A 71,524-nucleotide genomic window follows, 5' to 3' on the forward strand; every position below is an offset into this window, starting at 1 on the left:
TTTACTTATGATCTGTGAGCTGAAATTCCTCATGCTCCCTGTCGTTTTCCCCCTCTCCATAGCAGTGATAATCAACCTACTGGATTAAATGACTGGATACACAAACTGCTGTAATGTGTCCTGCACTTACTCTCCCACACAGAGAGCTGATCCCTCTCAAGAATGTGAGAGTGGCACTGAAATGCAAGGTTCTTGGACTGCTTTCATTTTAGTGCACCTCTCTGAGCTGTCCACAGATATTAGGTGGTTTACTGGGCTGCTTTAATAGCATTACTGCTCTAAAATCATGCTGTATTTCTCTTTGGTGATTGCCTTGCACCAAAACACACAGGAAAAAAATGAGTTGGTCATCTTACATTACTCTGATTATCTCTGTTGTTGTCAGTAAACTGTAACCAGAAACTCCAGCTGAAGAAATAGCAAGGTTAATCTTCAACAAAGTCTCCAAGACTTTTCTCATAGAGGGAAAGAATCTTCCTTTAGGAAGAAAGAGGACACTCTATCCATCAGAATAAGTGGAAAGGAGGCACAGAAGTGGGCAGAGCAATGATATTCTTAGAATGTTTTTAGTAAGAAATTAACCAGTTGGGAAGCAAACATAAGATTTCAACAGAGCTACAACTGTTAGAGAAACCTGTTCCCTACCTAAGCAAGGCACCTGTCATCCTATACATGAACAACATGAAGAAATGCAATGTTATGTGGGTCACAAATGACCCAAATAATCAGTACATGAGCAGACTATCCCCATAGAGTTTTTTGCTGTGAGTGGTTTCAGCACCACAGCATTTTGTTAGGTTTCCTCTGAATTCACAGATCATGCAAAAGGCTTCTTCATTGTCCCAGGCTTATGCAGGTCACTCTGCTGTGGTCCAAAGAAAACTGTTTGCAAGTTCCCTCCATAGCTTGCCTAGCTCTCTGCATGGCTTGCACCTAGAAAAACGGGGGAGGTCTTGCAGTGGGAGCAGCTGGGTAGCCTGGAAAGTTGAGAAATACACAAGCATGTTGGTGGGATGTTTCATTGTTCCAGAGTTGAGCAACGAGCACATCCTTTGTTACTCAGCACCAACCTAGAAAGTTGTCCTTTTTTTCATTTTGGCTGTAACAAATCCCACAAGTTTCACTCCAGTACATCTGCAGCATCACAAATTCCCATGTGACTGATAATTCTTATTCACAAGAACTGCTGCAAGGTGCCTGACAAGCAAAAATTGCCCGCCAAGTACATAACACGCAAGAAGAAAAATTAAATGGCTCAGGAATTTTAACAGAATAAATGCAGTGCAATTTGATGGTCCTTTTATTCCAAAATATTGTGGAACATTTGTTCCAGATCACAAAGGATCTTTTTTTTTGAGGACATGGAGGAGCCAATACCTTGAGCAGGATCCCATGCCACTTCCCACAGTATGGTCAGCCTAGAGGAAATTGTTACTTCTCAATAGCTAAAGGTTACAAAGAGCCAGCATGCAAAGCTAGGGCACATCCTTAGGCCCTGATGTGCATGAATTAGGTCAGGTAGCACAGGAGCAGGATGTGAGAAGGGAGGCTCTCCATCTTCACTACAACCAATACAAAAGGCAGCTTTGGCCTAGGACTGGGATGTAATACTTCACCATCATACTATGCTTTTCCTCCTCTCCTTTAATTGGAAAATTAACATGGTCTCAAACACCAGCAATATCCCAAACCACAATGATGCTGTTCAATTGGCATCACACATATTTCTGAGACATCCAAAGGGGATATGTGGACTCTGTTGATTTCAATGAAGAAATCCCCAGGGCTGACATGTCCACTGATTAGGAGCCAAGGGTATGACTTATCATTCATTTCAGGGCAGGGCATAAATCAGCATTGCCAAGTCTAATTTACTAGTGACAGGCTGATTGCCACAGCTTTATCAAACACCTTGCAAGCACTTCATCTCTTTTCTGTCATCCTGAAGAGGGATGGTCTAATAACAGAAGAAAAACCAATTTCCCCAACCAACTTATTGATTTGAAAGGCAGCTAAGATGTTGCTGGAAGTAGTGGTCTCACTGTGACCTTCATCACACTAAATCTGGCCTTCTCTCATGGACCTGCTGAGCTACCCCTCAGCTCTTGAGGTTGGGCAGATGTGGAGTATCCAACCCAACTTGGAGTTCAGCCTCTACTCCCAAAACCACACAAGAAGTCACCACAATTAAGCAGTCAGAGTACTTAATTCAGATACTGCAAACACTGCAGCTCTGGTAATAAGGGAAAGACTTCATCACCAAGAAGAGGCACATAGTATTTCAAAATACTTGAATATAGAATGCAAAGGCTAAGCAAAAGGGGCCCATACTGCAACTCTTTGCAGTTGAATTACTGCCCTAAGCACTTGGAAAGTGCTTATCTCCCCTGACATATCCAGTCTCTGCAGAAAAGGAATAGTTTCTCACTGGCTGTAAGAATTAAGATATAAAATATATAATGCCTCTTTCTTCATAAGAGAGGACCTGAGCATATGCATCTTCTACATGATGGAAAGCTGAACAAGGAAGAAAATTATTATCTAGAACCCATGTTTTAAACCCTAGATGGCTCAAACTAAGCATGTAATTTTGTTGTGAGTGACAACCATCATGTCTCTAATGGTTTTCTCAGGTTAAGTGGTAAATATTCCTTCAAGGCTTGAAAAATGCTTCCTGTAACTGCCTCCCAACTGTGGCACAAAAGCCACACCTATTTCTCCACTGTCTGTTAGAACAAATCTTTCTTCCTGTGTGTAATTGCCTTATCCTAATAAGGTCCACCCCATGAGGTCATTTTGCAGAAACTTCATTGGTGCTAGATTTGCACAGTCAGTTTGCTCAAGGGCTGTTACCACAAATTCCCTCTCTATATAAAGTCTCTCAGAAGATGAGCTTTGCACCGGCCATCTCCTTACTGGAAGGCTCATAATTCTGCAAGGATGGTGAGTCCTTACATCTTGTACTGTAAAAGACCATGGTATGTAGCTATAGATTTTAAGGGAGTTTCTGTTGGATTTATCTCAGTACTTGACATGTTAAGAAACTTGGAGAATGTATAAATTCTGTGTTATGAGAACAAGAGTCAGAGGTGAAGGCAGGTAAGAATTCGGGGTGAAAAGTCTGGATAGTATCTGAACACTTCACTGAACTCCAAAAAAAGGTACCTGGATTTTTATTCCTTTGTCACTCTGTTGCAGTGTTTTGGGTTTTAATCTCTCTTCTGCAAAATAAAATGCTACATTTGCCTCCTCTCATCTCTCAGGAATGACTTTTTTTTAGAAGTCACCAGTCCTACACTGTCTGAAACAACACACATACATACAGTATGTGTACGTGATTCTTGGTCTACCTTTCTTCTCTTACCAAGATCTTAATCACAATAAATCTTAATTAATCACAGCTAATTCCATCCTAGAATTCTTGCACTTATTTCCTTCATATCCCCAAAGGAAGCCCTTCAAACATTCCAAACTAATACTGAAACTTCAGCTGAACTTTCAGAAAAAACCCACTAACAAAGGTGACAGAATATAGGACTATCTAGGTTGTGACACCTGCAAGTAAAGGTACAGGGCCAAGACTTGAGTATTCAACTTCAGCTTAAGTTATTTGACTTGTTTCTAATCCTTTAATATTACGGTGAAACATTCTGTAGTTCTTCAGACTGCAGTAAAGACATTTTTGCAACTCTAAGCGAGGTAGTGGAAAAAACAGTTGGCAACCAACTCTACAGAGAAAAAAAAGGACAAAAAAAATAAATGGAGAGTGGAAAGGAATAGAACACACATTTTCCACGAACAGTATCTGGGTCTATTAGTCTGTACTTGATTTTAACAACTAGGAAAGACAGACATTTTTTCCCCTCCCATATGATGCTTTATCTCCACTTCTTCAAATGGTTTAGTGTTCCTGAAAATTGTGTTAAAGTGTCTAAACTACAGTAGACAATTGGATTTTAATGTGAAATACACAATGTATTTTCCTGTTACTTATTATGAAGACATCTTAATAGTTACTGAAGGGTTGGTATGAATTCTGTTTTCTTGTTCAGAACACCATTGTGGCCTGCCTTCTCACTCTTGCCATCAGCATGCCACTGTCTGATGCTTCTTGTGCCCTTATGCCATTCAAGCCAGGGATGTCCAATGGTGTGGTTGTAGGTAAGAAGTCAACTGCCCTCAACTTGACAGACATCATCAGAATCAATGCTTGATTTGATTTGTCCATTCTGTGCAATTCATCACAATTTAGAAATAAGTAGAAACAGTGGAGAGGAATCAAAGGGAAATAGGGTAGGGAGAGCAATATTATAATATGCTATAAAAAGAACAAGTTATTCCAGGAGCTTCACACAGACCAAATTGCAAATGTTCTTTTTCCAGGTAAGTAGCATAGTTTTCGTTTACCCATCTGCATGAAGTAGTAACTCATATTTTTACCATGGAAATCAGAGAAGAGAGAGCACATGTGTGTAAGCGTGTGTAGTCAGTATGGAACAGGAAACAGATTGAAAATATTCAGAAACACACAATTTACTCACGTCCTGTTTCTGTATCCCAAAACAAATACTTAAAAGAAGAATGGCTGTATCCCTTGAGTCTGGATCTGCCCTTCCTGAACACAGCTAATCTGTCAGTCTACAGATGAGGAGAGCTGCAGGAAAATAAGTTCCCAAAAGAGAAGCATGCTATTTTTTGGACACTGCAAGAGCTGATGTATGCCAATATGCAAAAAAACCCTAGGTAGTCTAAAATACAGCTTTACCTGGGAAAGCTGGTGCTACAACTTGAAGAAGTGAGTTAACATCGCCAGAGAAAAGAACATTTATAGGCAAAGAGACAACCTAGAAGCCCCACCACTCTCTCTTGTTCTGTTCTCATAAAATTCTGATTTCCAGATCAGTTATTTAGGAGGCCTACTGTCTATTCTGTGACTGTTGAACAGGAACTTTACACCCAATATTTGCTTTCTTCCTGCAGCTGAGGACAGGGAAAAGTTTTCTGGCCAGATGTAGTCTTGCTTTAAATGAGGAGTCAACAAGACATGGGGTTAATAAGAAAGTCAAAGTCTTTTTTTTATCCAGGTCTGTGTCTAGCTGTCCTTCTCCTGGGTGCTTCAGATTCCATACTTGAAGATGAAATACTCCAGGAAACCCCATGCTTCCAGGAACAGGAACCTCAGGAGACAGAGGGACACAGGTCTCTCTTCTCCATGCATTAGGATAGCATGCCCTGCTCTGTTGGGGAATCTCTGTGTTTGGTAGATAAGGATGTTAATGCAAAAAGCCAGCAAAGGTCCCACCCATTTTGTACATGCAACAGTGCTGTTGGTGCAATAGGTCTGACACTGAAGCCTGCTCATACACTACATTTTCAGGCTGCCTTGACGAGGAAGGAAAGGTCCATGAATTTGGTTCCAGATGGAGGACCGAGAACTGCAATGATTGCTCCTGTTCCAGGGATGGAATTGGCTGTTGCACTAGGTGAGTTCAGAGCAGCAGTGGGGTTTTTCCTCTGCTGCCATGATACAGCACAAACCACTTCCCTTCACACAGGAGTTCCTGAGAAATAACTATAACCCTTCTCTCACTCACTTCCTATCACAAACTTATGCATTAATCCAACACCATCATCTCTGAACATGCAAGAAATTCCTCTGAAAAATAGAGGTCGTGTTTAACAAATAATTATTGATTTAAAATAAAAAGAGAATTTAATTATTCTTGGGGATAAAACATCAGGCAAGTTATTGATTCAAGAGAGAACACTCTAAGAAATTTCTATTGATCCTAGTCCAGATCTTCCCAAAGCCATACATTGCCTCACTTTCCTCTGTGAAGCAGCTTAAGATACATTAGCTGTAATTTCTCCTATAGTGATACCAAACCACTTGTGCAATATTAGTTCCATACTGTGGGAAAAGAGAAGAAACAGTGATACTGGAATAGCAGATAAACACAACAAACATCCCTGGGGTGTAAATCAGACCAGAAAAACTGAAACTCTCCCCTCATTCTGCTAACACAGCAGGCTAAGTAACATTTGAGCTGGGAGCTTTGTGAAAGTTCCCTTTTCTGCTCCCAAAAGTCTCCTCAGTAAAGCCTCTTCATATCAAAGATGCAGATACCAGCTGAAGTGGAAGCTGCTTACTTCTTGGTCTCATCACCTCTTTCTTTTCCCAACACAGCTATATGAGACCAGTCGACTACGATGAAGAGAAATGTGAAAGCATTTTCAACAAGGACACTTGCTCTTATAAAGTGGTGGAGAAAGATGATCACTCAAAAGAATGCCCAGTCCATTCATGGGTGGGGTAACAGAAGAATGGTGGGCTGGGGGTATATTTCCTTTTATTATTTTAATGGTTCTCTCTCACAAATTCAAAGACACTTAAAATGCAGCTGTTGAGGGAAATCTACTCATAAAACCCAACATAAAATGAAACTGTCTACTCACAAAAATATCCCTTGGTTTCTCTGCCTTAAGCTTCACTGTGAACAAAGAGCTGACTTGTTCCTTCCTTGAGGTCAGACATTAAAGGTGACATTTTAAAGCATCCTTGGCAGTTGCTAATCTGTATTCTTCTCTGGTCATGTCTCAGTGCCAAGGAGCATATTCTATAATCTGTGCACAGTTGTAACTTAAAGCTAAAATAAAATTAAATAAAGCATCAGAAATTCTTGTAACTTATATTCTTCTTTAAGGATAAAAACAAAAATAATTAAAATTCCAAAAACCATGGGAAAAAAATGAAAAGGTACTTTAAAATCTTTCCAAATGTTCTGTTTTCTATGACAATGTCTTCCATAATTAACTTTTGTCCTATATGGCTCCCTGAAGACCAACCTAAAAGAGGTCCTGCAATATCTACCAGCTATCCAGTGTAACCCAGTACTATTCTTCCATTACACTGACAGAATATCAGACCCAATCCTCAGCCTGAGCTTTGGGTAAAAGAAAGGGTCCTTTATTTGGATTAACCTTTAAAAATGTAAAGATTTTAAATTGGGCTATGGGCAACATTGTGGCTGCATGGAGTAATTGATCTGTACTGGGCTCTGACAGGGAAGCAGCTCAGCAAATCCACAGTCAGTAACTGAGAGGGATATGCTTGCCAGTATGAGCTCTCCTTTGGGGCACTGCTTCATAATCATTGTAGCACATTTATTGAGTTGCCTCTTTCCACAAGTGACTATGAGCATCCTACATCTCCATGTTCTATTTCTCCACAACAGGAAGTGTGTCCATGCTTCCACAGCTTATTTCAAATTCTGGAATGAGCATATACCTCATGAGCAATGCCCAGACCTGCTGTCTACAGGGTGAAGACAAACCTCAGCTTGTACTGGCTTTAACTTAATGATTCACTAGGTGATTTCCAGAGGTCCCTTTGAATACTCACATTTCTATGATTCTACCCACATTGCTGGGAGACTGTCCCCACTGCAGCTGGGCAGTGAACCTGTTCACTAGCCTTTGCAAGCCCTTGCTAAGATAAAGTATAATTGAAGGCATCTTCTAATGACACCATGCCTAGCACAGACTCTAGCACTTCAAGGTTGAGGCTAGAGGACTTGAAAATAATTTCTGAGAAGCTACTGCACCCTGGTGCATTGAAACTGTACGGTTGCTCTTTCTAATTTTCACCAAAGGAGGTGACACAGAAAGGGGAACAGAATGGATAGAGTGATGTTTTACCAGGGGAGAAAGTGATAAGACAAGGGGTAAAGGTTTTAAAATAAAGAGGCTACATTCAGATTACACACGGGAGAAATTCTTTAATGTGAGGATAGTGAGACTCTGGAACAGGCTGCTCAGAGAACTTGTGGATGCACCATCCTTGGAAGTGTTTTAGGCCAGGTTGGATGAGGCTTTGAGGTTTGGTGGAAGGCGTCCCTGCTCATGGCAGGAAGGTTGGACTAGATGGCCTCTAAAGGTCTCTTCCAACCCTAAATAGATGTCCTTGACTGCCACAGACTTCCAGGTTGCAGTTGTAAGGCAAGTCCATAGAGAGCATCAGGACATAAGTAAGTTGTGACCAAAGATTTACTTTCCTTTGTTAAGGCTGACTAGCACCCAAAATTCCAGAAAAGCCAGCCTGAAGCAGCACTTCTACACCATCAAGAGCTATTTAATCACATTTTAGGTGCTTGGGCAGATTTTTCTTCACAATCTTTCAAGTCTTCTTAGAAGTTTTGCTTCTACTGTTTGCTATGACGAAATAGGAAAGCTTAATTTCCTGCCTAATCCAAAACACCTCATAGAGTACCCTGCTTTCCTCTTGTCTGCTTCAAGTTTCAACATGGAAAGATGATTTTACCTATTGCATCTAGTTTTGGAGCACCAGAAGCACAGCGGGGACCTGGCTCCCCTTCTGTAGCAAGGAGTCTAGCTGTGGGAAGATGACAAAACCCTCAAACCCGGAAAAAGAGAGACAGAGCATACAAAACTCTGTTTTGAACTTCCCACTTTTGCCAAGTTACATTTTGCCTTGGTATTTCTCTACTTCAGCATTCACAGCTACAGTCCCATACAAAGCATACATTCCCCTCAAAATTTTTATATCTTAACACCATTAGCTCCATATAGTGGAAAGAAAATATTCACAGGAAAGTTTCCTCCACTATCCTGTTAAGTTAATGGTTCAGGGCGCTCTGCAGAACCTTGATGGGGCAAATCATCCAGGCTGAGCAGAGCAGCTTGTGTGCTCACCCCAAATTTCCTTTTCATCTCCTGAAAGCACACAGCTTTCCTGCTAGAGAGGTAGTTTTGGATAGCTGGCCCTCCTCTTCCAGTAAGTCTTTTTAAGTGTTTAAAATATTGGAAAGGTGTTCTAGTCCTAGAAATGAAATCGAGTGCTTACCAAAGCTTTTAAATCAAACACCAGAACACACATATAAATCTGATGAAAGCTTTCCTATTAAACAATGCTTATCACCTGAAGCTTAATAGCATTGTACCCATAAATATATTGTGGCCAACAGGATTTTTGCCCCAATCTTACAACAAAAATCCAAGTTAAACAAGGAAAGTGCATATCTTATTTACATTATGCATTCCAAAGACGTTATAGATTTTCAGCTCACATTCTGCTCTGTTCCAATTTTAAAATCTCAGATAAATTCAATTCATGAGAATTTTGCTTGTTCAATTTGCTCTTAGTTAACTCTTCTGTTGATATGCAGAAAAGTTTGCATTGGCACCTTTTCAAAACCTGAAAGTTTCTGTTCAAATCTAATGTTGTGTGCATGTTTCCCTGGGTCAAGCTGTGGTTCATTTAAGGGTGAAACTGACTGGAATTGATTTGCTTTATGACAGTTCTATGTGAAATGTAGAACACACAAGTCATATGACCCATCTCAAACACACAGCAAGACTGGGTTACTTTAACCTTCTTCCACACACTCAAAATTCTGTTTTCACATTTTATTTGTCTCAGGAGGTCTCAAGCACTGACCCATGCTCTTTACACTTCTCCAGAGCTTCAGGGCTTTTGTACACCAGTGATTCCAGCAGGTCTCCATTAAAGATCCCTGATAAATGGCCATCCTTTGTCATCGTAAGATTATAACCTCCTTCAAAATATTCCAGTATTCTTTCCCAATGTAATTCCAGAGGCTTCTCCCATAGCTGCCCTGGTCAGCTAAAGATGGGATGAATCTACATGAACAGGAAGAGGTAATTTTGTTTAGCAGCTAATTATACTGGCACAGAGACTGAAAGTGTTCATACCCCAAGCTGTATAAAGCAGAAATCACTCTAGTTCTCTGTATGAAAGACAGGAGAGCTGGACTGGGCTGAAAACCAGCTTTGGACTCTGTAGCAAGACTGCTATCCTGAGACAAGTTGCAGTCTCATTAGAGTACAACTCTAATGAGTACATTCATTAGTGTCTCCCTGAAGTACTTGGCCTCCCCTTTTCAGTTCCTACTTTGGGACTTGCTTGATCTCTCCTAACAGCACTATCTCTTAGTGTCCCCATGTTCTCCATTCAAGGGGAAGCTTTCTGGGGGCTGCAAGAGCTTATTTTTTTGGGGTTTGCTCTTGCCCTGCTCCTGAACAAAGGGATGCTGTTCTGCACACCAAAGCTGATGGCCAGGGAGAGGTGAGAAAGGGTCTGACTTGGTGCAGTATTCGTTCAAAACTCTTTAGACTCTTAAAGTAATAAAGTGGGTTATGTAACACAAGTCTTTTTTTTTTTTTTTTCCAGCGTAGTTATTTGTTCCTATCTGTATTTGTGCAAAGGAGACTATTGAACAATTTCATTCAAGGCATAGAATGTATTGTCCTCTAATATTAACAGGAAATTATATAAATGGGTCAGATAAGAGATCAACTCTAATATTGCAAGAAATTCTGGCAGGCATTTGTGAGCATTACACCCAGGAGTTCAGTGTCTGGTATGGCTACAAGACTGGCCTCAGGCCTATGATTTTAGGATCGAATTACTGCTGAGCAGCCAATATCTGTCATTACCATGTTCTTTCATTTTCTTCTGAGTATCAGTTTTAAATGGGAGACTCTTCAATCTCTCTACAGTACGAAAAAGTTCTAAAGTTAGAACAACCAAAATTGTGTCAGGGACAGAAAGTGGCACACCAGCCAAGAATTTCAGAGAGGACCTCAGTTTTCCAGTTCAAGCCTAGCAAAAGGTACCAGGAGCTTGTTTGAGCAGACTTTTGTAACTACAGCCCAGATACAGTAGTACAGCTTATTTATGTAGAGATATGACAGCTCTGGAACTTTCTTTTTCTGTTGTTGCCAGTGTTTTGGATTTGTTCTTTTCTCTACTATAAATTCACAAGTCATTGCATTACAGCACAGCTTTGTCACAGTACTCCCGAGCTGGAAGGAGCAGATGGAAAAGTTGAAGCTACAGAGGGCACAAGAACCTAGATGCTGATCCAGCTGGCAGAATTAACCTCATTTTCATTTTGCTCCACTGAGGTTCAGAATGTAGGTGGCATTTTAGACCAGGCTTTCATCTATAGCCACAGAGACATCATGAATGAGTAGTTTTAAGAATGCTTTTTGAACCTGAACGAAGACTGGCTTGCCTGAATTATCCTCACCACAGGGGAAGAAAAGCTTAGCAGCAGCGCTACCTCAGAATTTTGTTCAGGGAGCAGATGCACCAGCACCTCTGACTGCTAACAGAGCAAAACCAGAGGTTTCCCCTTGAGCACAGAAGTGTGATTTAAGTCATATATGAAGGATTATGAAAACATCACTAGGAGTGAAAGGGAAAGCTTAATATGAGTTATTAAATAGGCATTTCTGTTTCACAGAAAAAAAAATAGTAAGGGCATTAATTTGGTTTGGGAAGAAAAGTGAAATGACTTCATAAGTTTTCTTAACAGTAGAAGCATTGATAAGACCAATCTCATGCCTTAAAGCTTCTGTCAACAACCTTTTTTCTTGCAGAACTTCAAACTACATTTTTGTTATTTCAGTTTCTGTCTATACTGCCCCTTTTCTATTGCATTTTTCTTGTCTTTCAAGAATGGAGAAGTCAGGTACCAAAAAGTAAATTCCTATTACTTTTCAAGGAAAATCTCTGCCCAGCTGATAGAGACTTTGAACAGTCCATGCCAGTAACCATACTTAATATCAACTTTAAATGTGCACTGTAGTAGTGCAGCACCCTCTAACTTTGAAGGCAAAATGCTTCATTTTCTAACCTTACCCCCTCACCACTATCTCTTCACACCATGCCAGCTCTGACACACTGTTCCTGTGCATTGCAGCGTGTTCTCCATGACAGCATGAGAAAGGAGCAGAGATATTTCCAGGGTGCAGAAATGCCAGAAAAATAAAAGGGAGCTGCTCTGGACTCAAACTAATTAGCAAGGGCTAATTCCTGCTGAAGGTAAGTGGGAATCTGTGGTCTAAGTAAGTTCGTGGATTGAGACCAGAACTACTCCCCTACAGCCCGAGTACAGAAGGAAGGAAAAAACCATGTTTACCTCTCTTTAAGGTAATGTAGGTGTTAACATAAAATATATAACTCCTCCCCACTTGCACAGAAGACCCATCTGCCCCAGACCAGTAAATGTGTGAACTGATGGGGAAAGAAAGTAAGAGTTAATAGAGAAATGTCTTTTTTAAAAATGCCACTAGGGAGAGGACTCGGGGACTGTGCTTTTGCATAACCTAAAAGCATCAGGAAGTCAACCTTGGATCCTTTGTACAGAGGGAAGACAGCCTACCACACCTGCCACAAGTGGTGTCCAGACTGATGCTGCAGTACCCCTAAAAAGTAGAAAAATCTTCACACTGAAAAGGGCCAGGTCACACAGGTAGTAGTTTTGGCAGAAATAATAAATTTTAATTAATTTCCCAAGTACTGCATGAGCATTAGGTAGGGTCCTACTAATGACTCACTCCTGTGAATTCAGCTGAAACTGGAATCAGCCAGTTGTCAGAGCCAGCAGAAACATCAGCTTCTCTTATTAACTTCTCTAAAAGAGATTGACATGAACCATTTTGAAGTCAGGTTAGATGTATTTTTGTGCTTTAACCCAATTTTGAGGCCCACCATAGTGTTTAGTAATTAAGCAACACATTGATGTAGTTTTGTGGTAAAAAAACAAGGGTAAAACAATAGACATCCAGGAGATCATGTCTAAAGCCACTGAAGTCTTCTGAAGAAATTGTTCTGTTTTCAATGTGGGCAAGTTGTAATAAAATTACAGAGTTGATTCCCTGGTCAGAGCCTGGGTGATACGGAGCCACCATCTCATCACCCCTCTGATTTGAGGGGCAATCATAGGCCAGTCCCTCCAGCTCCAGACCTCTCCTCAGAAATCACAGGATCCTTCCAGTCGTCAAAACCTTCCCAGGGCAGAATTGCCTCTTTGGCTTAGCCCTGAGTCCCTATTTTAGCCAAACCACTTCATGATCTGGCCAGTTTATTTTGCCAACTTCCCTGAGAGATGCAGGAGCGAGACAAACAGGGAAAAGAGGTGCTGGATGTTCCTCTCATTGCTTCACGGAACTCAAGCAGGGGAGACACATCAACTGTTGCTGTTTCCCCACAAGCCAGGGAAGGAAGTTGTTTCCAGACACACTAAGTCAGCATGTCTAGAACTGTGCTTCGAGCACTTCCAGCGCAGCAGAGCCCAAGGGGGAAGGCACAGAGGGAAAGCAGCAAACTGACAGTCACCATGTCTCAGAGGTACTCAGCCATCACCTAGGCTGAGAGAACTTATCCTTCCCTTAAAAGAGGGCAACACTGCAGTCACAAAAGACAACTTCATTTACATCTGCACAACATAGAATCCCCTCTCCTCCTTTTTTAACCTTGTTTGTCTCAAGAAGAAATGTCCAAGCAGGTCAGCAAGATGAACAGAGTCAGGTTCAGCCTCTGCTCCAGAACCCACAGATAACTCAATGTTTCAGGCTTCCATAAGCATTTGGAGTTTTTTTTGTTCTCGATTCATTCAAGATGTTTTAAGCTGCCTTTTATTTTTTTTTTTTTTTTGGTAGGAAACAGTGCACACAGAATACTTTAACATTCACTTCAGTTTCAGGAGGTGAAGCTAACAGACACTTCTGGAAGCAGTGGCCTTGGTCACACTTCAGTTTCCTATTCTATGCGTATATTTTATAAATGCAAATATATTTGCCTCCCTGAGAAGCAGCAAAAAAAATATGAAAGTTATTTATACTTTCATATTATATGAAAGTTATTTATACTTTCTCCAAGGAGAAAAGGATGGATAACTAATTAAAAAATAATTTTAAGTACAGGAATAATTTGGGATCCACCATGGCCTTCAAATCAAAATTGCTTATTAGATTTTCTTGCAGGTATATTCTTATCATCTAGAGATATTATCCACTATAAAAGTTATTTCTCTTCAAGACACAGTACAAGATTTGTCAAGAATTATAGCAGGGACAAAAAAGAAGTGGATCTGGCCTCTAGCTGCACTAGGCCCTAATCAATTGGTTTCAATTAAAATAAACCCAAATTCACAGTAGTATAAGAGCTTTGTTATGTTTTTACCTTGTTGCCTTTGTCAACAAATTATTTTGAGCAAATAATTCCCTTCAAATAGAAATTGATTTATTTAAAGACTAACAGAGAAAGAGTATTTCCTCAAAGCACTTCATTAGACAGCACAACTGTTTCCTGCAGCAGAACTGCACACAGAGAACATGATCTACCAAAACCATAAGGCTAACACAAAACTTGACAGCTGCACTGCAAAGCTAAAAGCAAAGTACAACAGAAGCTCTAAAGTTTCTTGCTAAGCTCATGCAAACGAATAGAGAAAAGGAACTTACATAATTCAGATCTTCTGTCACAACAAACAGCGGCCACCTCCTCCACAACTGCTACTTGACTCCAAATCCCTCAGGATTTGGCAGAACCACACTTGTTCTGCCCCTTTTGTCCCAAAACCCCTTCCAGTGCAGTTTGCTTTCCTCTAGCTGTTTGTCAATCAGTGGAAGCTAACGAGTTCAGGCATACCAATCAAGTGCTTAATTAAAGCCAGGTGTGCTAAAAGAGCCAAGGTAATGGAATTAATGCAGTTCATTAGGCTGGGAATGCTCTGGTAACTTTTGAAACTTGTTATGCCTATGCTCCAATTCAGTAAAGCATTGAATCCTTGCAGCCCTAATATACCCACAGTGATCTGTGCTGATTTTTCTGGCTGGTTCTGAGAAGCAGCCTCACATACTGTGTGTTTTAAGAGTCTAATGTCACAAAGACCTGGACAACTATGGTGAGATATGTATTGAAGGAAATGTCCTCATTTTACTGTTGCAGAAACAACACTGCCTTAGGTGTCTGATTCCAGCTGTGTTCGAGGCAGGACATGCATACAGTGAAATAAAACTGGAACCTTCTCTTTCTTTGCTTTCCTCAATCCTTAGCATTACTTCTGGACTGAGACAATATACATTCCATCTCATTTTTGCTGCCAAAAAGTTGATACCTGGTCATGCTGATCTACCTCTGGGGCCCAGGCCTGGCTTTGCTTCAACAGCTGAGACTAACTACAGCTAGTTCCTGCAGGCAGCTAAATATGGATGTCATATGACTCATATAAAATAATTGAAAATATAATAAATCAGTCTGAGCACAGTGGACTTTCCACACCACTACACTGTCTGAATGACCTGTCCTGTACCTCCTCACAGCAGGTCAGTAGAACAATAGTGTCCTTTCCCTGCTGGTCCTTGATGGCCTGCCAGTTCTGGAGACACTGCTTTCTGGTGGTCAGATTTCTCCACTGGCACCAGTGCTGATGCACAGCAACCAGTGTATCTGCTGGGATTTCTTCAGGTTTACACCAGCACAATGGAGTTTAAGATGCCAAAGTATGCCAATGCCCAAAATGAGCCTTTGCAAGACTTTCTGAGGTGTCACCATCTGATCTATGATCGGAGCAGGTTAGAGCGTCCATTGGGATGGGCATCGCTGCCTTTGCACTGACCATTGTTTCCTCACTGTATATAAATAGACACTACTCCTCATTATTATATGTGAGCAGCCCATGCAAGTATGGTAAGTTTTATCAGCTCTGGGGGTGAGTGGGTGTGTGTGTGCATGTATGTATGTAGTATTTTTTACACTGGAGGCATTTTTTAATTTGATTTGATTTGGAATAGTAGGATTTGTCCATAACTCTGCTAGACCTTTGGAAAAAAACTGCTTAATTCTAAAAAAAATTCTTGTTTTCTTTCTAGAAATCCTTGCTTCTTTTTTGCTTGATCCTTCTCTTCTCAAGAACTCTGTGTATTCCTGCTCGCTGTTACCTTAGACCAGCCAGAAAATATGGTAAGAATGGCAAATGTATTAGACATCCCTGAAATATTAATCTAGAGATTCAAAGGACTTTTTCTTAGAAACATTGGAGTAGCATAACACACTTCCTGCTGGGGAGTGATCCAAACAGCTTCTTATTCAGGAACCAGCCCACCCAGAGGCATCTCTGGACTGAGAGATTCAGTAATTACACTCTGGGCTGACACATGTCTGAGGTACATGCCTGTGTGGCAAAAACCCATGTACTTTTAAGTGGCATTGATTAATCTGAAGGGGACACCTGACACTAAAATAAAAGCAAAGACAACACAGCTGCTGTTTAAATTTGGTTTAGTAGTGCAAGTTGAAGTAGAATAAGAATTGGGGAGGAGGAAGGAATGAGAAAATAAAATCAGAACCTGTGTGTTGAGCATAAGAAAGAGCAGAAATATCCTCCTGTAGCCATAGGCTAAGGTGTTTCTCAGATTCATTACAATAGCAGAATAATACAGAACCAATGTGTGGTTGCAATGTTTCATCATGCTGTGTCATACATCATGCACGCTGCAGGAGCAAAGACAAGGGATCTTTTCAGCAAAGCACAGGGTTAGGCTCTTCCCTGGTGTTACTCTACAGAAATCAGTGCTTTGATTACTAGTCCACAAACATAAGACCATGGTCTATGCCTGTTGATTTACTGACTACTATTTTCTGGCTTGTACATTCAGGGTGCCTTTCAGACAGAAACCTCTATGTTTTTGGTGCGGTGTGGAAGAATGAAGACTGTTTCCAGTGCAGGTGTAAGATGGGTGCAATGACTTGCTGCAGTTTGTAAGTTTACCCTAATAATTATTTTTTGTTTATTTAGAAACTGATTGAAACATTCAGACTTAAAAAAACTCATTAAAAGCATGCACTGGAATGTCATACTCATGAGAACAAAACTCCTTTTCCTGTTTCCCAGTTAGCTCTAATCATGACCAACAGAACAATTGGTCAATCACGCAGACTTTTGGGGGAAGAAACAATGAAACACAGGGTTTTCCCAGCACACAGCTCTTCCTCATCACCTAGTCCTTCTTTTGATTCAGCCACTAACTGGGTGTGTGGTTCCCTTTAGCCTCTGTTTTCTATCCACCAACTTGTCTCCAGACACCTGAACACCCCACAACACGTGAACCTGTGGGTTTCTGTAGCTCTGCATCAAACCACTGGCCTGCCTGCAAGCATCTATGCAGATATTCTAACTTCCCTGCCATGCTGCCAAGAGCCCACATTTCCTCCTTATCAAAACAGGACATACATGCTGATAATTTGCTTTCTTGTGTGTTTCTGCCTCATGGATGGCAGTGACTCATCAAGGAGAGCTGTGTCTTCCTGAATAGTGATGTGAACTGACTATCTTCCTGGAAAACTAGAAAAATCCTTCTTGTAAGGGCAGGGAGAAAGAGTCCCTAAATGATCTGTGAGGAAGACTACAATTCAAGGAACTGTCAGAGGGAAATATTCCCAGCTTTTCTCAGCCATAAGAGGGAGGGAGTTGGCCTGTGCTGAGAAGAGGCCCAGCTGGGAGTTATCTATGCTGAGATGATTCAGCACTCTTTAAATTGTTATTATCAAGAAAGTTTTAGTTTGAATGGGGAAGATAGAATTCATATTTTTCCTTTGTGTGGGAATTACTACTAATCTCTAACAGAATGACCAGTGAGAACTGCATATGAACAAGAACAAACATTGGGAAATCACTTCATCTGTAAACAGATACAATCAGGGCTCTGTATTCCTCCTATGCTAACCCATAGTGCTTGTTATGTACATCCATGGGCCAAGTCAATCCATGGCTGCTCCAGGATGGCTGTAGCTCAGTGAGTATCCTCCTCAGACCATGCCTCAGCTGCTGATTTTCTCTTTGCCTTTCTCAATGACAGGGTTTTAATCCCCAAGAAGTATGACAGAGTGAACTGTGTTGGCCTATTCCACAAGAAAAGCTGTTCCATCCGGGTGGTGAAGAAGACTAATCCTGAGATAAGTTGCAAAGTCTACAATGGAGTTGGATAAGACCACATGATGTATTTCTCCTCTTTCACACCTACCCCAGATGCTGAATATGTTCTGGATCTCTCCTTTAGAGGAAAGCAGCAAGCAGCATGGCTTCAAGAGAAATGAATTTGCCTCATGCCTTTCACAGCTCTAATTGTGCCATATCTATCTTGTTTCTGACACTAGGTGGTTTATCTTTCACACATTTGTAACCAAACCTTACCATGGGCTCTTATCCTGTTGGGATTCAGAGTTAAATACATTTTCAGATACATCAAACCACTGTAGTCACTGACTGGTCTCCTTGAAAACAGAAGAATTCATGGTGTGTATAAATGTTTGTAAATCTAATTATTGATTTGGAAATAATCTAACTTTTAAAGTAACAGCTATAATATAAATTGTTGCCAGACACAGGGATTCATTATGCTATTACACTTATTGACATTTCCCCAATGACACGTGTACTAGAATGGGATCAAACAAACCAGAAAAACAGCCCCTTGAAAGCCTCTCCTCACCTTGGTGCCTTGTGTAGGTCAATCCATTAATGCAGATGCACAAGGGAACATAATCTCCAGGAGATGACTGGTACATTACAAAAATGGTAATCCCATGCCTGAGAGCCCAACCTACAGCAAAGAAATGCCATATAAATAGCTCTGTAGCCTTCCATAGCGGGGTAGAATTTCCTGCAATAATCTTGTTTGGATCAAAGTCTACTGACAAACAACCCCATGAAAGCTGTTTTTATAGGAAACCTAGACTATAAATCATGCTTAGCTTGTAGACTTTAGGCATTACACTGTGCCTGGTACAAAGTCCATAAAAGTAGTTAATATGAGAAATATCCTATAAAATCTATTTATACAATATTAAGAGCAATTATAAAAAGAGTGCTGTACAGCTTAAAAGGCCCAGATAAATAATTTGAGTGTGTTCAGTTTATTCAACACTGACATAATAGCTCTTTTCTTCATCTGCCTTTCATCTACCTTCCTGAAGTGTATTACAATTAAACATTTCATCTGATGCAAACAACAACTTCTTTCAATATCTGTTGTGGAAAACCACACTCACATGGTCTATTTAAAGTGTGGTGCTGAGAACATACAAGCAGAGAACCTGCACATAATAAGGAAAACAGCTTACCAATTATCAAAAAAACCCCACCTATGGCAGTCAATAAGGTGATTCCAGAAAGCAGGTAAAATGAGAAAAACAATTTGTCTTTTTTAATCTTTGGGCCTCAGGGTCAGTTAGAACAAGTAACAGCTCCCTTTGATGATATCCCCCTGTGCCTTCTTGGGACCAATACCATGGACATCCCTGCATCTGGCTGTGACCCAACCAGTCTGGGGTCATCACCATCAGAGGGGCCCTCACTTCTCTGCTTGAGGAGGATGAATCAGAGGATTTTATCCAGTTATATATAAATATATACATATATATTTTTGTGGATATATATAGCTATGGAGGAAGATGTAGATACAGGTATAAATACAAGGGGTCATGCTATCAACTTCCTAATGCTAGATTCATTTACAAGAGCTTGTCTAGGGACCCCTGAGTAGCAGGCCTACTTTTCTGGACATCATTTAAGCAGCTCAGGAAAAACTCCTGTGAAGATACATCAGTTTCATAGCTCCCCCCATGGAATGAATGTTATGGACAAATCAAGGATGGCTGATAATGGTTGAAATGGCAATTCTGCTTCAGAAAGAGCTAGAGATTCTTACAAAATGCAGCCAAACCAAACTTCTGTGAAATGTCTACAAGGATGCCATGTAACCCTGATAAACTTAGCATACACATGGTCTGTGTTCTGTTCCATGGTACATTTTCTCCACATGCTTTTGTCATCAAGTGCCTAGTACTATTCTTTGTGGATATTGTTTGCTCACTGTCTAGCAGTGCCAGAGAGAGCAGGGCTCCAGATGCTGGAGCACAATTAGATTTGCTAAATGTACTGTAGCAGAACTGGGCTCTGAAATTTCATGCTCGGAGGAAAGAAGGAGACAGAGTATCAGGGCTTCATTAAGGAAGGCTGATATGGCTGAAGATCCGACACAAGAATGCTGGAGGAGACCCTCAAAGCATCCAGAGTGCAGCTGTAATCCCACTGCTGTGACAATCCTGTCACTGCAGGGAAATTCTTAATTGCAACCCAATGAATGTTGGTTGGTAGAGGCCTTGCTGTCACCATAACTACTTGCAGGAAGGAGTTATTTGGCCAGAGCACAGAGGGCCATTCCTTCAGGCACCTGTACCCCCTTGAAATGTGTTGTCTCCATGGAGTGCAACTGTTTTTGTAACCAGCTGCAGAGCAAGCAGGACAGTTCCCCAGTGCCTTCTCATAACAGGAGCATGTGCTGTGTGTGGAGAATGGGAACAAGCCTTCTTATTGCTCTCTGGGAGCTAGGACAGCCCCATGCCATGCCAGCTACAGTTTCTTTACCCCATCCCCTGTCAACAGCAAATGGGACTGGTCCATTGACAGCACTTGACTAGCAACAGTTTGGACTACAGTACATCCACACTGCTTCCCCATGTGGAATTTCCATTATCATACACCCTCATACAAATATTCTTGTTTTTTTTGCAAGTCTTAATGGGCTGGGATCCTCACAGAGACTCTACAGACCATTGTTCAGTAGTCCCCACTTGGAATTGAACCATGGCCAGATACAAACCAGCCAGCTCAAATACCAGAACCCCTTTTAGCAAGGTGTGAACCCAGACCCAGCTGAGGAAATTTGCATTAGCATCTTTTTCTTGCTGCTGCTGTTCTCAGTCCAGGGTGGCTGCAGCATTGTCCCCTCTACACTACAGTCTGGACAGCTGCTGCTTGCAGCTCCAGCCCCACTGCACCTCTTGGCTCACACTGAGTGGCTGCTGATGCAGGTAAGTCCCAGCCCCATGAATGTCTGCAGGGTTGGAATGACCCAAGTGCTGCTCCCAAATCCCAAATCAGATTATTAATAGTGAGCATTTTAACCCTGCAGTTTGGATATGATGCAGAAAGAACATGTGTGTAACAGGACTCTAATGCAGGCCCATTCACCTCACCAAAATGGCCAGAACCTTGCTGGAGAAGTTCATCCTAAAAATCTGTCAAGTCCCAGATGACATAGCAAGATACTGGTGGCTAAGTCATTTCCTGATCCCTGGCCATCAGAGCCCTGAGCAGTGTTTCAGGAACAGTGATACAGCTGCTCTCTACTGACTTTAGGAAGAGAGCAGAGGTTTATTTGCTGGTTTGCAAGCTCTCCCAAATGTCTGAATTGAGACATGATAAAAGTGGCGCAATATATCTTTAAATGTTTGGAAGGTGTGGAGGCATGCCTGGCTAAGGAATGCTACAGCTGAGGGGAGCAGAAGAACAGCTTCACAAATACAAATATCCCTCAGGAAAAGGCCTGCTGTTTCCTAATGGTTTTCCTCCCCTTTCTTTAATGCTTTGAACAGCAGTACAAATAAACATATGATAAATAAATTAGGGAAGAAACAGAAGTTTACAGGCCAGCCAAATAAATAATTTCAGCTTCTCTGTCTCCAGCAAGATAGGAAGAATCTTCTACTTCCTGCAAAGCTGGCCAGAAGCTCAAGATCTGTGTGGGCTAATGCTTTCTCATCCTGAGCACAGCCTGCATGTCCTTTTCCATCACCAGATCGGAAAGCTCATCTCCTTCAGAGGTGCCGGGGTGAAGGGGAAATGTCGGGATATGGGGTGCTGGTTCAAACTAGTTGATAATAAAGCCTCTGAAAAGGAGGCTGGAAAAAAAAAAGTAACATAATTACGAGCAGCTCAAGCAACCCCTGATTTAAAAATCATTAACTGTGGACAACTGTCCAGCTTACACAGTTGATGATATATATTTCAGTTCTAGGCTTCTCTGTACTATAGGACATAAGAAATGCCAAAAAACCCTATATCCCTACTTCTGCTTTGATTATTTCTCTAATGTTGAAAACTGTCTGCTAAATTCTTGAAGTAGATGATCATATCTTTAATAACTGTTACCAGAAAAAACATGAAAGAAAAAGTACAGTATAAATTAAAAACTGTTTTCACTGCTAGTTTATTTCATATGAGCTGCCACTTATTCTGATATTGAAACATTTGATTTCTGTTAACATACCACATGCCTACAAACAAAAATACCTATTTTCTACAACTGCTTATCACAACTTTAGAAAGGCTCCAGAGCATCATTAGCCACTGGACTAATTACAGCTGACCATAGCTTGAGACCATTTTTATATAAAGACCAAAATTAGTTTATTCTGGTATAGCTGTTGGAAATATTCTGTTTGTGTGTTTTCCCAGTGCAAGAGAAAAATTTGCAACTCTGATTTCTATCTTGGTTTTTGATGAGAAAGACCTGGGAGGAAAAAATCACAGAAATCTGGCACTTTTGCAAATCCCTTTCCCCCCTTTATTTCCACCTTTCTCAGTACTCTTTAATTTCTGAGTTCTTTTCCTGACTATCAGTGTGCCTCTTCCCTTTTCACAATCTAAGGACTTGTAGTTCACTCTTCTAAAAGAAAATTTAAACATCTGTCTGTGATGGAATGGAAAATCTGAGAAAATGGGTACTGGCCTCTTAAGTATCAGGCAAAATCCTCTTTGGAGCCCTACAGAAATCTTGCCTCAGCAAGGAGAACAGGATTAGCTCTAGGTCTGTATTTTGTCTCTTTGTTTTCACTTGAGATCACACTTATGTGGAGAAGGGGGGCATCAGATACTTCACAATTTTTTCTGAAGTTTTATTCCTCCCAAGTATCCCTAGAATTTGTATATTTATACAACAGCAGAGGGAGCCAGAACTTCAAAGTCAGACCATAATCATAAAGCAGAATTCATTGGCTAAATTGAAGGGAGGGAAGGACAGAGGGCGGGAGAGAGAGGGGGAGAGGGAGAGAGATGCCATCCAAATTACCTACAGAAACAGCCAGCAGAGCTTCTCTCCCACATTGCTAGGGCACAGAAGATCTTACTTCACTCCTACAACATTTCTGCTTTCTTCCAGAACAGAAATGTGCACCAACAGCACTGATTCTCTCCATCAGTAACTGGTAAGAATTTTCTAAATTATCTATTTCTGATTGTCAAGAGCTCACATCTCTTTATTAAAGTTATCACCTGTTATTGTTAAAAAAGCAGATGACTATGTTTGATAAATCAAGACTGTTTGACTTGTCATGAAAGGCCCAACCCTTGTATCTACTGAGCAGAGCTTTGCTAAAGGTTCTTGCCTTTTGGGGTGCAATAGGGAGATGGCAGCTTCTTGGGGGGCTCTGCAGTTCAGTGTCTCCCTGCCACCCTGTGGTGTGACAGGAAGAACCTTCCTGGGTGCCTCTGGTTGCTGGAAAACCCTTCTTATCTCTTAGTCTCTGAGATTTCTTGGTCCTCACACAACTAATGAGCTTCAGACAGGACACAGCACATCACTCTCCAGATATCCTGACTGTCTGCTAAGGTGCCCATTCCAATATTTTATGGATTCACCTTTGGTGAAGATCACCTTTGTAAAAATGTATTTCTTTTTCTCTTGGGTAGCAGACACATCACTAAGGCCATTGCTCTTAAAAATCAGGGACTAACTACCATTCTCCAGTCTGCTGATATGCTGTTCACATTTTACTTTTGTGAGGTGGCTCCATGTCTTTGTCAAGGTTGTTATAAATTTAATCAGAAAATAAAAAGCTGGAGTAAAACTTCTGTACAAAAAATAAAAGCTTTGGTAAAACTTCCCTTCTTTCTATGGGATCAGAGAAGATTAACTCATAACAGAATTTCGTAAGCTCCAAAAGGTTTCCCTCTGAAAACATGCAGATGTGAGAGAGGGAAAAGGATTCAATTTCTTGAATATTTATACCACCCCTTATGTTATGGACTTGTAACATGTTAATGTACACAAGTTTTTCTATGCCCTAATTATACAGGTTCTAGACATTTTTATATTATATGGATTTTTCAATGACCCAAGAGGGTTTCTCCCAATATTTTTGCAATACAGAGTTAAAAAGAGGTGACGAGTCCATCGTTAACTTTCACTGTACCAAATCCCTTATGGATTTAACCCTGTTGTGGGATATCTGTGCAAACTCAGTGACATGTGTCCTCTTCTACTTAAGTGTTGTTTTCCTGGGAAGCTGTAATAATAGCCAAATGATTTTTAACTTTTCTTGAGTCTGTAAGGCTAAACAGGGAAAATCTGCTTTACTGAAATAATGGCATTGGCAGCCAAAAGGGGGTACGACTGTCAGTCAGTTTGTACTACTTCAATTAATATCTGGAATATGAATTCTGGCATTCTATTGAACATTTCCATTGCTCCTTTTTTTTTTTTTTTTTCTCTACAGACAACAGGCAGCTTTACTCCCAGTAATTGCTGTAACCCTTTAAATAAGTGATATAATCACCTCATCTTTTTTAGGAATCGCTTCTTTCAGAATGTCTTATGGACTGAAAGCAGCAGATGTTTGAGCAACTAGTTAGGCTCTGAGGTAAATAATCAAGTGCTTCTAAGTACCAGATAATGAAGCCAGACACTGCAAACATGTTTTTTCTTTGACTAATGTCTGATGTGGAAATCGGCTTTCACTGTCCATCAGACTATGGAGACTGTTACTTGATTACAGGCAGTGGATGATCATGATCAGCTTTGCAAAAATGACCCACTCTTTTCCAGTGGGCACATAGAGCCCAGCATCTGCAGCAGTCCCCTGCTTTATCCTGCCTCCAGGAAAGAAGTTTTTATAGGGGTTTTCACAGGATGTCTTTGTGTCCAGAGGTCTCTCAAAAGAGCAGTCATGCATTAACTGCTCTAAGCCACTTATGGTCTAGGAGTCTCCTTGAAACCCACCGAGGGTTATATTTTCTTTCCTGACTAATTTCTGCAGAATTCCCTTTCCTTTGAGGATTTTTTCTGGGAAATATAGGATAATGCCCTGAGGGCAAGACTGTTGAGCTGACAAGTAATAATTTGGTTTGTTGTTTTTGAGACAAGCTGAGTGACATTTGCTAGTTTAGAAGGCTGTTCTGTTCACCAAGACAAACCCTTCAAACTTTGCCTGCTCTTCTTCCTTGCTTCCAACACAAACAGAAGAGTGATAAATGTCTACAAAAGATGAATGTAGGGAATTTAACTTGCACTAAGATTAAATCTGACAGCTCATTCTCTTCTTCCTTCTGTATCCTGTTAATTTGCTGCAGATTTTTGTGACACTTGCTTTTTAGAGAAACTGTCTCATGCTGCATTAACTGGAGAAGAAACTCTCATGAACATCTTAGTTTTTGTTACTGAACTCTTTCCCAATAATCATGAAAAGTTCTGAACAGGATTCCTCTTTCTTCTTTAAAAACAAATGAGCAAAAAATAAGCAAAAATCTTTCCCCTGCTCTCCCTCAGCAAACTGATTTAGGAGATATACTTACTCCTACAAGCCAAGTAAATATTGCTTCACTTTCTGGAGGAAAAAGCTGTTTTTTCTTAGACCATAATCTCATTGCTATGTTTTCCGTGGTAATCAACAAACCTTCAATACAATGAGGGGACTAACACCTTTGTTCCCACTGCACTGGTGACTTGGTGTATTAGCTCACCTTTGATTCAAATGTCTAAACAGAATATGCACACATTGCTTTTTACTGGCTCAGGGTTTAGAATGAACTGAATGGCAGCCAAACACCTTGAAAGTCAAACACATCATTTGGCTGTGACTATCCTTGAGGATCCACCACCCAAGGATACCATAATAGGATGCATAAGTGTAAGGTCACTGCAATATTTATTTCTCTGTTTTTCTGGGACTGCTTTTTACATTAGGGAACAAGAGTTAAAGAGCACTACAGACACAGGTGATCTGTGCATTGACTTTTCCCAAGACATCAGGTTGGCAGGTGGTTAAAAGCATCTCATTGTGCATCACAGGTTCCCTTGAGACACCAGACAACTCATGTCCTGTCTCCCTCTCACAATTCCCTTATCTGTGGGTGATAATTCCTTATTTACCTCTGAGCAGGACCGTCAGGACGTGCCTGCAGTCACCTGGTGGGGAAAACCACAGAATGCAAGGTGTTAAAAGAGAGGGAGCTCCAACAACACACACTGAGAGCCTTCAGAGATGCTCTTCATCTCCACAATTACCATCAGTGACAAACACACAGCCACGCTCAGTCTTTGGTATTTCTCTGGGAAATGTGCTCCATAAACCTGTGGCTTCTGCTTTTCAGGTGGCTCCACCACTTTCCTTTTTTATTTCTTTCAGCATTAGTAGTTCTCACTGATGCTTCAGCATGTCCAAAAGAGTCTGGGACCCTTGAGAGGGCTTACTCTGTGGACACAGATGTTTGTAATAACTTCACATATTTTCATATTTTTCAAACAACAAAAGAGAACCATGTGTTTGTTGTTGAGGATACTGTAGCTAAGGACATGAGGCTGGAACCGTAGTAAAAAGCTCATGTGTTTTGTTTACAGCAAAATCTATTTGTCCTGTCCAAATGCCAGGACTTATCTCTTCTGACTGGTACAAAATAATATTGCAAGCTGCCAATCCCTTTGCTCTGTTTCACTTGCAGCATCTCCACTGGCCAGCAACCATTAAAAACTCTGGGGCTGGATGAAGGGTTTCCATTCTATATCCATTTTCACACTGAAACAGACCACCATACCCTCCCCATACGTGAATATGGAATCCATACATCACCATTGCCTCTTGTTATTCTTCCAGAAAATGTATCAATCTGTTCACATGGATTGGTCAACAACACAAAAAATGAGTGGACAGGAGTCATGCCTATATTCTCAATTTGGAAAATTTTCTTTGCCCCTCTTTAATATTTAAACTATTTAAATTACTGAGGAAATGAAAGACTGTATAAGGATAGATGACAGAAAGATAGAGAGAGATACAGTTAGATAAATCAACAGGTCTAGCAAAATAACAAAAGAATTTACTGAAGTCATTTATTTTTGCTGATCAAGCAGAACTATGATCCCAAAGAATCCTTTCATTTAATGCACACTTATTGCTTTCTACAGCTCCTGAGAGGCAACATCTCTAGAAACAATGAAATTCATAATGGGAAAGGCAAGGCAAATAAAAAGATATAGGATAGTGGGTGTTTTTTTGTACAGTACTGGTTATCTTTAGGCATGCAGTTGTTCAGCAATGAATGCTGCTCTATTGAAGTGATAAGCTCACTATACTGTGTTATTTATGTATTCATATCTTGATCAGTTGGTTTTTTCTGAATCTCAGATATTTTTCACCACCTCACAAACTTGCTTGAGTGATATTTAATCACTGAGGAGAGGGTCATGCAGTGGTTAAATAGTGTCATTCCCCGAATATTTATTTACTTTTCATACTACAAGCCTTTATACAGCATGGAACTGCCTCTGGCCTGATGAGAACTCCCAGCAGAGTCAGATTTCTTTTTCTTTGATTCCTGGACACAGAGGATTTGGACTTGAGGGTCAGGATTATAAAGCAGCCTTTGCTATGGCTCACAGGAGTCATCTGGAAGAGTCGAGGCAGTTCTGTGACTGAGATTTCCAAAAGTGTGCAACACCAATTAACTCCATGGGTTCAGCTCCCTGAATCCCACTGAAAGTCCCAGCTCATGGCTTGCAGCAGGGATTATGAAGCAGACCTATCTGTCTGTGCAGGAACACTGTCTGGCAGACAGAACATGCTTTTACAACAAACTTGTAAAAAAAAAAAGCAAAATTATGCTGAGGGAGAATTAATAAAAATCTTCCCAGAAGGAATTAAAAGACACTATCAAAACCACTCACTCTTAAAGCCAAAATCAGGCAACTGGACTGTATTTCTGATAAACCCTGTCATGGTCAGGTTAGGGGAGATATCAGTGCTTCGTAGGCACTAGAGTTCATTCGGAATGAGGAATCAACAAATTTGGACTGCAGTTCCCATGACCTATCACAGCTGTGTAGAAACTGGAAAATGTTGAAATTATTTTGAAATATTTTAGACTTTTTTTAAAATTTTCCCATGATATCCCTCCAGAGGATGAGCCTGAATTTTTGCATGGTGATTGTCTCGCACAAATGTGAGTTCTGGCTGCAATTACAAATGCATTTAACAGAAGATATTTTAATGTTGGCTTTGTGCACCTAATATATCCTGCTTTTCACATTGAAATTTAGCTCACAATGCCCTCTGCCCAGTTTTGGATCAGAACCTTGCAAAACCAGAATTGCACAGAATTCTTACCCTGGGTGGGTTTTGATTCAGTTTTCTTGTATCACCACTCTACTGCATTAGTGATGTTCAAGATACTGCACTGAGTGAAATAAATAAGTTAAGATGTTCTTAAATCCATGGGACAACCTCATGATGAATAAACATGGTCATAATTCAATAGAGTTGCACAGACTTTCATACCACAATGTAGCAAAGCGCTCCATTTTATGATCTAATAAACTGTGTAAGAGGGAGCTGCAGAATATACACAGAATCCCTGGCATTTGCTTCCCTGTCTCCCTCCTTACCCTTTTGATTAATTTCTTGAAGCATAACTAAAAATATTTTTTATTCTCCTTTCTTTTGCAGATATACCCAGACCTTCCACAGCCAGACAGAACAGATATAACGCTTTTAGGCTGGCTCCAGAAGACTCAGACTGTGTTTGACTACCACCCTTTTGGATAAATATTTTGGGATCCAGGATGAATAAGACAAGGGCTGTTAATGACGTTTTTCATTTCCTGATCAGCAAGAACTGGAGCTCAAGCCGAAGCTTTCCTATGAACATTTCTAATCAGTGCATGAACATCACCGACCTTACCGTCTTTCTGGCCACCTCTTACAGCTTGGAGACTGTTCTGGGCATTGTGGGAAACATCTGTCTGATTGCTGTCATTGCCAGGCAGAAGGAAAAGGCCAATGTCACCAATATCCTAATTTCCAACTTAATAATTTCAGACTTGTTTATGTGTCTTGTCTGTCTGCCTTTCACCGTTGTTTACACCATGATGGACTACTGGATATTTGGAGAAGTCATGTGCAAAATGACCTCTTTCACTCAGTGCACAACTGTGACAGTGTCAATTCTTTCCCTAGTCCTTATTGCTCTGGAAAGACACCAGCTCATCATAAACCCGACTGGCTGGAGGCCAAATACCTCCCAAGCCTACCTAGGAATTGGAGTGATTTGGACTTTAGCATGTCTCATGTCCCTACCCTTTTTGACCACATCCATCCTGTCCAATGAGTTGTATGAGCAGCTCTCACACTTCATGAATTTTTCCACTGATAAGGCAATATGTATCAACTCGTGGCCTTCTGAGCAGCACAAACTTATCTACACTACCACTTTACTGCTCCTGCAATATTGCATCCCTCTGTTCTTCATTATCCTTTGCTACCTGCGTATCTACTTACGCCTGCAGAAGAGGAAGGACATGTTTGAGAAGAGTGAGTACAGCAACCGAGCTGTCCAGCTGAGAAGGATAAACATGTTGTTAGCATCAATGGTTGCTGCTTTTGCTGTTTGCTGGCTACCACTGCATGTTTTCAACACCATCGTGGACTGGAATTACAAAATCATTTCGCCTTGCCACCACAACCTGATCTTTTCGTTGTGCCATCTGGTAGCTATGGCTTCCACCTGTGTCAACCCTGTTATCTATGGTTTCCTAAACAGCAACTTCAAAAAAGAAGTGAAGTCATTGATTCTGAGCTGCCAGCATAATTCAGTCACAGCCTCAATGGAAGAATATGATCATTTGCCTTTATCCACCATGCAGACTGAAATTTCCAAGGGGTCCCTGGTGTTGAACTGCAGGCACAATTCTATCTAACGAGCAGAAAACATTTCAGAAGGGTACACTGACACCACACACCAACTATTACCTGTGGGTGTATAAACCAACTGGTGATGCCAGAGCTGGGATGTCAACAGGACCCCATGACTACCTGATTTTTGGAAGAGCAAGCAAAGTAATGTAAATGTTCACAGCTGCTGCTGTGGTGCACAAGCTTTTCGTGTCAGTGAGGTGGGACAGACACAGAGGACACTGGGCTGATGTATGAGCAGCTGCTCTAAGATCAGTAACTCAGCTGTGGCTGCACAGAGGTTGACATGGGGTTCATCAGTGGAACTCCTCTCTCCACCATGGCTGCAGTAGAAAACCAGATTGTCAGTTTCAGCACTGCGGGCTGCCAGAAGTTATGTTGGAGAAGACTCTCAGTTTTTCAGTATTAGTAAGATTTTTTATGCACAGCTGACACACCAGCGGAACAGAGATACGTAAATATAAATTTGTTTTTGCTTTACCACCTCTCACAGCCCATTAAGTAACAGCAATCTTTCAAATCTTCACATGAAACAGCTGCTTATTTCTATGAAACTTCACTCTGCCATAGGCTTGAGAATAGTCATTGCCTCTGCAAGTAGAGATAAGAAACAAAGATCCTGGTATGTAAAGAAGATAGACACTTATGAGGGTTGGCAGCAAACAAAAATGTTACTTGATGGATTAAACTCAAAATACATTGAGATGATACTGAGAACTATTTTTAAGTACATGAGAAACAGTTGTAGATCTACATGAAAATGAGTCAGTTCTCACTGCTGTCCATCAAAAAGCTCTGCAATGCTGAAACTTCACACCATGATGGCACAAGATGGCCAGATTACAGGAGATGTTCCAGGACTTGGTAGCAACGTGACATTCTGCTTCACCATCTTCTTGGTACTTTAATTGCAAAGTGTCTTATTCAGAAAAGTCAGAATGACCATGAAAATATGTTTGTGGAATTCATGTATTTCCAGAGTGGATACACTTCCAAAGAAATAAGCATATGAATGAAGAATTTCAGTTTTCTTAAAAGATAAAACCCGATGTCAGATATCAGTCCTGCTCACTGGCATCAGCAACACAGGTGAAGCCGAAATTCCAACAAATCAATAGAAGGTCAATGAAAATACACAGGTGGAATCCAGGTCAGGCTGAAGCCAAGCCACATGTAAATAGGGAGTACTGTCAATTGCTCTAGTAAAATGAAGGTCATATTTTTTCACAGCTGTGTTATTTGTAACCTTTGTTCATGAAACCTACAAACTATAAATTCATTTTAACCTCTGGAGCCAGAGAAATTGCTCAGTGACTACTGAGAAATCAAGGCTGCCCAAGAAGGCCATACTGAGGGACAGATTTAAAAAACAAAACTAAACAAAACAGGTAGCAAGTGCAAAAAGGAGACCAACTGGTTCAATGATAATGAAATGTTGAAGCATATTCTGTCCTGATTTGCTAAACTAACCTTAGCAGAAGACTGGACTAGGTGGTCAGCTGAGGTAATTTCCAACATGAATTGCTCTATGATAAGCAATGGTTACTTGTTGCAGTCGGTAGGTTTGCATGGAGCTGAAGGTGTCCAGTGTAAGTTATGCAAACAACTAGAAATTCCTTAGCTGGCAGATCTCTGATTAGACAAATTGGTATAAAGATAGGTGAGGAAAAGGCTTCCCATGCTGTGAACTGACAGGAATATGGATGCTGGGCAGAATATCTGAGGACAAGAGCTAAACCCTATGTTATAAGGCAGCAAGAGCTATCAGTAAGTATGGGATCATGTCCCCAGCTGGGAGAAATAGAAGTTAACACCTTGCCATGAGCTGGGTGCACAGATTTCAGTGGTAAAACTTGAAGTTTGGCCTCGAATTCTTGTGGGCAGAATCTTACAGCAGAAGCTTTTTTTGATGCAGCCACCCCTGTAATTCTGGCCAGAACCTGTATATCTTAGTAAGAGACTTTGTGTGTGATTACCTTTTGTATCTTCCTCACCTATGTGGCAAGACATTTTTGCTTTTTTAAAATGGATTCCATCTTGATTATATTTTTTTTCCTTTGTTACTTGCTATGGTATGCCGAGAAGTTTCTCTTGATTAGTTTGCATGCAATGTGATTTCTGGTAGACTGGACATTGAGTCTACTAGAAACACAGAACAAGAGGACTCTTATTTTATCTTAGATGCATCTTGAATTTGCTACTGTAGCCAAAACCACCATGGGATGCTGAGTAGCACAAAATACAGTAGCTCCTCCTAATCAGTGTGAGTTATACCAAAACTGTGTTATATTACTTCAAGGCTTAAATACTGTTTCAACTTTGTCATTGTTTTGCAGTTAGAATCAATTGAAGTAATTGAGTAATTCTGCCTGTTTTTCACACTTGTTATAATTCCAGCATTTAGCTGGTTAAGGTGTCTGTAAAGCTATTGTAAGAATACTCTGCTAAAGATGAACACAGAAGATTATCTGATACATGGTCTTAAGTATGTAACTTTTCAAGCACCAGTGTCTTAAATGGAACCACAATTACCTTTAGCATTTGCACTTGCACGAACCTGACTTTGTCAGTAGTTCTAGGTGAAAACATTTGGTGAAGCACTTACAGTGCATCAGAGACCTGCCACTAGATCTGTGCACTGGCATTGTGCATCAGATCCGAGTTCTTCCTGCACAGGGTAGAAATATGAGCGAGATCTGACACTCTGTTTAACTGCAATTCACAAAATGTAATTTGTTTCCATGAACACAAGTAGATACATAAAGCAAGCAGATCCAGCTTTACACAAACACAGACAAACAAACAGATGTTTTCTTCCTCTTGTGATTAAGCAAAGTGTCAAGTTTGGAGTCAACTACTGTTCATTGCTAACTGACTTTGGACTGCATAAACTACAGGATTTAAACACTAAAAGCCATCAAACTGCACCCATACATCTAACTGCAAAAATGCAGATCCTCAGAACTCCCATCCAGCTGCAGTCTGTCCATCTGCTTACCATCCTGAGATACATGTTTTTCAACCTCTAAAATTTCCAAAGTAACTAAATAAACTTTAAAGAAAACACAGAAAAATAAATATATCTAGGTACCAAAGGACTGAATATGTCACAGGAAAGGTGCCTGTACCAATTCTTCACTCTGTGCATACACCAAGGCGTATGCTGCTGTGCACAAATGCAGCAGAGGATAGTAACCTGTCAGTTTTCAAGAACTTCTCTAGCAACTGTTCCCTGTTCCCTTAGAAAGCAAAGTCACAAGGCTGGGTGGAATTATGCCTGCATAATTGAAAAAGCCATTTTATTTGTCACTTTGAGGCTTTATGCAGCCAAGGGAGGCTAGGTTTCTTTGGTCCCAGCAGAAGGTAACAAACAGAACCAGCTTACATACCTCTTATCCATCTGTAAATAGCAGATCCTGTTAATGTGTAAGAAGCATTGAGCATTTTTGTGTTCATCATATACAGTGATGGTTTTGTGTAAACTCTTTAAAGTTCTGCTACTGAGTGACAAAGCAATGTTGGACAAGGCAGGAGTTGTGCAAATCATGAGTTTCTACAATTTTAAGACCTTACACTGCCTTTTTAAAAAATAGTTTTTCATAATCTTGCCTCTTGTGACACATTATAAGAGGACAGTAAGGTTTCAGAGCAAGAGAACAACTTATTTCTTGTGATATAAGTAACACACTGCAGGGAATCTTATAATAACAAATAAAGTAATACCGTCTGTGTCACTTCTCTGCCTGCTTTTGTAAAATGCTGTAATACTCTTCATAGTAAAAAATACATAAGATGTAGTCCTCAACTAGTGTTTATCAAGAGAAAGCAAGTGTATGGTGTGATAAGAGCCACTGAAATGTGGAAGGTTAGTAATTTGACACATTATTTTGAAGGATGATGCAGTGCAGCCAACAATGGAAGACATGCAAGTACCAAAAATTCAACATGGAACACTGGAATATTCTGATTCCAGAACTGATATCATCTTCACAGACTTTTCAGATTGAACAGGAAGGTGGGTCCTATGTGGCACTGAACCCTGACCAGAACCACAGCCAGAAAGATGAAAACCAATGTGGGGCATTTAACAAAATTTTACTGACCTTCATAAAGTGCTTTGACTAGGTTAAAAGTACTGGCAATTTTTTCTGACCTGGGTTACCTGGCTTGACATAAAGTAAACCAAGGTCCTAGAAACGAGTGCAGATTGTGCTGTAAGCAGGTTTGGTTTATTTCTCTTGCACACACAAGGGAAGAGTGCAATAGCAGCACGTGCCTGCCTGGACTGGAGGTGTGTGGCACAAAGTGCTGCAGTGCTTGGCAGGCATATCTGCAGAGCAGGTTTGCACTGTGCAAACACAGAGCTCACACACATCAGAGGACTGACAGTCTGTGGGACATTATTGTGAAATGAGATGTCATACCCTGAGGACCACTTCAGAGATCCTTTTGCTTTGACCCATGTGTCTTCTCACGAGATCACCTGGAATTTCATTTTACAGGTGGTTCTCTTCACGTTTCCTATCGATCAAACACTGGCCTGATTTTCATACCAGTATTGATTTCAATGTAAATTGCTGATGCTTAGCATGATGTGTAATCTGGATTTATATTGTATGAGCATCAGAATCCACAGAGCTTTTATGACCTTCCCTCCCTTTCTCAGTTTGCTCTGTAAAGTCACTTCTTTGAACTCAGGAAGTCATAAGTAGAATAAGCCTGAGATTTATACTTCTGTACCATGCCTTTCCTGCCAGACAATGCTCATTAGGCCTTAGTCAGAATTGTTTTGTTGTCCTTCCAATAAATGCTCATATGAAACCCAGTAGCAGCACAGAGATTGTATGATGGAAACCTATGTTGAAATTTTATGTTGTTCTTTATAGAACTTTAGCTGATGAGACCCACCACCCCTTTGTAAAACAATATTCAGTTAAATAGTGCTATAGAATTCATCACATATGATAGAATTTTGTTCAATAGAAATTACAACACAGATTACCAGATAAAATACTAAAAAAAAAAATAGCCACTATACACATAAAATTATGGCATAATAATAATAATAATATGAATAAATACTTTTAGTGGTGTACCACAAGATGCAAACCAACAGTAGAAAGTTGGATTTTCAGTCAAAAGGCATGCTAACAGAGAACATAGAACTTTCACTGTAACTCTTTAAACTAGGACTAGGTTTTGTTCTTAAATTCCTGGAAAAATATTCTGTCCTTTGAATATCGTAACTTCAGTTCATGAATTACTGTGTTCCTTATCCAGTCTATGGGAATATGTGTCCTCCCCTTTGGGAGCTAGTGGGCAAATACTACTTCATCACTCATAAGTATTTGTCTTGATTCCATTTCTACAAGGTGGTTGCATGTAAAATGCACTTGTCTGATGCCATGCCTTTAGTAAGCTATTGAGCATTGATTCATCTGGTTGATAGGCTGACTTGATGACTAAAATTATTTATATGCATCATATAGTTCTTTATGTTAAAGATCGATTGTAGAAAAGTTCCTGAACTTTCTGAAAGACCCTGCATTCACAGTAGAGAGCTGAAAAACACAGGAAAGTTATGGTCTTCTCAGCTCTTATGTTAAACTCAAGGGAATTTACACAGTCAAGCAGAGACTTTTGTTTAAACTTATAAATACACAGACTGCTGCAGGAGCATAACGCACATGTACCCCCAGGGCTATGGTTTGGGAAGGTTCCCAGGCTATAAAAATAGCAGAAGCTGGCTAGCACTGTGGTAAAGGTTTTTAAAGCTGGTGAAATGAACTAATACCACCAGTCCCATTTAAAATTCAGGGTGTGCTGCAATCCGTGGGGGAAGTACAGCCACACGCTCCCAAATTGCGCAAGGGCCTTTCATAACAACCCATATTTCCACCGCAGGAGCCCCACACGGCGTATGACACAGCACACAGGCATGCACAGCCCCACTCCAGGCAAGGTCATCTCCTTGAGCAGACAAAAAGGTCTTCTGGTAAACCTGCAGAAATAGTCTGTGAAAGGTGGCTCTTGATAGAATGAATGTTTTCCTTGCATGGCAAGGAAAAGCTTCATGGCACTGTGGTTGCATTCAGCAGCTGGGTGAGTTGTTACAGACACTCCTAAATATGCAGCATCTCACGGTTTGTGGGAAGGAAGCATGGAGTTACCTGGCTGGAACAAAAGAAAGTGTTCTACCTGTATTCAGAGCAACAGGAAAAGTATTTGCAAACTTCTGATCCAGCACATGCTCAATTATTTGAAATGCAAAATGAATATATTACATTGCAGATTTGCAAAGGTTAGGGTTTAAGTGAGGACAATTTGAGGTTTTGTGCTCCATAACATTTTCACTGATCAGTTTTCCACAAACCACAATTGGTTAGAACTACCATATGCAAAGCATACCAGGATTAAAATATCTATACAGTGCTGAAGATCTATCATAAACACACAGTTTCTCAGGATCTGGGCCTTGGAACAAATGTACATAGTACTTTTTAAAAATAAATCCTTAAAAAAATTGATTTTTTGTTTTGAAAATTTCAAACAACTAACAAGGCCAAAAAAAATAGTCCCTTATTCTGCAAACAGGTTGAATGCAGTTAAAAAAAAACTTGTTTGCTTCAAATTATGTGAGGAATAAGAGTGGTTTGGTGTTAAATTTCCAACTGTGCAGTACTTCCTAGGTCAACACATTAGTTTCACTAGAAAGAACAAAAAGGAACAGCAATGATAAACACTGCAAAGCACACATGAGTGCACTGTTGTGACTGGTAAATGGTATGGCTTGTGGCAGCTCCGAACTGCTGATAGCTTCTCGCTGGTTTAATAAGAAGGAACGTGCCTTTGTTTCAACCAGCTTAACTCAGTATCAATTTTTATAAATAGATTTCTCCTGAAAGAGATAGTAGGCGGCATCTGAGCACACAGAGAGAGCATTTGAGCTTAAAGGACAGGTTTAAGGCATTAACCATAATCCTCTTGTATCTAGGAGATCATGCAAAGTCTTTATTAGTTTTTTTAGACTTGGAAACAAATCAATTGATGCTGTTGCTATGATTCAGCCATCAGCTTGACTGGCTGCATTCACTTTCTTCTGTATAGTCTGTTATTAAAGGGAGGGAATGAAAATAACCACTGGTGCTTATTTTAAGCACACTTATCAACAACAATCTCCTATTTTATACTAAGAGCAAACACTGTTTAATATATCCTTTCATAACTAAATACAAATTACTAAGAGGTATGGGGTCAATAAGTGCTACCAACTTCCAGGAACATCCATTCTTTATCAAACTTTTATTTTTTTTAATAGCATTTATAATATCTGTTCAGGAAAACACTGTCAACTGTTTTAACAGAGGTTTACAAATCACTGCTTTGTAAGGAAAGAATGTCTGTGTTGCATCCTCTGTTAATATGCTTCACTTGTAAATAACTGCCAGCAGCATCTCGTACAATAAACTCAAGACCTCCCAGTGCCGTGATGATACACAGAAATTAAGTGTAGGCAACTACTCTTAATTTCCACCTGCAGGAGCACATGAGCTTGGACACCACTGGATGTTCTCCTACATGCCACCAGGACACACATGGATATTCAGGATATTTTCACACACACACTCACAGTGCAGACACAGCCACAGACCTGCTCTTTGCCACACCAGGCAGTAGGGGTGTGCAGATAACTAACCTTTGAGAACAGAATACACTAATAAATTACGTAGGTGTACACCTTACCTTTCTCTTTTCAGAGCCCTGAAAACACAGGTGGATAATTTTGTTCACCTATGTGTGCTTCAAATACAGCTTTCTGCTGCTGCAGAAGCCGTGCAGGGAAGTGAGGAGGGGTTTTACACCCACTGCCTGTACATCAGCTACTCAGCAGCCCAGTGAGAGTGCCAGGGAAGGGCATGGTCCTGCCCAAGCTGCTGAGGCACACCTGATGGAGCAGGGTTTTGGGAGGCACAGGCTGGGCAGCTCCCATTCTGCAGGCAGCAGCAGGGACTGGAAAGGCAAACAGCTCATCATTGGTGACAAAACAGTGGTCACAGCAGGATTTCAGAGGGACCAGGGAAGTGACACAACGCAGAGGTCTAAGGTTGGGCAGATATTTGAGTACCCTTTTTTGGAGTATAGATACCCAAGCTCCATCTAAATCTAAAATTAAATTCAGCTCCAAGGTGACATGCTGAAGTCCCACAGGGAGCTTGTACATGAACAGCTATTGAACCCAGTCCTACACCAGAACAATAACCAATAATCCACTTCCACCATACCTGAACCTGAAAACTGCAGCTCTAGCATATTCAATCCAGAAGTAAGAGCACTGGAAAGGAGATGTAGATGTACAAGGTGACCTGAATAAGTATGGGCAATCACACAACTGGAACAATTACAATGATTTCCCTTCTTGGGGAGTCACTTGATTTTATAATTAACTTAGTTTAAATGAGTTTATTTCTTGCAGGCTCTGTAGTACTAATGACCCACCCAGACCCTGAGGAACACCTACCTGTACAGAACTTGATAGATATTCTTTTATGCAATTTTAATTCTTGTTTGGTTAACCATTAGACCTCCTCAACTGCACCTAAGGAAAGCAAAGGTTTTTTTATGCTCTGTCTCCATAAAAAGAGGACCCAATATGTACAGTGACCTGGAGACAGAGATCTGATTTTTTCAGTTAGTTCATATAACATATAGTCCTGCTTTCTGCAAGACACAGCATAAGTAAGTGTGCAATTATACATGATGGGTTCAGGCATCATGCTAGTCTTTTCTCAGCTTCCCCCCCACTCACTTGTTCACCATCCTGTGGTCTGTGACAGTACATCCCAGCAGAGATGGGAATTGCATAGCTGAAACAACATGCATTTAAAAATAAGACTTAAAAAAATATTATTTTAAAACCCTTGTTTGTTATTTCAAACTGTCTTATCATTGATCCAGTTGATGCAGTGACCCTATAAAGAATTTTATCATCACAAATAAAGAGGCAGTGACTTTACACATGGAAAAAAACGCAGAGGGGAACATTTGGGACTGGGATTTCTTAGATGAGCATTACCACCAAAGTCAACATTCTGCCTAACTAAACCCACAGTGTCTGGATTTGTACTTTACCTATTCTGAGGGGACTGGAGTCAGAAACTTCACAGAAACACAGAGCGGCTGAAGGAGGAAGGGATCTCTTCATGCTACCTTTTCCAACCCCCGAGCTCAAGCAGGGTTGCCACAAGCAAGATACTCAGGACTATATTTGGATGGGGTTTTAATTTCTCCATGGACAGAAATTCCACCAGCACCCTGGCCAACTTTGTTCCAGTGCCACCAGCATCGTGCATAGGCAAATTGTATTGCTGCTTCATCTCACTGTCTTAAGCTAAAATCTTCAGCACATGAAAACCAGCAGCACTTGCAATGTCTGCAACAGAATGTGACTGGTTTAAACCTACTGAAAGTCTGTCCACTAATTTGCTCTCTTCCAGTCCAAGATTCAGCCCTAGTATGCTGGCTCATCCTGCCCCATCTAGGATCACACGAGCTTGCTGACAACTGTGGAGTTATAAATTTTATTACCAAATATGCTGTCTTTGAACTTGTTGAAATTTAGACCTAAGTTACATGATTCTGTTTCTTTAAAACAGTAGATTTTGTTTGGTGGAGGTATCTCATTGGACAGCGTTGAATGTATAACCACAATGATACTAACTCCAAAACCTAAGATAGAGCAAATACATTTTATATTCTTTTTACTAAAATATGAATAAAACATCTCAATGACCAACAGCTTTATTAGGAATCTCTGTTTGAGCAATTCTCCTCTCAAAACCTGTTACTTGTTGCTTTATTTCATATCCTTGAAAATACCTTCCTGTGGCAGTATTTTCCATTCTGCCATTTCTGCCTGGCTGATTTTTTTCCTGTTGGGTACAATATGAAGTTCTGGGTCTCATTTGTTGGGGTATTCTGGTATGAGGAGATGGCAGCCAATAGCAGGAGTGAAGATCGTGTCTGATACTTTTACAGCAGCAGGATTGTGTTTGTCTTGTGTTACTTTGAGGAGATCATCCCTGCAGTTCCTTGAGAAATGGACTGGATGCATTAGACCAGCAAAACACCAGGTTATCTTTTCTTTTGCTGGGGTCCTATTTTTTAAAAGCAAATTTTTTTCTTAAGCTGCCCTGATTAGATAGCACTAATAACATTGAGCTAAATTGGTTCCTTGGGAGATGTCCCAATTAAATGGCTATCCTAATTAAGCACATCCTGATTAAGCAAAAGATCCGATAATTATAATAATAGCATGTAATAAAAACTAGCCCATAGTTCTGTTCAGACAGAAAGCATTTTGCAAGCCTTATTTACAGGAACCACTTTATCCAGTATTGAAACACAACCAACTCTTGGATGAAATGCAACATCTGTTTAACAATGTGCAGTAGAACCAAACAGGCTTTCAGAGCAGGAAGATGAAAAATTCTTCCCCATAGGACAATGCAGACAATGTTATGATAAAGAAGAAGGTACTTCACATGTAATTTGGATGAAGTATTTTGACTGATCTTAGCAGAATTGCTGCAGTATTTACAATTGCTTCCCCTTATCACAAGTTCACCAAAGAGGACATTTTATAGAAGCTCCTAACAAATTTTAAGCTCCACACTAAATGGAGGAAAAGTGCCCCACATTGAACTTTTGCCTTCTAAGTTCTGGAAAAAAAATATCTCATTCCTATATTGCCACAATGGAATTTTTATCGACTTAAAATACCAAGGAGAGTGCAGAACAAGAAGCCATATAGAGTCTGGTAGAAGTACTAGTGTGAAAAGTCAGTTTTCTCCAACAAGCTGTAAAGCTGAGCTCCTGACCCTCTGTAATTATTGCAAATGTATGGCATGGTTTTTGAGCACGACTGAGCCAGAGGGAATTCCAATTGTGTGTTTTGGATGCTGTTCATGCTCTAGCTTGCCTAATTGTATTCGTCTGGCTTAGTTCCTCTCTTGATCACAGTGGAGTAGGACAACCTCATTTTTTTTGGTTTGTCTACACAGCACTGTAGAGAAGATGTTGAGTAACTCTCTGTAAGTAATAAGAGTTGGATAAACAAATATAAACAAATATATTTACTTATTAAAATAACTCTTTTTTTGGTCTCCTAGTGACAAAAGTGGCAGAAATGAGGAGTTAACATGAAACTCATACCCCTAAGTGTCAGCATACAATAACTGAATGAATGTAAATATTAGTGGTCTTCAGCATAAGGTAAACTATCACTGAACAGGAAAATTGGTGAAGTCCACTACAAACCATTATTCCAGAGAGTACATAAAACAACTCCCTACATTTTTCCTTATTGTCCTGCCATTGTTGTTTGAGGGCTATAGAGATATTATGTCATTAATTATTCAATATTAGTTCAATATTGTGTGGATGTGGAGATTTTAAGGTATACATCATAATGCTGAGGAGCAGAATCTGGTCCTTGTATAAATTCAGGAGTACCGATAATGCAGGTGCACAATCTGCACTGAGGTACTGCTCTCCACAGTACCAAGAGAGACTCCCATCTGTGAAACTCCTGAGGTACCACTGCAGGGTACAAGAGGGCCCTTCGAAGCAAACAAGAGTTGCAGGTGCTGCTGGAGGATGATGACAACGTTGTCCTCTCAGCATTACACTGAGCTCCCAACACAAGTCAGTTCTCAGAAATTCAAGTGCAACCTGAGGATGTGTTGTAGAGCAACATAATTGCAATTACTGCCAAGAGTGACTCTATACAAGGACGTAAGGCAGAACACAGAGACACACATTGAGGAAATATCTACAGAAACCAGAACAGGCTGCAAAGTAAGATTACTAGGATCAGAGAAACAGCCAATCTATATACCAAAAATGATTAAAAGAGCTTCACTGTTCAGGATGCAATTGACATTTGTACCTGCATCAGGCAAATTAAATTAGAAAGAAAAAGCAATTGAGGTAAAAGGGCAATGTTAAGATGAAAACAAGCTAAGTCTGGACTTGAAACTGAAAGGCTTTCATTGAGGTACCTTCTAACCATGTTAGCCTTTCAAAATAAAATCCTGGTTAGCCAGTAAACAAACTTACCTGTGCTGTAGCAGATGATAGATGCAGACCAGCTCTTAAAGTCCTGTGCTCTGCTGACAGGTAGTTGTGATATCTGACTGATTGCTGCAATCTCAATTCCAGCCTTGCTTGAGGTCTCCTTCCTTTATCCCAGCCTCCAAGTCACTAACTCTCCATGCCTTAACACATCTTTCAACAACATATTACAGAGAAAAAATTAATACATTTGCAGAAGCTACCTGCAGGCAGGATTCCCCAAGATATCATTAGCCTAGGCTAAGGAACTAACATAAGGTCTTTTTAAGGAACTAACATAAGTCTTCAGGTAGTTCACAACAGCACAACAGTCACTTCCTGTTCCCTTCAGGTAAAAGCAGGAAATTTTTCTTTTTAAAATAGAAATACACCTCGATGCTTCCAGATCACAAGACAAATAATTCTATAAGTAACAAATGTCTCAGCAGAGGGTACTAAAAAACCCCAAACCAACCTAAACAAAAAAAAAAACAAAACCAAAAAACCCCAAACAAAATAAACCCAAACAAAAAGAACATTAACAACACATTAAAGAACTTCTAGTTAGATCTCCAACAATAGCAACACATAAGAAATAACAACATAACAATCACAACATAAGAAATGCACTTCAGTAGCAAAGGCTAAACTAGTTTCTATGTAGCAGCTATCCCTACTTCCTTTCAGACTAATCTTTCCAAGCAGCTAACCTGTCAGCCACATGTCCAGACCCTTAAATAGGAAAAAACCAAGGACAAGTCTTCTGGGACCCTCCCTACCATTCCTAAATCAGTTATCTCAGGCAGAATTACACAAAGTTACATTATCCCATGGCCTGAAGCCTTGGTGGTGATTTTATACCCAGATGTCCACAATAAACTTGAAAAGCATGTTCTTAAAAAGCTACTCTTGGTGAAACATGGTGCAATATTTTACAAGCAGTAATAAAGCCTTGTAACAATCCTGAGTGTAGGGCAAAGGTTATGACAGATGGAGTTACCCCACCAGGGGAGGAAGAGTAGAAATGCTTTGTGTAAAAAAGCCTATTCCCAGGCAGCAAGGACCTGCCCAGCCTAAGGGAATTAGCATCTGGTTCAGTTAAAAGCAGGTGTTCAGCTGATCTAAAGCAGCAGAGCACCATCAGAGTCAATGAAACAGGCTTCCCTTGTGCAAACTCTGCCAATTCATTATCATGGGGGAAGCTGGGCCAAAGCACCATCCCTACCCAGGTCTTGGCAATTTTGAACCATCCTGAAGTACATTTAGTTAGCAGTTTATTTCATTCTTCATTTCACTGAGACATTCTGAACTGTGAGCTCAGGCATGAACATGCAGGGTGTTTTTTCTACAAACAGCAAATGCATCTGTGATATAAATCATCCTTGTTCTGTCAAAATTGTGGTTCTTTTCCACTGTTCTGCTTAGATTTTAATTGCTATGTGATTCCCTCACTGCTGAGAATTTTGTCCTTAACTCAGGATCTCATTTTCAAAGGAAGCTGATAACTTGGAATTAACCTTAAGAATGCTGTTCACTAATCAGGTGAATCTGCTGGTTTTTTTCCTCCAAACAGTGTTCTGTCTCACAGTATAAAGGTTTAAATGTGTTTGGTCCTATCAATAGCACTCTTGTAGGATAGACAAAAGCTAAAATTTTCATTATTGCTCTAGAAAAGATAATGCCTGTTTTCTTTAATAGACCTTCTGTTAAATTTTAAGAGCTTCATAATTCGAGGCAAATTTTCCTGCCTGCTTCATACAGCTTTGGAAAATAGGGCCCTGTTCCTCCTGCTGCTGTGACAGAAATGTTATTATTACAGTGGTTGTGTTATTACAGTGGTTGTCTAGGGAATGGGCATGAGAGACTAGAAGAAACTTTAAATCTGAATTCGGAACTCAGCCTGCATGAACTGGGCAATCTATTTTTTTTCAGTGAGCTGGGTTCAGATTTTGGGAGGCCTGGTGCTAAGCCAGGTGGCAAAGCTTTGTTTGAGCTCCTGGTTCTGCTCTTCTGCCTATGGAGACTGTGACTGTGTGCTGCTTATTTTAACTCTCTTCAACCTGTTTCACCTCTTGGGTCATCTCTGCTGGGAGGAGTAACAGACATACAGATTTTATGTTCTAGTCACAAATTTGTATGTCACCAGCATCACAAATCTCACAGGTCTGAAGTCACCCTTAATTAATACATCAGTGTTAAAAAAGCCTTCTGGTGTCCCCAGGTAACAGCAACATCTTCTGATCACATAGCCTGTGTCACAGCAGGAGAAGCAGACTTCATACTGCATAACCATCCAGTCTCTGCCCTAAACAGGAAAAGAGGTTCAGCTCCCCAAAAAAGAGAGGCTCAGCTCTCAGAGCATGGTCAAGACTGCAAAGGGGGAAAATACTTCTAGGACAGTGTCCTCATATTCACATGAAAATCCTTTAGGCTTTTCAAAGTACAGATCTTGTGTTGCATATGTTTATAGGGCAGGCAAAACACAGACTATAGGAAAAGCAGGACCCAGCTAGTGATCTGCCAGAGTTTGCAATGAGACATCCAATTGTGTCCCTTCAAAATGCTGTGATTCAGCATCTGCCTCTATCTATTTACTATAACAAGCACTCGATACATGTACATTTATTTGAGGTGCTTAGCTTCTACACCTCTTACTAAAGTCATTGGGAGAAGAAAGTTTTGTGCAGCTCTCTGCTCCAACCATACCTTGTGATCTCAAGAACGTGTTAACTGGACCTCAGAAATCCAAGAGATACTTGACAAAATCCGTGGTGCTCAGTCCTAGCATTGAATCTGTCCAGACAAATGGTCTACCAGGATTGGAGCCCAGACTGTTATGTTAATAAATGCTTCTAAAGCGAGTTATTTCTGGGGTAAGGTTTCTATTCCCTTCACACATAACATCAAGGTCTCACTGATAGCTGCATGCAAAATTATCAAGAAACAGAAGTGTGTTTTTTTCAACTTCTAGAAGCAAATGGGTAATATTTTAAGAAATTCATTGCAAGTTCAGTCTTGACCCCTGGGATTATTTAGCCTTAAGCCTGGATGTAATAGCTTCACCCCATCTTCAATACAAAAAAGTTATGCTTGGTAAGACATTGGTCTCAGTACAAATTTTTAAGACTTCACAATGGAATGTCTCCACTGATCATCAGGTGAGGGAAGTGTCATAACAAGTGTTATAACAAGGATTAGTGGGACAATGTCCTTCATTATACTCACTCACAAACAAGTATTTTTAAAAATAATTTTGGCTGTTCTTTAAAAGGCTCTTGCAAAGTAGGACCTCTGCTGGTGTCAAATTCCAAGTTCCCTGGCTTGTAACTCACAAAATCTGCAGCCTGTATGCAGACACATAACTATTTAGCAGGTAAGTGGAAGGGAGAGCTTGCAGGTTATTTGTTACATTCTGACCTCATCAGGTAGCTTCACATGTCAGGTCCTTACAAGTCACCTTTGCACAGGAGGAAAAAGGTAAACACAATTAAATTTATTTATACACTGTATGCAAATCCCTGAAAAGCATTGGTTACAAATACAGATGGTTTAGAGTTATGTGAGACAGTCAAAACATCAAGACTCAGTTCCCAGGGAGCAACAAGCATCAAGAGCTGGTTCCAAGTGTACTGAAAGGCAAATAATCTCTCCGATGGGGTGGCAAGTTCCTTTAGAGCTCAAACATCATTGCTTGTTCCAAGGAGTATCAAAAACCAGACCAAACTGTACCACATAGTGAATCTTGCCCTGTGTATTTTATAAAAATTATTTATCTTCCAGCAGAGCAGATTTGGTGCCTGTCACAATCTCCAGCTCTAGAAAGGGACAATTTCAACTCAGACAGAATACAGAGAGCAGAGACAGCTCAAACTTCCACTTCCCTGACATTGTTCCTGTTCTTACTCAGAATGGGACACAGACACAAGACACACCCTTTCTTGGTCCCTTTGACACTCATGTCACCTCAGGACTGAGTCTGATTAAAGTTGTTTGAGACTGTAAATATTTACCTGGATCCTCAATAAGAGGGAAATACATTTAGCAGAGTATCAGCCTTAAACCCAGAAAGGTCATTTTATTCCTTGCAGGATCTCAGTTTTACTGTGTGACAACAGGCACAGTCAAGTCCTGCTGTAGGGATTAGCAGTAGTCTCTGTATTCACTCAGTCCTATGCTCAAAAATAGAGGTGAAATGTAGCAGGATTTTACATACACAAGGAATTACTCAGATACCACAATAAAGGTTTATGTTTCTTCTGCATGATTATCATAATGATATCCAAAACTTACTGAGCCAGATTTATGTATCAGCAAGACACAATCATAAATACAAGATGCCTTTCAAGCACTGTGACATTCCCTTCCTGCAGATGGCTGGAAATGTTCTTAGATACAATATTTGCAATTAGCTTGCTGATGAAATTAGTGCTCTGAAATGGTTAGTTTTATAGATGCCCTGTTACTCCCTCTCTGAATATTACTGCTTTAACCTCTTTGAGACCTTGGCTGAGAGCACTTTCTTAGGACTGCAATATTGAGAGTGCAGGTCACAAAATATATATATATGTATATATATAGCCCAGCACAAGCAGTGAGAAGATGTGGAGCCATCAGGTGGGTGGTTTGTCTGGGGCTTTGATGAACTGCATCCTAATCCCTGCTGGCCCACTGCTGGCCCTGAACTGGTACCTCCTTTTTAAAGCATGTGTAATCACCATTCCTGCCATGTGCTGCCCTGCTGCTTTCGTTTTACCAGCAAGAGTGTTTGGGGTGTGTGATCAGAACATTTAGGAAAAATCTCTCCAACTGAGGGAAATTCCTGAATTTCCCAGGAGAACTGTCCAGGTGCACAGACTGCTGAGGACACCTGGCCCTCGCCTGCTGACTGGAAGCACATCAGTGATGGGAAGGATCCATCAGTAATACAAGGACTTCATAGGTGATATCAGGGCTCTTGGGGGCATCCCCTACATCCAGGGCACTGCTGCTTCAGCGTAGTTTGCTACTGTTCACTGCTTTGTGCCACTGAGATGTGAGAGAGCAAAGTTTCTTCCATTGGAAGCAAGCAGGAAATTGAGATTTTGATGAAGCTTCTACTCTCTTTGCACCAAAGCCCATCAATGTCTCAGGGTGGTTTTCACCTTTTCCTGGACAATAAAGTAATTTTCTCGTAACAAACAGCTGCTCATCTGAAAGAGGACTGGTATGAATCATAACGGAGGCATGAATCAGAGGACTGGCATGAAAAGCTCATGCTCATTTTTGAATGCTGCATTATGCCCTGATTAATTGGCAGTGGCTTATGGCTCTATCAATAGGACACACTCCCTGGAAGAATGACACACTTCTGAGAAATCCTCAACAGACACAAGCATGTATTATTGATGAGCTAGGAGAAATTCATCTGGGCATTTTTACAAACCCAGGCTTTAGATCAGTTTTGCTGAAAGGCCTGTAAGTCTTTTAGATTATATTTCCCTCTGAAATGAATTTCCCCCGAGGTACAATCTTTAGTTATGGCACAAGCCTGCAGCTTAGGAGACCTGCACTCCCTGCTTGGTTCTGTGTCAGATCTGTGGTGCCCGTAGCACCACAGAGATGGATTTTAACTGTATGCCTGAAGATCATAACTACTCTTTAAGCAGCCTCACAAAGAAATGAAAAGCATTCAACTGCTCCCAACGATCTTGGCTGTCCAGTAGTGCTCCCTCATCCCTGCAGTATTTGCAGACCTACTTTGGAGAACTTCTCCATCTTCTCCTGTTTCCTGCAGGGGTATTATCTGTGCTTGCGAGGATTCAATTAATGCCATTGATGTGAAATGTTGTTCCATTCATCACTGGCCACAGCATCTAATGAATAGGATAATCTAATTCTCCCCAAATAAATATGACACCAAATTAAAAGGGTTCATAAACAGCCTCCAAAACAAGTGAGTTTGTTTCAATTTATTGCCTTTTAAATTGCACTGGATCCCTCAAGTACCAACCTAGCTATAAACAAACCAGTGACTGAGTTTGAGAGTTTATTATCACTAATGTTTGCCTTTATTTATACTAGATTTGAGTGTTAGTATTAGCTGGAGAACAGAAAGAGGGAGGTCATCCAAATGCCACAGTTTTTAGCCACGATTTTCCTAAACTTGTGAGAGAGCTTTAAGGAACAATGTATTCTAGAAAATTATTTTTGCTGTGTTTACTGTCACTAAAACACTCAAGAAAGTAGTTACAACCTATCATTAGAACCATGTGAAAAGTTCACCAGGAAACCAGAAAAAATTTGCAATGACTAGTGGCTGGTATGAAAAGACACTCCTCACCTCATCTTCCACCAAAACCCAAAGCCACAGTTTTTCTAAGTTTTTATCTGATATAATTTTATTTGGGAGCCAGCTGTTAGAAAATGTATGACATATGTAAAGAGAGATGATCTTGTCAAGCTCATCTCTGAAGGTAGCCTGGTTTTCAGTATCCTGCCTTCTCTGACCAGCCTTTCCAAAATGCTTGGCAGGAAAGGAGACAATCAGTAGGGTTGTGGATTTCTTACAGGACAGTCTAGATGAGAGAGAAAAAAATCTATATACTTAATGTGGTGCTTAAAAAGTGCATCATCTTGGCTCACCAATTTAACTGTAGACAATACCTGGTGCTTCAGAAGAACCCCATCTTGTCCTTCTTTACTGCATCTTTACTGCTTGAAAATCCTATTTATTTGAAAGATTTTATAATGGATTTTAAGCACTCTTCTAAAATTAATCAATTTAGCCTCATTACAGACAGTCCCATGAAGTAAAGATTTATCTCTACATGGCTTTTACAGTTGGCACATTAATCAGGCAACACAGCTGTGGCTTAGAAATCCAGAGCCATCATGTCTGCAAAGCAGAAAACTGTCTTGTTCTCAGAGGTTCTCTTTCAGTCCCAGAAGGAAGTCCAGCAGTGAGGAACAAGTGAACTCACCACAGAATTACAGAGTGCTTTGGCAGGGACCTTTAAAAGCACAGCTCTCTTGCAGTGAGCAAGGACATCTACCAGAGCAGGTTGCTCAGAGCCCCATCCAACCTGAATGTTCCCAGGGATGGGACATCCAACACCTCTCTGTGCCACTGTTTCAGCTCTGGCAAGGCTAGAGATGGACTTCAGCTGTAGCTGTACTTTTCCTACTCTTGTTTGAACCTCTGGGGATTCGTTTAAACTCAGAAATTAGACCCCCAACACTGATCTCTTCTGTTAGAGAAGATTGCTAGTGACATTTAAAGCAACAACTCTCCCCTCCCTTCTGAAGAACATCAGCCTTTATTTGGGCTAAAATAGCAAGAGACCTTTCAGCTCAGTGGCTAAAGCGAGGAACTGAGGGGGAAACTGATTCTCTGGCTTGAAACTAAAATAGAAATTTAGGAGATATTTCAGAAGTAAAAATTATGTTCTCAGGCAAACTGAATATTAAAATTTTCCCCTCCAAAATGTCATGTTTAAGCTTCAGATTAATGAAACCTTTTAATAATTGCTTTTCAGCTTGAATCAGCTTTAAAAATAAAGTTGTCATTTTAAAATCAATAGATGTAAATGTTGACTTTCATTTCCCCCCCTATTTTTCTGCCTGACATCAATTTATAAGCTCAGTTAGATTTCATTTATGTCCACCAAATGCCTTTTTTTTTTCTGTGAGTATAGTACTGCCAATAATATTTTGCTCAGTGCTGACTGTGATTCTATGCTTCCCTAGACCATTGCTACACATGACTCAGTTCCTGTTTGGACTGTAATTCAATTTCAGAGCTCACTGCCATCTATAACTCCAAAGAGCAATTTCAGCTGAAATCCTAAATTGAATTACAGATTCATATTGCATTGCTCACTATTTATTAATAATATTGTGCCTACAACATATCCTGTTCTTCATTACCACAAAGAGAACAGTACTGGTTCCTCTGTGAGATCCAGAGCTATTTATTTATCCAAATGTTAGGTTCCTGCATGTACAGAACCTACAGACATTGGTGTTTCTTTTGTAATAAGTGCTTTTATCTAGCCAGAAATGCAGAAAAGGTTTCTCAGGATTATACTTGGATGTATCATATCACTTCTGTATCACAGAAAAATATCACTGTATTTCTTTGCAACTGGAAGAATGCAAAGTATTATGTGATAATGTCCCTGTGAACTTTGAGCTTGCATACAGTGTTGGGCACACGACTTTCAGTCAGAAATGCCAGCTCTAAGCCTCCAACAGGTCCAAGGCATGATACCAGCTCACCATGGCTAACTGAGATTTGTATCAGGAAGGAAAGAGAAACACAGCTTGAACAAGTAATATTCATTCCAAACAGCCCAGTCCTCAGGATTGGCTGTTTCTGTCTTCTCAGAGGACAGCCAGATGCAAACCCCAAATTATTAATTCTTTTCTGCATAAGGTTTTTAGTGAACAACAAAAACTACTGGCAATTTCTTGGAACCTCAGGGCTGAGTTCTTTGGGTTTAAATGCATGACACCAGAAGACTGAACAATAATTACTTAAAAGGTCAATAATGTTTGCAGTGAGGAGAGAGATGGGGAATTGGAGAGACATTGTTTGCATGTGGTCTGAAGAGAAGAGCTCGCTGTGCTGTGTCAAACAAAACATGTCCTGCTGCAGCATCCCAGGCATGGGGATATTCTGCAGTTATTGACCCCAGACACTGAAGAAGTGAAGAGTCTTTGGAACCAGCTCAGGCCTTTGGGTTCAAGACAGAAGTTGAAGGAAAGTCTGACAGGTCTTTGCCTACTCCCATCTTAGCATCTTACAGTTTGTTACTATCTTCCCAGCAAAGGAGATTCCACACAATAATCCCTGAAGAAGGTGTATATTTTATTATCAGATGGCCACCTTGCCAGAAAAGCAGGCTGCTTCAAGAGAGCCAGGCAATAAGCCACAACACTAGGAGACTCCATTATCCCATCCAGATGTAGGCAGCATTTAAACACTGCAGCATTTTATATGAATACATCAACACTAATTTACCATTAATTTATTAATTTAAGAATAATAAAAAAATCAGCAGTTTCCATTCAGAAAGACTCCCACTTGCCCCGCAATGAGGGTGCTCTGCCCTTGAGCCCCCCTTCAGCCGACCCCAGAACAAGCAGTGGGGCCATCCGTGGTAGAACAGCCCACCTCCCCTTCCCCCGGGCCACACACCGTGCTGTTCTGGGTTTTGCCAGCCCCAGCCCGGGCTCTGAAGGGAAGCACTGTCTGGGCAGCCTCAAAGATGCCCCAGTGTCAGCTCTGGTGCCTCGGGCAAGGCTCTGGTCCAGCCCCACCCCAGCCCTGCCCAACAGCCTGCAGCAGCCAGGGCTGCCTCTGTGCACTGATGAGGAAACCACAGGGGAAAAGGAAGACAGAACATCTTTCTCAGATTATTTCCTGCCCTTGAAACACTTTCCTTAACATGAGGAGATGTTAAAGAGATCTCCCACGTTGCCTAAGATATCTGCTATTCTCCTCCTCCACATCCTGACAGGAGCAATGCTCTTTTAGCCTCAGTTTGAACACTTAGACATATTTTATCCAAACATTACACCAAACTGTTGCAAAATAGAAATACACGTGAAGCCAAACCAATCCAATCTTTTCTTCTCTCCAGAAGTCACAGTGATGACACACCTCTTAAGAAGCAGGGCATTTGCTTGCCTGTGGCTGGCCTCCTGGGCTTCAGGTCACATCTGCTCTGCAATTCTGGGAGAATTAAGCAAGACTAAATGAGGTCAGCTTTCTCTGGATCAGAAACTCTCAGGGGTTAAACACGACGTGTGCGCACCAGCAGCTTATCTGGAGCAGACTTTTGTTAGTTTCCAGGTGTCAGGAGCAGAGGTAACAGTTGGAGACAGCTATTCCCAGGCACAGCTGGCAGTGAGGCGAGCAGAGCTGACGTGCCATGCCCCGGGAGGCTGAGGGGTAGCGCGGTTCCTGCTGGCTGTGCTGCACCTGAGGACACAGAGCAGCCACCCGGGGAAGAGGACAGCGAGGTGGCATTAGTGCCACCCTGGAGACTCCCTGCACACGGGTCTTTCTGCAGCACAGGAGGAAGGAAAGGGCTGGCATAGACAGCACAAGACCAACACCAGTCCTGGACTTTTTTTACATTGCCCCTGTTACCTTTTTCTTGCCAAGCTTTTATCTTGATTTTTGTGCAATAAAATCACGTTAATAAAACTGTGAATGAATAGAAAGGCCCTAAGTCAATATTTGCACTTAGAAAAGACTGCTTAGAACAGCTTAGGAATTGATCCTGATTTATTAAAGCACCTGTTCACCCAGGGAACATTTTAGCAGCAATCAATATGTAATTAAATCTTCATTGATGTTTTACAATTGTTTTGTTTCCCAGCAATTACAGTTATAGAATCAGCTTCCCCTGGTTGTTCCTCCTTTCCAGCTTTACTACTGATCTCCTCTGAGCATTCTGGCAACTCACTTTACGTCTCCCATGCTGTTAGTAATAAATTGGGATCGCAATCACAGTGAAACAGCTCTAATCCATCCCCACTCTGCTAAGCACAGGCCAGGAAGAAAAGCCAACCTCTGACCTGTGTAACCTGATAACAATAACAACAACGGCAGCTCTGGGGTGATATAAACACAAACGTTGTAGTGAAATCATCACACAACTCTGAACTAAAATACCCTTGAAGAGCTGAGCTTTCATTAGGCTTTTCTAGTCAGACCTTGGGTCCCTCAAAGCTGGGATTGCTTTTCACTTGCTGTCAGTCCAGTTCCAGGAAACGGAGGAGCTGCGGGTGCAGCAGTGTAAATCACTCCTGTTCCTCGCTCAGGCAGACACAAATTCCCATTTGGCCTTTCCAAAATTGTACCCCAAGCACACCAGAATGGCTCATACTTTCAGTAAAACCTGCTCACACGGCTCTGGCCGGAGGAGTGCCCTGCTGCAGAGCCCGCAGCCATGCCGAGGGCTCTGGGCTGGGAGCTGCCGGGCTGGCTGCCCGAGGGGACAGGAACGTGTCCCCTGTGCCAGGCTGCGAGCGAGGGAAGGGGGAAGGGGGCAAACCCCACCTGTTCCTCTTGGCTCTGGCGGAGGCCGGGCCCGGGGTGCCCCGGGAGGAGCGGTGAGCACAGGAGACACGGTGAGCCGGGATGCACGGGGTTCTCGGGACGGCGTATCGCCACCGGGCTGTGCGCAGGATGCCCGGGATGCCCCGGGATGCCCCGGGATGCCCGGGGTGCCCCGGAATGCCCGGGATGCCCCGGGATGCTCGGGATGCCCCGGGATGCCCCGGGATGCTCGGGATGCCCCGGGATGCCCGGGATGCCCCGGGATGCCCGGGATGCCCCGGGATGCTCGGGATGCCCCGGGATGCCCGGGATGCCCCGGGATGCTCGGGATGTCCCGGGATGGCCGGGATGGCCGGGATGCCCCGGGATGCCCGTGTGCCCGGGATGCCCGTGTGCCCGGGATGCCCCGGGATGGCCGGGATGCCCCGGGATGCCCGTGTGCCCGGGATGCCCGTGTACCCGGGATGCCCGGGATGCCCCGGGATACCCGGGATGCCCGGGATGCTCGGGATGCTCGTGATGCCCGGGATGCCCGGGATGGCCGGGATGCTCGTGATGCCCGGGATGCCCGGGATGCCCGGGATGTCCGGTGCCGCCGCCGGTCCCCCAGCAGAGGGGGGTGTAAGCACGGCTTTCGCCGCGGCACTCGCGGGCCCGAACAGCCAAACTAAAGCGAAACAGGCAAGCGCCGTCACCGGAGTCAATCAGAACAGGGGACTGTGAAAAACCAGGTGGGGTGCTTTGATCATCAGAAGAGACGTGCGAGTCCTTGTCCTTTGGTGCCTGTAGCCAGCCCATGTCCCTCAAAAACTGAGAGAAGAAACGCCCACCTTGATGCTCAGCCTGGAGACCAGGCAAGAAACTGGGATATCACTGAAAAGACAAGGGGCAGAGACTGAAACCTTCTCTTTGTGTTCACTTGAGGAGTGTTGATACCCTGACCCCAGGGCCTTTGTCTGCGTCCTGGACTCACCAAGACCTTTTGAATTTGCCACTCGTGTGGTGGCACTGATTCCTGCAATCTTAGCAGTGCAATGAAGGGAGCACCCCTCAGCCAAAAAGTTCACCCATTTGATCAGAAAAGCTCCTTTACTGAACACGTTTACCAAAAGGCTTTTTAACTACACCTTTAAAGGATTGTTTTAAGTGTGGAGAACCAGTGGTCAAGGCAGACCCAACCTTCTCAGACTGTTCTCTCTGTGTCACTGTCCACATATGAGGCTTCACTCAGCACCCTGGTGGTGCAGCCATGGGGGTTGGAGGCAATTTTGGAGGGAGTCCACTGACTGCTGTGAAGGTACTGTGACACTAGAAGCAGAAACAGGTCTGCTCCCATGGGCAGAGCATCCTGTGTTCACCAAAACTGAATCATCCAAGCCAGTTTTGATTCCCTCATGGTCTGACACTGATGTGGGGATAGGAACTTGCTGGTCTTCCCCAACAGATGAGCAAGAAATAAATTAGGCACACAGCCTTCAACTTTCACACGCTTGCAGCCAGCTTGGCTCTGCCATTCACTGCTCCTTGGGGAGCTCCCTGTGAAGTTACGCAGATAAGGCTGCTAAACTACAGCCTCTGGCACTAAATTCTCCTTCTGACCCATGTCCCAAAGCCTCATTAATATCTGGGACTCCTTCCAGACACATCCTGCAAGCATCAAATGGCCCAGCTCTACCAGCTGGTTTTGGTGAAATTAGCACAGCTTCAGGGCAGCCCAAGCTTTGTAGGGTTGTTCAGACTTGTGAAACAGCTTTAGAGCATTTAGAAGAATCTTTAATTCCATGTCAAAGTGCCATCCTTCACAATGGATTAAAATAGAAGGAAAATGTCAAAGAATAAAATGGAAACAAGAAAGTAACCTTCCCCCTTGTGTTTGAAAAACTGTTTGGGAAGTGGATAGCATTCAATGTGTAATGAGCATCCACATCCTTCAGAGAGCTTTGGATACCTCAGCCATTAATTTGATCTTCTTTTCACCCCCTTTTGGATCAATGGAGAGATTTTCTACAAGCACATTTTCAGACCCTTGTTCACTGTTAATCTTCTCTCTGTATCCTTTTCAACATCTTCCTCCTAGAGTCTGTCAGTCACTGCCACAGAGGTTCATCAAGGCTGTCTTGTAATCGCCACTGGTGTCCTCCTGACAGGAGAAAATATTAAAAAAAAGGTGAGTATGGGAGTTCCTCTGCACTCTCCAAGTGCTGACGTTGTCAGTCTGTGGAATATGCCCACACAGGAAAAGGACTTTGGAAAAAGCAAGTCAGACTTCAGCAGAGTTGCTGCCAGCTGACACACCATCAAAAGCGAACGGAGAAATGAGGCTTGTAGCTACCACCTGAAATAACATTTATCAAGTCCAATTTTTTCCTTTGGAATGCAGGTGAGCAATTGATCAAGGCTCTGTCCCACAGAGCAGCACAAAGTCAGCACAAATGACAGCAAGAAAACCTGTTGTGTTCAGATTTTGGGTATCCATGTAGCACCTCTTCCCTACATGAAGGGAAAAAGCACTATAGCCCTGATACATGGCATTTTTTAAAAAGCCACAAATGTAGTCATTTTGGTCTAGAAGCACTACACAAAATATTCACTAGGTAAAAAAAAATTTCTTCTCTTTGAATATTTTGTGGTGACAGGTGTAAAGCTAGTTCCACTTCTCAGAAGGAACGAATATTCTGTACAGACCCTTGAAGACTGATCATTAATGAACGTGACAGACACTGGCAGTGTCAAATATAAGAAAGGCCCTTCATTACAGAACCAGACTTCCCACAGGGACTGCTAAGGACAGGGCTTCTGTGTCATTTGTACAGGAGCAGAGGAATGTCACCTTAGGACAAATGGTAAAACACAGCATTTCAGCACTAACAGGGGAGGCACATTCAGTCAGAGCTGAGACTCAAATGCTACAGCAAGCCTTGAAAAGGTTCAGTTTCTGAACCTGTCTCATCTCAGTGTAGACCAGGCTTTCACCTGGGATAAGACAGCTAAAAAACCTCAAACAATAGGAAAGGGAACAAAATGCCCCAGCAGTATTTTGATGTATATGGATGGCACTGACTTGAGGTAGTCAAGGATAGCAGAGAGAGAGGAGAAAATGGTGCAGCAGTGTGGGATAGGGGTAACAGGAATGATTAATTTAATTTAGATTCATCTAGGATGTCATGCATTGCATGGACACAGAGACTGCCCCATGAAAATCCTAGTGCAGTGGCTCCTTGAGTTTGCTTTGCCCAGGTCTCTTACAGACAGCATACGGTCAGACTCACCTTTCAGACACGTGTCTCTCAAGGACATGACTGTGAATAGGCCTAGTGAAGGAGAGCCATGGTCATAGCAGAAATGTTACTGCAACAACCATGGAAGTATCCCACAGTGCTGGAAAGATTAGGAATACATGCAATGGCTGAGAACCATCATATCAAGATTCTGCTTACCAAAATCATAGCGGAGAGAGACTTTCCCGCAATACGCTTGAATTCAGGTTTTATAAGATTTAGGTCAACTTCACTTCGAGAAACAAGCACCCTTATCAGAGTCCCATCATCAGTGCCAGCCCCCTGGAATAACAGATACATCAGTCTGTGGTGTTGCTAGGTGTTCAAAGGGTAAGTTATGCAAATTAGTCCAGGGCAGGAGGAGTCAGCTTTCAAACAGCTCTTGGCACCTGTTCTGTGGGACATCTGCATCTCTTCCTGGAGGGCCCACCCTCACACCCCTCCCAGGGGCCACTCCCAACACCACAAGTTTTGCACATGTCAAATGCAAAAGCAAACATGCTACAGAGGTGGGAGTTGGCATTGAATACACTGTCCTTCTGCAGCATCACCCAGGCAGTGTTTGGCTTCAACCAATGTTGTTCAATCACTCACAGAAAAATTAAGATCGCACTCATAACAAAACAGTTATCCCAGCTTTCCAAATGGTTTGTAGAGCTGACATCTTGTACATACCAGTTAAGTAATACAGGGCACAATCTGCAAATACCTTATGTGTCCCCCATTTGAAACTCTCATTTTATACTGCCATTAAGAAAATTGCTTCCTAGAAAGAAAATACTGTGCTCCAGTCTATCCCATAAACAGTCTTCACTATAAACAGCCTCATAGAAAAGCCTCTTCCAGAAGTTTTGTCTGTGTTCCAGGAAGTGGGGCTGGGCTTCTTGCAGACTCTTAAGCCAGAAAAGGCAGACTCCCTTGTTATCTTGAGCTTAAAGGATACTTTTCTATTCAAGGCTTTTGAAAGGACTCTGGTATTACTTGCAACAATTGCACTAAACCTGCTGAATTTCACCAAAACCTTGTCTCTTCTACTTTGAATTGGTGGAAGCCAGGTTACAAGTTAAGTCAGTATGAAAACCAGTGTGTGGAATGAAGAGTCTTACCTTTAAAGCATTGTACAACTTCTCTGCAAAGTAGCAACGGATGTTCCTGGTGCATTTCACTAGGCATACAAAAAAGCTCAGTAAGAGTCAATGGTACCAGCCCAGGGCAGGAGGGACTGAGATCTTACATGCTTCCCATTAATTCAGTGTGCTCCTGAATCTGAGTTTATTGCCCAGTAGGTACCCATTTCTTCCTACTGTATACCGTTATAAAGTAGATCCATCTAATATAAGTCAGCTACTGCAGAAGAAAAGGCAGCAGACTCTGACAAAACAAAGGGAAAGATCACCACTTACCAATAGCCAGCATGGCATCCTCAAGTGAACCACGAGTTTCACTCTTGATAGAGTCTTCTATGCTCTTACCAGCCAGTTTCTGGTATTCTTCAAACACTGTTTGAAAGACAAAGAACTTATATTTTTTACCAAGTAACCCTCGAGGCATTTTGTGCCCAATATTTACAGGCATTACTTGTGTGGCAGTATGAACACACAGATAAGCAATGGCCACATTTGCACCAGCTTCAGGAGGCTTAGTCAACATCAGAAATCAGCTATAAAGATGGATGTAAAAAAATAAAGATGGATACAAAAAGCCAAACCATTGATGGTTCTTAATTCCTTGACTTCAGACAATTTCAGTCACCTCGAGTTTATGTGGAAATCTGACCCTTCATTGCTGTCTTTAACCACAGTAATAAAGCAGACAACAAAGTTAGGCACACCTTTGGTTCTGTGGTTGTTGATGTCATTAGCTCCAGGAGCCAAAATAAAATCAGCTTAAATCTATGCAGCTCACAACCTATGGACTTTAAAATGATGACAACACCTTTGGGGGAAACTTATTATTTCAACCACAATTTAAAATAATAACAACCGAGAAAAGATGAGCGAAACACAGGTGTAGATTCCAATATATTTGAGTTCCCACAGTAACAAAAGCTCAGCAATGGCTTCATTGCTTGCCTTATACACACTTTGGATACTCCAAGGCTCAGAAACACAGATATCTGTTTCTATTCCTAGCTTTCTAGGACTAACAAAGAAGGAAAACTGCTATGTAATGCAAGAGACATCTTAAGAAACTTTGCTCTGCATCCAAGATCATCAACACTCAAGACCCTTTGGGGAAATGGAATACAGAACAGACAGATGGATACAAACTTCTCAACTCAAACCTACCCTTTCTATTAAAAAAAAAAAATAAAAGCTGCAACAATTACACTCAGGTTTTCAAGACAAATAGCTACAGGTGGCCATAGCACAGAAGAACTTGCTTGGTGCCACAGTAGGTTCCAAAGACTGGTTATAATATCACAACAGGATAAAATGAAATTATTAAAGACAGATACAGACAAATACTATAGAGACCACTTATTTTTGTTTATTTGTCTTGTTTATTTTTTAAGTCACCTTGGGAGATTGAATTGGAAACACAAGGGGGAGCTGGCTTCTAGGGCATAGAAACAGCCTCAGAGGACTTCAGCTTGGAAAAAGCTCAGGCACACCTAGTTCATCTCAGGCTAAATTTATTAGTTTAGGTCCACCTGATTCACACAGTACTTAATATGCTTAAATTCTGCCAACATAACAAAATCTGTTATGCTTCAAAAGCCTTGAAATGACAAGGTTTGGTCTCTTCTGCACGGACAGTGGGGAGCTGAGGTCTCAGCTGGAGTAGGGCTTGTGTCTTCCCTCCCAGCAGCCTCTGATGCCCTCAAAAGGACCTGGGGCAGAAATGCAGGCTGCACCCTGTGATTCTCCAGCACTGAATAATAACCAGCTGTTTTTAAATATATATATATATATTTATTTTTCCCCCAGAGGAACCCACATCCAAGGGGACGTGTCTGTTCACCACATGCTCCTACATAATTAGGATGGGACTCACTCCCTGGATTTATAAAAACAACTATCCAGTTATCACCTGTATAGTGACTCCTAGATAAGGCACTCGATTTTCAGCAGAACTAAATCATCATAATCTTTCACAAAATCTGCTGGCAGCTTTTGATGACTGGGTGACCAGGAATTAAAAAACAGGCTCAGGTACTTATTTCTGACCACCCATGTCTCTCATCTATAGCCCTGCCTCTTCTTCTTGGCTAGGCTGATTTCTGATTTTGGAGGCTTGGGAGTGTAGTGATGTAGTGTGGGCTCTGCTCCATACCTTTCATTAAGTGTGTGGCACTCCTTTTGCACAGGATGGTGATGAACTGTATCTCATCAGTGCCCCGTATCTTCTCTCCAGCAGCATAGAGGGTCTGTAATTTAACACACAGTCGTTAGTGAGCTGTTCTGTGTGTGCAGCTGGGAAAGAAACAGAGTTTGGCTGAAGGTGTGGCTGGGGTAGAGGGGTTTGGAGTAATTGAAACCACCGTGTGTACCAGAGTCTCCTGGAATGGCTGGTTATGAAAACCCTACTGTCTTTGAGACAAAGTGAAACATCCACTATCTCCATCCTTTCTACCCCTCCTGCAGCAGCTTCTGGAACAGCCAACAATACGCTTGAGGTTTCCTCCCTTTTCTCTCCTCTTCCACTCCACCATGCCCATATTCTTTCACATATCAAAAGCAGCTGAGCCAAAGCCCAGACCTCATCACTCCTCTTTGGAATGGCAGAGTTCAGCTGTGCAGGCAAAATTGCAAAACCTCAAGTTACTTAAGGATAACCCCACTCTAAATTATTGTGACTCCAACCCCCTGCTGACACTGAAGCACTCTGAAGTTCTCAGAAGGAAGGTGGAAATGCAGGCATGTCAGTGATCACAGGTATTTGAGAGTACCTCTGCATCCTGAAGAGCCAGGGCATTGTCCACATAGAGGGTGGCATTGTCCCTCTCACCCTGTGAGCAGAAAAAGAAAGGTAACAATTTTGTCTCATGAAGATTCTTCCAAAAATAAGGATCAGATCATTAATTCTGAGCAAAGATCAATTATCCTCGCAGTTATCTATTTCTGCAGAGTACCCAAGCAGTAATATTTCAGCCAGCACAAGTGCTAGCTCCTTCACTGAAAGGTGCTGAAATCAGTTGTATGAAGCAGAGTAAAAAGTTGCTCAGTTACTCTGCTACCAGGCAGGAGAATTCAAAAAATGTGGTATGGTAAATGCACTCAGCATTGAGGGCACAGACCCTGGAAAAGTGGTGAATCCTAGTGGAGGAGCACTGTTTCTTAAAGCCCATGTAGAGTACAGTGGCTTTACACATATGTGAAAGGGAGGTGTCTCTCTGCAGCAGAGCTGGCTATATGTTCCCAGCTCTCTTACTGCTGCTAAGGGAGGGAGATTTCCCTGCTTCAGACACATCAAAGCTGAAACAGACCCAGTCCAAGTGACATGGTTGTCTCTGCAGTTTATCTGGTGATCAATGGCTCTCCTATTGCATGTCTTCTCCCAAGAAAAAGAAAAATGTAAAGACCTTTACACCCTCATTTCTCTTCTCTAGCATTACCTGAAGAAGGCAAACCAGAATCTGCTCTAAGTAGCCACTTGTTTCCGATTTTATGTCTTGTTCCAGATCAGAACCGTATTCTACCCAAGGGAAAGAGAAGGACAAGGGAAAGATTTGTTATTTATTTAGGTGATACAGTTAAGATATTATCAGTGACCCAAGCACACACAACAGCCTGACACTGGGCAAGAGGGTCATTAAGGGAAAAGCCAGAGCAGAGAGCAGCTCACACTCTCTGCAATACCCAGGTCAGCATTTGCGTCCAGCTGAGTCACTGGGTCCCCCGATGTCCAAGAAATAAACCCAGAGCTAATTTTAGAGGTATGGCTGAAGGGATAAACAAGATAAACTATTTACAAATACATATTTGATCATCTCCCGTCTATTTAATGGGGAGAGAAGCCAAGTACACTGCTATAGTTTTGTTTATGTTCTGACAATACTCTGTAGCCAAACTGAACCAAATTTGTGATTTGCTGACCCTTTGCTGCAGCTGAATGAAGTCCTAGAAAGGGATTTTAAAATTCTCTCAGCATAGCTATGTTTTGTTTGCCAGCTGAAAGGAGAGTTATATTGCTCTTGGAGTTAAATGCTTTTAGAAAAACCATTTTCTTGCTGACAGTGCTAGCTGGTAACAGCATCCCTGTTAACTACAGAACAGCGTTCCTTCTGACTACAGAAGTCTGAGCCCCCGGGCACTTACCTTCTTTGTACGCCTTGATTATCTCCTTGATCTGCGCCTTTGTCCGAGATGCCAGGATCTCTATGATGACACTTTCCCTCGTTCCCACACCCTATAATAGAAAACACGGTGGAGAAATAAAGGTGGAGAAAGGCATCTATCATGGAGGGTGATTTACTGCCAGAGAAGTACGGTGAAGGGAGGAGCTGGACGGCAGCAGTGTCAGGCTGTGTGCTGAGCTGCAAGGAACCGTCGTGATCAAAGCTGGAGACACAAAACACATTTGGATTGAACATGGTTTCTTTTACTGAGGTGCCTAATTTATAAAGGATGATTTTATCCTTTACAAAGGATGATTTTTCTTATTATTTTAGTTTTTTATTTTTTGATTTTTGCCTACATTTCTGCAGTGCTTTTCTGGAGTCAGATTTTTGACAGTAGAGAACATTAAAGGGATGCAGGGAGACCAGTGCTTGGCTAGTCAGTCCATCTTTGTACCATTTGAACAGACCACTCTGCATCTGAAACTTGTAAAGATACATTAACAGTAGGTAGGATCCCAGCCAACCCCAGCTTGGCCCTTGCACCACCACTCCTTGATTCCTTAAAGGTTTCATGGCTCAGCCCCAAGGGGCATCAGGGCAGCAGGTTTGGGTGTGAATTCAATTTTGTTGTTGCCTTCCCAGGCTCTGTGAGTCACATATGTACAGAAACTTTCTTACAGATGTAAATATTTAAGCAGCATTTCCCCCCCGAATATTAATAGTATAATTAAGAATTTCTCAAAGGCTACTGCTAATAACAAACTTGACCATGTAACAGTCCAGTTATTAACACTTGCACAATTGCAGGAAATTAGCACTGTATTTGTACTATTGCTTAAATATCAGCATGCAATTTGCTTACCTTCATGGCATCATACAGCTCCTTGGCATCATACTTGAATGGGGAGTACATGAGTGCTACAATGAGCCTCTCAAAGTTGCCACTCAATTCAGACTTCAGGCTTTCAATCAGATCCTGTTAAATGTGCATCATCACATGGTTACATAAACAGCCTCACCTTTTGCTGCACATGCTGCTTTCATCCCCACGGCCCAGGTAACAAAGCTGAATTACAGCATTGTTGATAGTTCACAAAAATAGGTCTTGGGACTGAAAAAGCCACCTAACTCCAAAATGGGATTTGTCTAGGTGCTTACACATTTCCTGTTTTCTTGATATTCAACCTTTCTCAATAATCAAACCCCCAGCAAATCTTCCTCCACCCTGCTTAACTCAGTGAGCAGAACCAGGTAGCTGAAGGCCTTGCACTGAGCAAGGGTGCAGCTCAGAGAGAGCTGATTCCCTAAACCTGCATATAAATTTGTACCCAGAACATTTACAGAATCAGGAATGCAGTCTGCTTGATGATATACTTCAAAATTCTCGTTCATTATAATGCAGGTTTTCCTAGACTACGACTCTCTTTTAGTGGGATGCAAGTGTTCTATTTAGTCATTGTTCCATACCCACCACCCCCATATTTGCTTCCCTTTCTTGGGCTTTTGCATGGCAGTCCCCTTTCCAGCAAGGATCACTGGAGACTCCACAGCAGGGCTGAGGGTACAGTCTGCTGGTGAAAAAATTTTCCCAGTAAAAGTAAGATTTTGTCAAAGAAACAAAGAGAGACAAAGGAAAACATAGTTGTAGATAGCCATGGAATTTCCAAACAAGTGTAATTAAATAAGTCTTTAAATTGAACTTTTTTGACATTTAAAAAGGTCTGAAACAATCCAATATTTTACTCAACATGTCACTTAGATGGGTATAATTTTTTGTTACAGCTTCAAATCAATAAGAAGCTTCACTTTAAATTAAAACTGATTTTTAAAAAGTATTTCTGGTCAAAATGTGCTTTAAAAATATTAAACCTTTAGGAGAAAAACATTTTTTTCTGGTTAAAAATTAATTTTACACATTCATTGCAGGCATTATAAATATATATTAGTCTACTTATTTGCAGAAGAGCTACATATTGTTTGCATCATCCTTTCAGATTGAACTGTACCCCCATTTACTACATCCTGCATGCAGTAAACCAGTGATTGAATATAGCTTTGTTTTGAAAGAACCTTTCCAAACTGTGCTTTGAAGGATTTAGCAATCTCTTGACGCTGCAGATTGCTCCTCTTGGTTAGGACATCAATTATAGCTTGTTCATCGGTCCCTGTGGAAAGCAACAATAAATCATAAATACAGTGCGCAGAATAAATTGGGACTGGTCCAAAATCCCAATCTGAATATTCAGACAACCTTGCCTAGTTCATTGCCTTTGTGTAGAAGTTTAAGGGCACACTGAGGAAACTTTAATATTAGTTTTTCACAGTAAAAAAGAAGTGATATCTCTGGATGCAAATATCCTAAGGAATGGATTTCAACTTAGCAATTACAAGAACATAGAATTTACATATGGTGTTGGAGTCAACTCACCAAGCCCTTTCATGGCCTTGTACAGAATCTGAGCATCAGGTGCAGCGTTAAAATTTAAAGTACCTGCCACGGACCTGCCCTCTGCTTCGCTCTGAAAGAAGAAGAAAAATACACTACTTTCCACCACTGGTGCTCATCAGCTGAAGAAAAAGTATTTAAAAAGTACATTAATGCTATTAATTGCCTACACATGGTGAAGTCACAGAAAATAGGAGAGACTGGCCTGAAGTTTCTCAGGAGAGCAAAAAGAGAACACAAGTTTCCTCCCAAAGAGAGCCCAAGTTTCCTGTTCCCACCTGCCTGTACCAGCCTTTGCTGCCAGCAGAAACACAAAGTGCAAAGCATGACTGAGAGTGCTGCAAGTGTTGTGAGGTGCAGGCAGTCTGGCAGAAAAATCACAGACTCTAACAGACTGGACTTTCCTATTCACCCCTTAATTACAGTCCTCCATAGCATGGGTGCTATTGTATCATACTGCATTTCTCTGTGGGCTGGGGCAGGGTAGTTTTTAGATAGCTTTTTGAATAGTCCTGAAATAGTCTTGTTCTCACAGACCATTTTTTTCAGTAGCTGCTGCTGCACTTCTGCACAGCTGGTTTCAAGAAGGGAGCATTTCCACTGGAAGGATTTGGGCCAAAAGGTCTTTGGAGGAAGTGATCCATCTGGAGGAGTGCAGATTTGATGTTCTTCCCCATACCAAGAATCAGATGCAGCTACTCAAGAATCCTCCTAACAAAACCCTGAGGTGCTGATAGTACCAGTCCCAGGGCATAAAAAGCACACTGAGACTTATTTTAGTAACCACAAAGTAGAAGGGCCATTGACCAGAGCCCAGGCATAATTTAATAAAGCTCATAGTCAAGGAACTGGCTTGAATATATTGTCCCACCTATGACAAGCTGGTCCTATCAATAAGGGGAGTATGTGGGTGCATATGAGGATATGCATGGAGGCATGAAGAATCACCATCACTTTATTACAATAATAGACACAATTTTCTCCTTCCTAGAAGCAAGGATATTTAAGATGGAAATGACTATATTCTCATAAATTAGAATATAGTCATTTGAAGCAGGGTTAATATTAAACTAGTGGTATTAGTATGACCTGATAAATATTTTAATGGGGATGGCTTAACAGTGAGATAAAAATCAGAGATTACAGATCCAGAAGAAAGCATTAGGGTTGTCCCACCTGACTTGCATAACATGGACCACCAAGTGCCACCCATCAGCTTCCTGCTATGATGCAAATCCATTCTGCTGTGGCTTTCCTTGTGAGAGAGAACCAGCACACACAGCTGGCACGTTTACATGCTGGTCTCTTTGCCAGCCGTGCTCCAAGAGCAGTGACAAGCAGGCAAGAGCCAGTGAGGAGCACTGAGAGAAGCATCTTCAGCAATCAGCAAGACTTGGAAAAGTTTGCTTTACAGCCAGCACAGAGACACCACCACACCTTGCTCCCAGCAGAAAGAGCAGCTGGCAAGCAAACCGTGTCAACAGGAAACTTCACAAGAGATGCAGCTTTGAATCCAAATGGTCACCGAGCAGCAAGTTTAAGGCTGAGGTGAAGCTGTCACTGCAGAACCAAACAGTGACAGAGAAGATGGCATTGCACCTCTAAGAGTCTGCATTGGCCTAGAAGAATTTGGCTAAGCTGGCAGGACCATTTCAATTGCTCCTTTTCTAGCCCTCTGCCAAGATGGCCAGCACCAGCCCAGCTCCCTGGGAAGCAGGTTAGACTATCCATCTGTGCTTGCTCTGAAAAGGATGATCAATCCTCTCCAGCTGCATGCAAGGGCCCTGTGAAGAAACCCCCAAACATTCTGGACCCGTGCCTGGTGACTCAGTGAAAGAGGGAGTACAAAGCTGAGCTTTCATTCCGAGGCAGTGGAAACAAATGATCTTTTTTGGTACTAATTCCGATAAACAGTTACAGCCCTTCCTGGCTCAAGTAGCACGTTTGTGACTCACTCATGCACCTCATTCTCTGTGCACATAGCTGTTGCAGCACAAGTACAATTGCACCAGCTTTTCAAAGAATCCCTGTTCACTTTGGTCTTGTTTCCCAGCTGAATTGATCCTACAACTCCCTAACTGAAACTGCTTGAGCTGTTTCTGCTCATGTAAATAGAAATAATTGGCATGAAAGCCGCAGAAGCAGTGCACCTTACAGCTGAGGCTGTGAAAAGTTTTACCTACAAATGAAGGGAAAAAGGAGTAAAACTTTTACTACCAAAATATGTTAAAACCTATAAAATGGGTTTTTTCTTTAAAAAAAAGCTGGAATCTGGGGACAGGTTGGCTTACTGTTTTGTTTTTTTAGTCAATATTTTCTGAGAAAATTTCACATTTTTTCATTCCTTTTGTTTTTGAATTGTATTTTTTATGAAGGTTTTAAAAACAAAATTTCTCCCCATCCTTCTTTGGACATCTCATTTTCTTCTCATGTCTCCACCCCCTACCACACCAACTGGTATGAGAACAGTTGAGTTTAAGGGATTTTCTCCTTCTTTTCTCATTCTAATTTTACAAATCATTTCCAGCTTGGGGGTAACAGAGACTAGATCATCCAAAAGAAAAAAAAATTGAGAGCTACTCTAGGTTCAGGAAAAGTATCTATTTTATTATACCAAACTTCCAAAGGAAATAGGGAGGCAGAGAAAACTCAGAAGGAAGATCACAATTTTAATATTTCTGGGGAAAAAAAACCCCAAAATATTTTGAGACCTAGGAGTAAATCTGGCCTCCCACAGAGGCTGATGGGGCAGCTGCCATGGCTAGCACATCACCAGAGCTACCTGCTGCCTGGTCTGAGCCAGACCCCAGGTGCTGCCTCAGCACACCCCATGAACTTCTCCCCATCCTGCCACATTCCTCTTTAAGCCACAAGCATTTACAAGAGAACATACACAGCATTTCTGGCTCCTGGCAAAGAGACAGGCCATTCAAGACACATTATTATTTCAGTATTAAAAACCCACCAAAGACAGACCTTGTGGCTTGACCATATCTTCCTCTGTGACCACAGCCTGCCAGCACAACAGGAGACCAAAAATGGGGACAGGCCATTGCCCTGAACTCACTGCTACAGGACAAGGGAGCAGACAAGGATCCCAAAAAAGCTTTGCAGACTTCAGCTGTATAACTTTGCTGTTGCATGGTACCATCTCCCCATGAGCACCCCCTGCACCTCTCTCAGCTGAGGATCCAGATAGGAACTGCTCCTCTCTCTACAGCCAGCAATCATACCAACACCCTCCTTGTTCAATAAGTGCTGAATGCTATTTTACAGAAAAACGGTAAAAAGGTCTTGCTAATTTTTAAAGGAAACTGTTCATTCCCATAGAGTGCCTGATGCAAGTTATAAGTTACCTTATTACAGTGCCAAAAACCCTCAGAGTGTCAGTATATCCTGTACTTACCCAGGCCTTCCACCAAGCCATTGTGGTCTCAGTAGTGATAACTGGGTCTGTTGGTGAAGAAAACCACACGTATCACACCTCACAGTTTGGAAATCAGGGATTTGAAGGGAGGCATAGGGAGGACAGGAAGAAACAAAAGTTCTTTTCAATAAACTTACCACAAGAAAAATGGAATAACTGTACTCCTCTGGAGGCTCGTTCCCTCTGGAAGCCGCAGAATGTAACTGACCTCTCAGGCACATGCAGGTATAAAGCATCCTTATCTACAAATTCCACAGGGCAACTCCCTCAAACATGGCTCAACCTGTTTTTCACATATGATCTCACAGGGAAGAGATCAAGTTGCTTAATAAACGAGGCTTCCCTTGTGAGGAGGCCTAAATTCAACCCTGTTGACTCACTGTAATTTTTCCACTGCTTCTCCCAATACACGCCCTTCCCTGCTAACATTTTGGCCTCTGGCAAAGATACAACATGCAAATTACATGCAGGTAATTTCTCAGCATCAAAGAGACTAGATGAATTCAGCTACAATTGAACAAGCCACTCACTATTACCAACTCTTTCTATCTCTGCTAGTCTGGAACACTGCCAAACAGGACTCTAGAAATATAACTTCCTTTACCTCCCTTCAGAAACTTATTAAAAATACCTTAAAGCCAAACAACCAAAAAATTTCCAAACCAAACAAACCACACACCCAGCCAAACTCCACATCATCCATATCCTACACCTTACAGTGTGGCTTTATAAAGCATCAGATTGTACAGAGACTTAGGAGGTCCCCCCATCCCACACCTGGACTTCCACAGCATGAGTCACAAATGATCTCTAGGGTAACGTAGGACCAACACATCCAAGGCTAACAAGTCTGAGTAATGACAACCCCAGCTAAGTGTCACAGGGCTTGCAGTAGCTGCTGTGACAAGTTAAGGTTTAGGAGCTGAGTGTAAAACTTTTCTTTCTTCAAAACAAAACAAAACAGAGTTGAACAGCTCCTCGTACTTTAATTTGGTGAAATGTTTCTGTGAAATCATTTGAAATACCTTATGGTTGTAGCAATATTTTCCTGTCTAGACTTCTCTCAGAATCTACCCATGCCAGCATTTATTTATTTATTTGCAATGGAAAGCTGCCCTGATGGAAACATTCCCACCAGCTATATCTTAACTCTTGCTATGTAGGAGCTTTATGCCCTCCACATTTACAGGCCCACATGGGATGCTGGGTAAACACCAAACTATGGGCCTCTCTTATTTCCTGCCCACACACAGCTATTTCACTTTACTCACAAGGCCCTGATGGCCTGGGAAATTGCCCTGGCTGTTCCCAAGAGAATGAGCTGGGCCAGCTGCCCCTGCCTCCAACACATCCATCACACGGTGAGGGCGAGCTGGGAAGGAGGAGACGGCATTGCCCCTGGTGAAACAACCGTGCTGCTGGCTCTGCACTGGCTCTGCTCCCAGTCACATGGCAGAGGCAGGCTGATCCACAGCAAGGAGAGCTCACCAGTGGTCCTTCAGTCCTCCTCCTCTGGGGATGGCAAAGACAAGGTGCCTTTGCGAGCAGGGTGCGTCTGCTTTTGCTGGATCCCAGTATTTGCTGCCTACATACACATTTCCCTCTGCTGGGGTATACTTGGTCAGCTTGCCATGGAAATAAGCTTTCTTGAGGACTCCAAGGACAAAGAAGCCCTTCTAGGCAGAAAATCACGGAGTTACAGCAAACAGCCATAGGTCACAGAGTGCAGCAGACACCAAACCAGACAGCAAATGGGAAAAAGTCCGAGGGGTCATTATTGCTGTCATAAACTAAAAAGGCTGTGGAGGGATAAACCAGGGCATTTTAATACATAGAAATACTGGCCAGGTTTTAATCAATATGGACAGGCTAGGAAAGGTCTGGAGAACCTGAAACGTGCTGCAAGGCTCAGAGCAAGGCTGCACAGACTTAATATAGACCAGAGCAGTGAGGACTTGCAGGCTAGTGGAGCAGAAAGCAGTCCAGCACCCCTTTTGCTTGTGCAAATATAGTCACCCTGAGCAGCTGTAAACATGGACAGATTTGTCTTCATTGCAGTTCTTGTCCCTTCCTTAGCACTTGTGCTGTGTGAGTGAGCTTATCTGTGGTTCATGGACTACTGCTGTACACCAGAGACACGCACAGCCGTTCCAGCACCAGTAAGCAAGGCACAGCCTCACACATATCTCAACCATCACCCTCAGGGATATGCAGCTCTTTAGAAAAGGGGCAGAAGATGATGCATAGACTCTCCCAAGCTCAACTTTCTCACCTTGGCACTGCCACCCCCCAGTCCAGGGGCCATGCCTGCATTTCAGGCACTACTGTTTCGGAAAGTGAACCCGGAATGCACAAACCAGAAATTGTCCAGAAACTCTGCTCAGCATAATATTGGTGGTTAGAATTTGTCTCAGACAGCAATTGTGTGTAGTGCAGTGTACTGTGGTACCCCACAAAATGCAGCCATCTCTGATCTATCTGCAGGAGGAACACCTGGGCAGTGGGTCAGTCATGCCATGGGTGCAGATAGCCACAGTGTGTCTGTACACTGACCCTTTCTCAGGCCTCCTCCACTGACCTCCTCCAAACTCTCAGAGTCCCTACACCTGCTGACATGCCAGGCACAGCTACCAGCCAGCAAGACTGGGCAGCAATCTCCTGCAGAATAACATCTTACACCATAGCCAGCTTTGGGTTTGTATTTTTAAACCAAAATTTAGTCCAAATCAATTTTCAGCTAGACAAAAATGCAATAGGTACCAGTACACTTAGCCTTTCTTGACTCTGTCCCAGGACTTTTCAAGCTTGAATCACTGACATTGGAGCTGCCCCTGATATGTACTCAGCCAGCACAAAGGAAATAGAAATCACAATCAGGATTTTTAACAAAAAGGTGCCAATAGCCCTAGAAAGATGCATGATTGGCATCACTTTAAGAAGATTTTGCTACCCATTAATCTCAGACAGGCTTGTTGTAGGTCAAATGACAGAGGTCTAAAGGATGCTCTGATTTACACTGATGATGGCTAGGGCATAGAGGCAGCCCCCTTTTACATCTATGAGTTTTTGAAGTCTGGCCCTATGCCTGGAAAGTTTCATGCCAAGAGCTGACTTCTTTGGAACATGAAAGCCTGAGGAAACCAGGTTCTCAAATGCTCAGCAATTTCCTTTCATGGCTTTCACCTCTAATAAAATCTTTTCCAGACTAACAAAAACAGCACAGTCCATTGGGAATTTCATCCCAAAACATGCATTTATTTGATTTTTCAGCCAGGGACTTGAAAATCAAGTGGAATCATTGAGGAAACAGCAGACCAAACACAGAGTTATACTGTTGGGCAAACCAATAATACTATAAACATATAACATAAGTACTTAAATTTGAAGAATACCCTTTAGACCAAACAGGAGAGGGGTATTTTGCTGCAAGGCTACGAAATGGATACCTTTCTCCAAGCCAGTCTGTAAGGAGAACCATGCAGAACTGGAGCTCTGACAAAGACCCAGTTCAGCAAATGTCAGAGTTAGGGTTTTCTTAATGCATAAAAGAAATTACCAAACTCACATACTACATGCTTTCCAGATCTGAACATTACCCTTATAGAAGTCTTTCAGCTTTACACCCATTATTACTGAGAGCACCTGGCCCTACCTTCCAGGCTCATAGCCCAGCCCCTCACAGACAGGCTCATAGTCTGTCAGACCATGGGGCTTTCATCCTGAAGGTTTGAAGCCATTGTGTGAAAAAGACCAGAGACCAGGCACTACCTTCTGCTGCTCCATTTCCCTACTCCCCCGTTTCTTCCTGTTTATCACTCGTAATCACCTCACCTGAAATTACATCTCTAAATGGGAGAGCTGTGTAAATTTGCCAGCAAGCCTATCCAAAGTTATTGGCTGTTTATGAATGAGGTGTGAGCTGGGTGGAGAAAAGGGTCAGATGGGGGAGGCAGCAGTTTAGAGCAAGGAGAGCATCTGTAATGCAAAACTGAAGTTGCCAGAGCCCCCCAAAATTGTACTACTTGTCAGCTCGCTACTCACCCTGCCTTTTCCTCTGGTGCCTTTGAACCACGTTTCACAGTGAAAATGACCCCAAAATAGGTTTAATTCCATTTGAAAATCATTATCATGATTTAGTTTTTGAAGCTGCACTGCAAGCAACTATGAGCCAAGCGAAAGAGAAATTTCATAGTGCATGTTGTGGGGCATGTTCAATTAGAGAAGGAACAAAAGGGTGAAAAGTCAGGGCTTGATTCTCCTCAGCACCTCAGTGTAAGTGGTGCCTGTGCTGTG

General features: G+C 41.8%; 4 protein-coding genes across 4 annotated transcripts; 3 read left to right on the forward strand and 1 right to left on the reverse strand.

Moving 5' to 3' along the window:
- Positions 1–933: 933 nt before the first annotated feature.
- On the forward strand, positions 934–6,686 carry LOC107207123 (beta-microseminoprotein). Its single transcript, XM_015633846.3, has 4 exons — positions 934–2,943; positions 4,053–4,161; positions 5,378–5,483; positions 6,188–6,686. The coding sequence occupies exons 1-4, from the start codon at positions 2,941–2,943 to the stop codon at positions 6,315–6,317; spliced, it is 348 nt and encodes a 115-aa protein (XP_015489332.2). The 5' UTR covers positions 934–2,940; the 3' UTR covers positions 6,318–6,686.
- Positions 6,687–13,322: 6,636 nt separating this feature from the next.
- Positions 13,323–18,079, forward strand: LOC117244651 (beta-microseminoprotein-like). The gene is made up of 4 exons (XM_033515709.1): positions 13,323–13,334; positions 15,703–15,793; positions 16,489–16,591; positions 17,689–18,079. The coding sequence occupies exons 1-4, from the start codon at positions 13,323–13,325 to the stop codon at positions 17,816–17,818; spliced, it is 336 nt and encodes a 111-aa protein (XP_033371600.1). The 3' UTR covers positions 17,819–18,079.
- Positions 18,080–22,728: 4,649 nt separating this feature from the next.
- On the forward strand, positions 22,729–30,864 carry NPY4R2 (neuropeptide Y receptor Y4-2). Its single transcript, XM_015632415.3, has 2 exons — positions 22,729–22,879; positions 28,391–30,864. Exon 2 carries the CDS (start codon positions 28,507–28,509, stop codon positions 29,638–29,640), a length of 1,134 nt encoding a protein of 377 aa, XP_015487901.1. The 5' UTR covers positions 22,729–22,879; positions 28,391–28,506; the 3' UTR covers positions 29,641–30,864.
- Positions 30,865–54,547: 23,683 nt separating this feature from the next.
- LOC107206523 (annexin A8 like 1) lies at positions 54,548–68,208 on the reverse strand. The gene is made up of 13 exons (XM_015632413.3): positions 67,369–68,208; positions 67,211–67,257; positions 63,787–63,877; positions 63,429–63,523; positions 62,221–62,334; positions 61,336–61,426; positions 60,633–60,712; positions 59,967–60,026; positions 59,351–59,444; positions 57,478–57,573; positions 57,181–57,239; positions 56,234–56,356; positions 54,548–54,936 (listed from the first exon to the last, which is right to left on the reverse strand). The coding sequence occupies exons 2-13, from the start codon at positions 67,229–67,231 to the stop codon at positions 54,880–54,882; spliced, it is 981 nt and encodes a 326-aa protein (XP_015487899.1). The 5' UTR covers positions 67,232–67,257; positions 67,369–68,208; the 3' UTR covers positions 54,548–54,879.
- Positions 68,209–71,524: the final 3,316 nt, after the last annotated feature.

The sequence above is a fragment of the Parus major genome, chromosome 6 (assembly GCF_001522545.3).
Source record: "Parus major isolate Abel chromosome 6, Parus_major1.1, whole genome shotgun sequence".
NCBI lineage: Eukaryota > Metazoa > Chordata > Aves > Passeriformes > Paridae > Parus > Parus major.

What these genes read in the sequence shown, in the direction of transcription:
- LOC107207123 (XM_015633846.3), top strand. An exon ending in GTCCAATGGTGTGGTTGTAG is followed by an intron (nt 4,162 to 5,377) that starts GTAAGAAGTCAA and finishes CTACATTTTCAG; the next exon opens with GCTGCCTTGACGAGGAAGGA. An exon ending in GGAATTGGCTGTTGCACTAG is followed by an intron (nt 5,484 to 6,187) that starts GTGAGTTCAGAG and finishes TTCCCAACACAG; the next exon opens with CTATATGAGACCAGTCGACT.
- LOC117244651 (XM_033515709.1), top strand. An exon ending in TAGACCAGCCAGAAAATATG is followed by an intron (nt 15,794 to 16,488) that starts GTAAGAATGGCA and finishes TTGTACATTCAG; the next exon opens with GGTGCCTTTCAGACAGAAAC. An exon ending in GCAATGACTTGCTGCAGTTT is followed by an intron (nt 16,592 to 17,688) that starts GTAAGTTTACCC and finishes TCTCAATGACAG; the next exon opens with GGTTTTAATCCCCAAGAAGT.
- NPY4R2 (XM_015632415.3), top strand. Translation starts at nt 28,507, where the DNA reads ATGAATAAGACAAGGGCTGTTAATGACGTTTTTCATTTCCTGATCAGC.
- LOC107206523 (XM_015632413.3), bottom strand. Translation starts at nt 67,231, where the DNA reads ATGGCTTGGTGGAAGGCCTGG. An exon ending in TCAAAGCACAGTTTGGAAAG is followed by an intron (nt 62,335 to 63,428) that starts GTTCTTTCAAAA and finishes CACATTTAACAG; the next exon opens with GATCTGATTGAAAGCCTGAA. An exon ending in TGCCACACACTTAATGAAAG is followed by an intron (nt 57,574 to 59,350) that starts GTATGGAGCAGA and finishes TCTTTCAAACAG; the next exon opens with TGTTTGAAGAATACCAGAAA.